Genomic DNA, 72,089 nt, shown 5'->3' on the forward strand with positions numbered 1-72,089 from the left:
GGTTGCTCCAAGCCCTGTCCACCCTGGCCTTGGACACTGCCAGGATCCAGGGGCAGCCACCCTGTGCCAGGGCCTGCCCACCTTTATAGGAAAGAATTTTTTCCTAAAACAAACTCTAAGCCCACTCTCTGTCAGTGGGTAGCCATTTCACTCCAGGACTTTGTAAATAATTTCTCTCCAAATTTCTTGTAGTTCCCTTCAGGTCTTGGAAAGCCACAGTCAGGTCATCCTGAAGTTCCTCTTGTCCAGGCTGAATAATCCCAATTCTCTGAGGTTTTCCTCTTGGGAAATGTGCTCCAAGACTGGGAGAAGCAGCAAATCCCTGCCCTATGGAGTAGTATCTAGGAGGCACAATGGCACAAAGTGCCCACGTTTGGGGAATGAAAAAAAGCACACAGTGCGGGTAGACACTTCATCAGTGTCTAATGCAGACAGAATTAGAGCCAGGTTTTCTGAATCAGACTCTTATTATTAGTGAAGGAAATAGAAAATAGGGGCTGTTTTGTGCTTTGAACACAATGCTGTTGCATGGAGGGATTTAAAAAGACAGAATTCAGCTTCTGAAACTGGACAGAAAAAGAGGTAGAAGGGTCATGAACTTTTGGTATCCAATTATCCTGATCTGTTTTTCTTTATTAAAAATAGAATAAGTTGGTTTCAGTGAAACATCCCCAGTGATGAACAATTCTGATTCAAATAAATTAATCAAATTACCTATCTATATCAGTTGTATCAGAACAGCACAAAAATCCAGGGGCAATACCAAAGTCAGTATATCATGGAAGCAAATGACACAGAGGGGCAGGACTTCTGCCAGACCATGTTTCCTTCAGAAATATGGTTTATTGAACCAGAATTATCAAACTTCAGCACAGCTGCAGAACTATGAGAAGGAAGCAGAAGCACAAGGAAGATAAAAAATTCCAGGGTATTGTCTTATAATGAAATGGTTACAAATTCCAATGTCAGGGGAATTTAAGATTAATCCAGATGGATCTGCCAGATCCAAACCTGCACTGTGTCTGGCAAAATGAGTTCTAACTTAGATTATTGAATTACACTTATGGCAACTTACAAGATCCATGGATTGTCCACAAGTACAGAATATCTGGTTTGACATCCATGTGCATTTTTCTACTGATCTGTGTGTCTTTAACAATAAAATATATATGTTTGGGAAAGACAAACATAATATGCAATAGGATTAATAGTTATAAAGGGAGTTATTTGTAATTCCCTCAGTATTACAGCCTGAAGATAATATTGTGATGAGTCAAATGGTCTCCAGTGTAAATCAGGAACCAAATGGCAGAAGAACTGGATTTTAAGGGCTGGAAAAGATGACATATCTGAGAAGTGCTGCAAGGCCTGAACGGTGTGAATAACGTTTAACTCGCAGCTGTTATGAAAGCACTTGGACTGGGGACACATCGAGGGCTGCAGTCACCACCCTCTTCCCTTCTGATCTAAATTCTTTAACATCTGATGGATTTCATCATAATGAGCCCCTCAAGGCACTTGTTTTGAATTAATCAAGAGAAAGCTGTGAGATATTTCTCAGTGGAGCGCAGTTCTACATTACCACCTATCTAGATGGGTTTGAGGCATTACTGGAGCTCAAAAATTCCCATCACATTTCCATCCCAGACAGTTTGGGTCCAAACTTCTGCAAACTGTTAGAAGCAAAAGCTGTGCCTGTAATCTTATTTTAAGGAGATCCAGCACCTTCCAAGTCTAATCCTTCCACAAAAGGAAAAAGTGGGGCAGCAGTTCTGTTCTATTTGCTAAATAAATAAAATTCAAGATACTACACTGTGGAAACTGCAAGGCCTCAAATTCTCCCAAAGATATGGAGAATTAAGTGGATGTGGGCTTATGGTGGAATATTGGGAAAGTTATCTGCAGAATGAATAAGTTGTGGCTAATAAACCCCAATCAAACACCCAAGTTTTAAGGTAATTTGCCTTATTGTAAATATTTAAATAATCCTCATCTTCCATCAGCTAAAACTGAGATTTTCTTTTTTTTTTACTCTAGTTTTAGAAAAAAAAGGCTTTAATTTAGTATACATGGAAATTATTTATCAGATTTTTGTTTTAAAATCATTGGTCCTTCACTTCACACCATAGCAGTCTTTTCACCACCTCCAGTTTTAAAATTATGCAACAGCTCCACTTGTTTCACTATTTATAGGAAGCTCTTGGTGCTGGCCATGACACCACCTTATATTCTTTTGTTTTCACGTGTCCCAGGTGTTAGAACATTTTAGACATTTCTTCTCAGGTAAATAAATATAATTTTTTGCTTATTTTTCAATTATTTTGCAGAGTATCTTGGATTTCTCCCCCAGCTGTGTGAGACACTGTAGTACCAGATATAAACAATCTCAGGGCATAAACAGGAATGTCCTCTGCTCCAGGAATTTTTTTGTTTCTTTCTAGTCAGCTTAGCACATAAGGAGGAGAAGGTAGAGGAGCCCAGGAGGCACCAGCACTTATTTTGCTGTAAGAAGGGTTCTGAGAAAAGGGAAATGAGACTGGAAGTTCAAAAAGAAAAAGGAAGGAAATGTGAAACATGCTCTGGCAATTAATTGTGGTTTTAGTGATTAATGAATTCTGAGTCTTGGACTTGCAATCCTAATGTATTGTAATCACATAAAGGATGTTTAAAGTAACACAGGCAAAGGTCCTGTTTAGTTATGTTATTTTCTTAAAGAGTGTAATATTAGATAACCTAAACATAGAGACTGATCAGAATATAGGTTAAGATCAGTTTTATTACTTTCAAATCTGTGAGATTTTTGGTGCAGGTAAGGAAAAAAAGAAGTTTTAAAGTGTATGATGGTGATTATACTGTGATGAGCTTATACAATACGTCATGTAAATGATTTTGTACATTCAAATTAAAAATACTTACAGTACAATGACCAAATTTCACCTGAAAATATAAATTTTTACTTATTAACTCTGTGAGAGAAAGGTAGTGCTTTTCCTCCTCCTGTTCTGCTGAAACACATGAGCACTCATAGGCACTCATATTCTTTGAAATGGAATTCCTTCAGTGACCCAATGGGATCCAATATATACTTTCTTTACTGTAATTAATCCTAAACACAGAGTGAATGTATCAAATATTTCCAAAACTCTCCTTTTCTCCTAAATATCCTCTTTAATATTTTTAACTGTGACTCACAAGAGACACTGAAAGCTTGAGTAAGAAGTGCTGAATGAATTCCTCTTTCATTACAGGAACAAAGATAAGTACACAAGAGTACTTCTAAATATGTGAACATTAGGAAGAAAAGATTTCCCTTTTAGCAAGAAGATTTTGGGACATACATTGAGTCAGGCTGCTTCTAGATCAAGGTCTTTTCTTCAGAGAAGGAAATGATCCTTAAATTAACTCTGACTTAATGAACTATCCTTCATAGTGACAAAATACACTTTATCCAGCTCTTTGCCATGATTGCCATTGCTGGGACAAGAACAAAGGACTCACTTTTCAAGGTGCCAAGAACAGTGAATTTTTCATAAGTTCCATGGATAAATTGTTCTCCTTTCTATAAAAAAACTTCCAATTCTTCTGGTGGCTTTCCAAATAAATTATGCAGTTCTTGAAGAAATTTCGCTATGGAGATCTCTTTGGTTTTCAAACATGGTTTCCCACATTCTCAGTGCTTGTATTAAATCTTGTCTGATAAGAATGAAAAATGCTTCATTTTTCATATTCCTTAATGGCACTCACTCCTCACTGGCATACCCAAGAGAAAATATTTATTTCTACTAAAGACATTCAGCATAAGAGAATTCAGTCTAAAACTCATTAATATATTTCTTGACGAATTCAAGTTCTAATGAGGGTCTTCTGATAAATTAAGATTGCAAAATTATACTGTTGTATGTACTGAAAAATATTAATTGTACAGTGAAAAGACTGAAATTAACTATCTTGGCCAAATTATCAGATAAAAGGGCAAACTGCAGAATAAATCAAGAAAAAACCTGATCCTAAGGCCACCGTCAATGAAAGCGGAATTAAAGCATTTTGATAGAGCTATAAGAATAACACTGGAAGTCTATTGAGACTCAGATATTTAGAGTTTAGAAATTGTCTGTTTTGACAATCCATCTGGATGAGGTGTGCAAACAAAAAACACTGCAAATTTCTACCAACAAAAATTAGAATTTACATGTTGACATAATTTTTCTTCTGGGAAATCAGACTAGACCATACTACTCCTAGGGCAAATAACATTCAGCAACAAAACTGTACAGAAAGAGAATGATGTAGAGGACCTGAGAGATCACATTCAAAATCACAATAATGAGATTTAGGAACAACAGCCCACTTATTTCAGAGGACAAATACTGCCAGAAACTTCAGTGCTAAGCAATGCCTTGATATATTTGTGAGTTTTCTATACAAGTACAATTACAGTACTTTCCATGTGGTTTTGAAAAACTAAATGGGGTCATGGCAATTTCTGAGGATGGCTTCTGAGGTTTTTGTAGATTTGCTGGTATCAGTCTGTTGTCCATAATGTTAAATCAGTGAAGTTGTGTTAGAGATGATTCACATCTTCAGAGAAAACACTGAATGGGCCAAAGTCATGCTTGGTGCAACTCCAATGTATTTCATGGAGTTACATGAGGGATTGATTTTTGTTAATCTTGGATCAAACTATTCAGTTACATTAAATTTTAGCTGGAAAAATAATAAACTGAGCAGGATAACACGAGGGCCTGGAGCCTTGGGGCCCGCATTCCTCACAGACACCATGAGCTCATCTCCAAGGTTGGTTCACAGATATTAAACAAACTGACTTCCACCTCCTCCCTTGGAAATGGTGCTGCAGTGGGACTCTCCTCTGTTTGTTCCTGTTTTCTCAGGGATGAACAACTGGAGGGACTGGTCCCCACTGTGGGGAGGTGATCCAAAATAAACCTGGTTCTTTTGGGAAGGCAGCACAGTTATTGCAGGAAGTGGTGGAATGGGACATGCAGATTTCTGACTGCTCTGGGCGCCCATCAGCTGCTTGTACAATGTTAAATGGAAAAAAAACCTTTGCTCTGATGGCAACAGATGAGAAACTTAAGCTTTTCACCACAGCAAACACTTTGAAAATAGGCCATGAGAAATAATTAACTTTTAGCCCTAAGGAAGACACATTTTTTTCAAAATAAAGCTTTTCCTCCTGCAGCCACACTCCAGAAATCCACCCAGTGGGATCAATCAGTTCTTAGATGGTTTTCCCCAAGCTCTATGACAAAACAACTTGAAGATGCTCTACAGCCCTAATCAACACTGGCTCCTTGAGGCCCAACACCCCACACACAATGGGGGCTGGAACCAGGAGAACCCAGTCCAGGGAAACTTCTTTCTAACTCTCACCAGGTGGAAATCCCCCTATGTTCAGAAATGGGAAGATTTGAAGCTGACATAATTTTTTGGTTTCCTTCCTCAGTCTCCACCTAAGGATAGCAGATGTTCAAATGACGTGCTTCAATGTCAGAAAGTGAAAAGCTGCATCCTTTTTTTTCCCTTCTTTCAATCTAGACATTGAGAGGAAAAGTTTAAATGATAGCTTTTATATACTTGCTGAAAAACAAACAAGATAGTGAGGGTGCTTTGGACAGCCTTTCACATACACTTTGATCAGCTCATGGCAGGACAAACCCAAAACATTTGCAGCAGCCCTGGCATTTCAAGATTTTTTTGGGTTGCTTCCCTCACTTAAGTGCAGCAGGGACTTTTTAATCTTTGTTGTTTTTTTTTTTCTCACCATTCACAAGCCCACCCAGGCAGTGTATAATTCATCCAGACAGGAAATATTCCATTGTGTGGGCCAGAGTACTTGGAAATGATTCACTTGTACCTGAGTTCAAAGCTTCTGGCATAGATCTATGGTACATTCTAGTCTGCAGTCATTCTTGCCTCAGACTTCTGTGTTTCATGCAAATCAGCTGCTAGAGCAAGGCTTATGAAAGTTCAGTGGCTTCAAACTATCCTGGATTTAAAAGTTCATCTGGGATTTATGAAAAGGAAGCAGAGAATAAATCTTCTAGGGGGGAAATCCTGCAGGAAAAGGCTGCATTTCATGCAACTGCTAGCCCAGAAGAAAGAGTTTATTTTCCCTCTAGGCTGTAAAGTGATTTGAAGTCCAGTATCTTAACTCACCCCATAATCATGTGTATTTAAGATTACACCACTTTCCCAGCAATCTTCTTCCTGGTTTGTTTAGTGCTACAGAGTGTGGCTGTTCTGCACAGGTGGAGGAAATAAGAACCAACACTGCTGTTCTTATCTTCCCCTTAGTGCATGCAATGAAGGCATCTGTGAGAAATCCACTTTATGTCTCCATACAAATAGGAAATTATTTTCCCATTGCATGGAATCATTGGAGATGACTCTGTCTCTCCTCCCACCTGATATATTTTGCATCATGTTAAAAAAAAACGATTGCTTGGAAATGAAATATAACAGAAAGGTAAGAACACTAAAGGGTAAAAATCTGCATCTCTCAGTGACTCAAAACTTGTAATATTACAATTCTCCAAGAAGCAGCAAAGGCAAGACTCTCAACCCACAATTTCCCTCAGCTTTAGTGCTTCTCTGAATCACTAAACATATTATTAAGTGTTTGGACAGCACCCTCAGGCACAGGGTGGGATGGATGGGATGTTCTGTGCCGGGCCAGGAGCTGGATGATCCTTGTGGGTCCAGTCCAACTCAGGATATTCTGCAATTCTGTGTATTCAGATGTAATAATTTGAATGCAATAAATTAAGGAAAAGTCTACAATCTTTGGCAGGCTTTGCACCACAGCATCAGGTGCACCAAATCTGCTTAGCTCTTATCAATTCCCTGAGCTATCCAGTTTACAGACCTACCTTCAGCAGCCTGAGCTGATGCACCCCAAATAAATACTCTAAATACCTCCTTTTATCCATTCTAGGTGATCTGGAGCACTTTTTTAACAACTCCAAAAATGCCACTGGAAAACCACTGGCAAAACAAGGTGCACACTTTGCAGGATTGAATCCCTCCAGGTCATGGACCAATCCTTCTATATGGAGCACTGAAATTCCATTTACCTTCGAGACTACCACTAGGAAGAAGATTAAAACAAGCAAATGGTGCAGAATTGCAGAGGACAAACATGGAGCACCCATTATCCCTGTTCCAAATTTCCAGCATTATTTTGGAAGGCAGTACGAAAGGAGCAGAGGTTAAGCTAAAATTGATGACCCAGAGAAGCTGTGGCTGCCACTGGATCCCTGAAAGTATCCATGGCCAGGCTGGACAGGGCTTGGAGCAACCTGAGAGAGTTTAAGTTGTCCCTTTCTTAAAGATCTGGATGATCTTTAAGGTCTCTTCCAATCCAATCCATTCTGTGATAATTCTCTGAATGACTCAGAAGATTTGAATGCAAAAATATGGATCAAAAAATATGCCTTACGAGTAGAGGGTCATGGGATTTGCCATTTCAAAATTATTCATTTTACTGTGGGAAAATCAAAAGCACAAACATCTTTTCCACTGTTTCTTAAAAATAAAATCTACATATGAGGATCAGTAACCCAGCTAACAAGTTCTCAAAACAGCTGACCAGCATTTTCTAGAAACACATTCAGAAACCAAAATTGCTCTGACTAACAAGATGTTCTTCATGGGAAATTACCCTCAAAACAGTGAGAAATATTTCTTACCAGCTGAGGCCATGTAGTTCTGGAAGGAAAATACAGTGGGAAAATATCTCATATTGACAGTTCCAGGTGTACAAGATGTCAAAAACCAGCAGACTTTTCAATAGTTCACTTCCTAAATTATTGCCTCTGCATCAGAATTCTATATCCTGATTTTGGAAGGTTACCTTCTCTTTTGCTTCCCAGGTCTCTTTATTTTCCCTCACTTGTCACTGTGTAAAAAAATGTGAAATTTTTGACCTGGTCCTTTTGTCTGGTATATTTGAACATGTGCCTATTTGCAAACAGTAATTGTTCAGATCCAACCAGGTAGAAAGGAGAAGCAGAAGTCAGAGGAGAGAAGATGAAGAGCTGAGAGACTAAACCCTGCAATATTTACTTTTCAAAGATTTTCTCCAAGGAATGAGGCTGGGTCAGGGGGATCTTTATTAAGTTTCTGCCTCATCAGGCAACCTCTGCTATGCTTTTGATAAGTAAATATAAACTCTGGGATTTTGCCAAGTGATCTGTAAAAGGGGAATCCTAATATTGATGGCCACTATTTCCTGTTAAAACGAAAATAAATCAGCAGGAACCCAGACCTAGTATTTAAGTCATAAATCTCACACTAAAAGCTGAAAACACAGTAACTCCATGAGGAGAAGGAACATTTGAGCAGAATGAAAGAATTTCTCAAGGTCACAAAGGCAGGAACAGCAAGATGCAGGGTTTGAGCTGGGTCACCATTCCCCAGCCTGAGGATTTAGTGGGGCAGGAAGGAGGCTGCACATCTGCACAACACAGCTGACAGTGGTAAAGGGGAAAAAAGATTTCATTCCTTCTCAGGACTTCACCTCCAGGAGCTGGCATTGCAAGGTTTCCCCATGATGGACTCCTTGAATGGTTTGAAGCCACAGAGAAAGGGTCTAAATTACTCAAATATGAAGAAATGCTAAAACACTCTCTTACTCTCCTTAAAATAAGATTTACAGGCACAGCTTTTGCTTCTAACAGTTTGCAGAAGCCTAGACCCAAACATAAAAATGTTTCACTGGTTCAGTGTTTGAACCAAAGGAAGAAATGCTTTTGGCTAAACTTGCTGAATATTATCAAGGGATTGTAAACATCCTATTTAAAATCATATGTCCAACAGCTACTTGGTAATTAAAAATCTGGGCTTTTGTGCTTGTATTCAGAAATAAAATGTGGATAAATATGTCCTCCCAAAATGTTGTATGGGAAGGAAACACAAAGAGACCCTCACAAAAGCTTTTGCTGTCAGTTGTCACATAGATGGAGAATTTTCCTTTGTTCCATAGGAGATGGTAAAGTTAACACGGATTTAATGTATGCTAAGTTATAAGTCTGATGGGAAAGGGAAGTTTTTCCTTATTTTTGGAAAAGACAATGGACTTCAGTGTAGGGGAGGAAGTTCACTGTGTACTAAAAACAAAAATGAAGAACACCTTGTATGAACCTCATTTTCCATTCAAAATAGGTGAAAACTAGCAAGACAACACCAAAAGATCCGATCATTTTGATGTAACCTTTTCATTCCTCTACTAAGCTAAATTATTTCTATTTTATCTTACTTAAGACTAAAGACAGCTGAATTTACTGTAAAAAATCCACCTCAATATCTCCTTTTTGCATTCAGTTCCTCCTTTGGATAATTTCTGATGACAAGCAGACTGATGGGAGGAAGAGAACAAAACAAAAATGGTGCTTGAGACAGCCTGTTCTGATTATGGGTGTGCTTGTGACTAAGGCACTTGACTGGAATTCAATTTTTGTTCAGTTCTTGCCTCTTATTTGGAACTGCACAGGTCACAGAATTTATCTCAGTTTCTTGAACTGAAAAATGGGGGTAGATTTAATTCTATGGTGGTTTTCTCAGGACAACTTCATTTATAGTTGAAGGCATCACACACATCTGGATGAAAAGCATTATCCCAGGTCTGATCAACGTGTGGAATGTGCTTACTCTCAGTAATGTTTATGTTCAGTTTTCAAGGAATTGTTCTCAAATTCCTGCAAGTCTTGTGCTGATTATGGACATCCCATCTCTCATGGAAACTGAAGCAAACTACTTGTTTTATGGTTTTTAATCAGACAGCAGGCAGCAGCAACATATGGCAAGAAGCTAAAGAATCAGAATTCTTCTGGCAAATATCTGAAATAACACTGCATTGAGAAAAGAGCCCCATTTGTCACAAGATGGCAAAGAAAAACAGGAGAAAGACATCCTGTAATGAGCATTACCTCAGCAAAACCATCCTTATCTTCAGCAGAGAGCCAGCTGTGTTGCATATAACTGCAGGAGATCTCAGGGCTGAGCTCCAGCTCTGGGATTATTGATGTTGGCCTGGGATGGGAAATACACTCCTAATAAGTGAAAGCTTCTGTGCTCTTCACAGATCTCTTCATTCTTTTGAAAGCTGATAGTTTGTAGTCATTGTCAGCCACTCAGGCACACTTCAATGTGCTGCACAAAACAGATTTAAGAGCTCTCACTGTGCTCTCAGAAAAATACATAATTTCAGGGAAATTAAAATCCAGGGATAGCAAACAAATAAACAGGAGAAGAAGCAGGTCTGAACTAATGCCCCACCAGTGGATGTTATGAATGGGTAGAGAAAACACCATGGTACTTTGCAGGAATTTTATAGGCAAAGTTCCCATGAGTGTCAGATTCTGCCGCCTAAAAAAGGTGTCCTGATACCCCATCATTTATGAACAATAGGTTTGAAACTGGTCAAAAATCAAATTTCTCTTCTAATTTTATGTGTGTACATACAAATAAGTTTGCATAGCCATCTCTCTTCTTTCTCCTCACTTTAAGCAGCATTTCAGAGCTGCACAGGCATTTTCATTTGTGTAACCACTCTGCACATTTCAGTCCAGAACACCTGCAACTTAATGGCTGCCTGGAGAGCCAGCCCCTGGACTGATTGGAATTTCATTTAAGACAACAATCCTGGAGTGCCCTGGCCTTCTCCTGCCTCTAAAACACTCATGCTGAGCTTGAAAAAACAGCTCTAAATGTGCTGAGAGGAAATTGTAGAGTGCTCTTTGCTCAGTGCCCCGCTCCATGGCCGGATGGGAAAGGGTAGGCTGGGAAATTCCTGGGAAAATGCTACCACATGAGGCCCCTGTTAAACCCTACACTGCTCACTGCAAGACAAGGCCACTGAGGATGGGTTGGGGAGAGAAAATTCCCAGATTTATTGCAAGGGCCACTGCAGCTCATTCCTGAGATTGACAACAAGGGTTCTGTCAGCATAAGAAATGCTTGGTGCCTTTTTTTTGGCCTTAAAGGACTCAGGAGTGGCAAGTGACACCCGATACCTGGCACAAAGTCTGTGGGATACCTGGGAATTTGCAATCACTTCACCTGGCCTACAATCACTACAGTTCCCTCTGCAAAATTGTGAGAGAAAAGAAACTCTATTCAGAGCCTTCACTGCAGGCAGGAAGTTCACTAAAATTCACAAACCTCAGCCAGGAATTCACTGTTCATTTTTGGTTTACACTACCACTTATATAATACTGTTTTCCTTTTAAAGAAGTACTTAAATATTCTTAATAAGAAATTCAACCATAGAAATATTTCAATACTGAAATACAAATCTCCTTTCCTAAAGGTAAGAAAAATCCCCATGTAGAACAGTGCTCTATAGTGTGCAATCCTGCTTTTATATATAAACACCAGATTCAAATTTCTTTACCAGCCCTATAGCACTCCTAAATAATTTACCTTTCAAAAACATGAAAGTAAGTAAAGTTTTCACTTTGTTTCTCATAATAATGTCCATAATTTCTGCTATCAAAAAGAAAATCACGGTTCTTTTGCCCATTTTTTACTCTCATTTTTAAGCATTGTACGGTAGTTAAGGCAAAAGACAAAATGTCCTTAAAACATTTAATTTATCCAGGATTTAATGCTACTAGAAGCACTCAACAAAGTATTCCATAAACTTTATGTCTTCTAGAAATCAGCTACTTGTGGAAGTTTATATTAGAGATTATTTTAAAATGGAGTTGAAGGGTGCAGTGATGTAAGGGAATACATTATCTGTACAAACATATTTTATGTGTTATTATCCAGGAGTGCTGCTCTGACAAAAATAACCTAAGAGAACTCTGGGGGATCCTACCTTAGTACAAATATAGTATGTATATATTTTCTCATATAAATCTAAAGCAGATATTGCAGAAGAAATTGAAATATGATCCATGCAGACAGCAAAATAAAAGATTTTATGGTAAATGAGGGGAATGAGGCATTTGTGGCAGAAAAAAATATGCACAAAAGAAAGACAGATTTTTTTCCAAAGTGATTTTTTTCTTAATTGATTTTACTTTTTGCTTTGAAAACAAATTGTCTTCAAAATTTAGTTTTTATCATTTATAGAAAAGTTTTAAATTTAGCATTTCAAAGCATAATAGCACTAAACTTATTGCTGAGAAAATAAACAAGTAAAAAACAGATAAACTAATGGTATTACTACAAAAGCTTTATAATATTTTGTTTTGTTTTGTTTTTTATCATGAAGTATTTCATGTGGATCAACCCCACAGACAAAAGCAGAGGGAGAACATAAACAAACCAAGTGGAAAGTGCTCCTGGCGGCAGATGAGCACAGCAGAGACAACTCCCTGTCACTGGAGGCACTTTTTGTTTTTACAACCTCTTTATTTATTTTTCCTCGATAGAAAACTATTTCAAGAGTTATTAGGGAGTTTCAGAACTTTATAGGAAATGGTGATCACAGGTCCCTGGTACAAATGGGACCATGGGAGTTGTAGATCACATGAATTTCATGAAGATGAGGACTAACCTGACACTGGAGAGGATGGCAGAGATTCTGTGGGAATGAAAGCATGGCCTGAAATCTCCCATAATGAATAAAATCTATAAATTGCCGCCAATATCTGGTTCAAAAGAAACCACTTTTACTACAAGCAATCAATTCCAATTCATTTGTTCAGCATGAGACCTGTGTTTGGCCTCAGTCCTGTGGTAAAGTTTGGAGTAAACCATTCAAACGTGAACCTATATTGATTGACACAGAACATCTCCTTTTTTATTCCCAAAAAAGATGAAGGAAAACATATCATATCACCTTTTAAATAACACCAAATTTCTGATAACAAATTTGCACTGAAATATATTATACTGCTTCACAAAGGAACACCAAAAAAGCCCTACTTCCCAAAAAACATATTTGAATAGGAATAGGCATAAAAATCAGGAATGTAAAAGGTTTTTTTCCTTTTCCCAATTTTAAAAGTATTATAATGCTATTTCCTTAACCCAAAAAAGGGATATTAAATTGACTATTAATGTCTAATTGTCTTAAACTCTGTCAGATGCAAGTGTTTGGATTTGTAACTTTCCAAAAAAAGTACAGAACTGGATTTTAAAGCTGGCCTGGAGCTAAAAGGAGACTTACATGGCACTGAATATCCACACATCTCTCTAATGAGACTTTTTTACTGCACAATAAATCTTAAAACAGTTTGTATATGCACTGCAATTGCAGAATGACTCAAGCAGAATTAATCAAGTGTTATGGTAACCTCATTTTAAAGCACAGTCAAACATTTCTATCACTGTGCTTCATTTCTTACGAGTTCCTTTTAATAGGAAGGGCTTTAGGATGTCCCATGCACTGGCTTTCCTTATAAAAATGTCAACCCTCAGAGTGTACCTACATACCCAGGATTCTTTACTGTGTTTTCTGCTGCGTGCCAGGAGCTGACATCATTTCTGCTGTTTGAACAGCTGCTCCTCACCCAATTGCAGTTCAGAGGTGCAACCCAGGCCAAGACCCCTCTCTTCATGAAGAAAAAGAGCATGAGGAAACAGGATGGATCTCCAAACACCCCTGGCCCATCCCACAAGGGATAAACTCATTCAGTTAAAAGCTGCCTGCTGCTTTGCCAGTGCAGATTTCATCCCACACCTCTCAACACCAGTGTGATAACACAGAGTGATTTTCAATGGCTCAAAGATGGAATAGTGTGGTTTAAAAAAGCAGGTAGCTCAACACCCTAGTGGAAGTGGACTAGAACTGGGGGGGAAATAGTAAAATTTCCTTTGAGAAGAACATCAGGTAGTGTTCAGAGAAGGTTTAACCTGAGTAAATCTTTGGTTGTCCTGACTTTGGTGATTTTCAGCTTTTAAAGCCCTAATATAATTGTGTTTGTTGTCATCCAAGTACACAACATGGTTATAAACCAAAAAGGAATCATCCTGTCCTCATCCCAATCTCTAAATTCACTTCGACATGAGGTGAAAAAGATCAAGACTGAAACACCCAATAAGGAAATGAATACTCTCACCTACCAGAATCACATCTGCGAAGGGAAGAGTCCTGTGTTCAGATTTTTATAGATCTGAACCCTCAATCTTCCAAAGCCCTGGAGAACCAACATTTTCTGCTACATTAAGTTTGCTTTGAGATGTGTTGGTTTAAGCTGCATTTTGTCAAATGACATTTTTCTAAGGTTGGATTCTGCTCAGTTCAGTGTGGATCAGCAGAGCAGGGGCCTGAAGACAAACCAGACAAAGCTGCAAAGATGTGCCCTGTCAGGATACTGGGTTTCCTGCATGGAATTGTAAGCATTCCTTCATCTTTTCAACTCTCTATGCAGTGAAATGAAATATACTCATGTAAACACAAAACACAACTTCCTTCTACTCCTACTTGATGATAATGAAGCTCAGGAAACCCAGATGAAGCAAAGGACCCTGCCATGGTATTGCAGGGAATGAATTAAAATAAAAAGCATGGTGCAGATGAAGTATGCAATTCATTTTCAGCTCATAAATCCTGATTTTAAAGTGAAAAGGATACACAGAGGATGTATAAAAATTTAGTGGCTACGGTCCTTCTAGTGTCAAAAACATGTGCTTACATAAGAACACACACTTCTGGGGGAAAAAAGCAAAGCCATTAGATGGTAAGATGTTAGTAAATCAGCCTTGGGTCAACTCAGCCCCACGGTGCACCTGCACATGCATTTCACTGTGTTCCAAGGCCTCTCTGCCACACCACTCACTAAATCAATCCATGATTTACTGAACGAAGGAGCTCGGAGCAAGGAGTGAGTCACAATATTTATTTGAATTTCATTGACCCCTGGTGGGAATGAGGGAAGGGGTGGCACTGTCCAGTTCTGTGAGTGCAGTGTTTTCTTCTCCCATGCCAAGAAACTTTATTTTTACTGGGACAACTTCTGAGTTGGAGACATAAATAGCAAAACCAGTATTCCTGCTGGCCAACTCCTCAAGTGAGGATTGGATGGGGAGGAAGGAGATTTAGCTCAGCCTTGGCTGTCACCAGGCAACAAAAGAATAAACACAATGACACAGGGCTAGTGTAGAATGCAGTGATGTGTTTGGTGCCTTTAAATTCTATATTGATTACTCTGCATGCAAATAAATAAAATAAAAATATTTGTTTCTGCATAGGAGTGTGTGTGAAATCTAGTAAAGGTTTGTATTTTTATGTGTATGTTTAAACATTGCAAAAGATGATTTGACACAAGAGCAGAGGCAAAGACCAAATTTTAATTATGTCTTTTCTCTATGCCAAACATGACAAACATGATCAAGATGATGGAATTCCACCTCACAGCTCTTCCTGCTCATGAAGATGAGCTCTTTATGTTCACAGAACTGCTCCTCCGAGGTCTGTGAGCTCTGTAAACCCCTTGGATGTCCCATCACAGCCTCCAAAACTAGAGAGTGACTCCAGTTGCTAAGTTTGCTCTATTTACGTTCCTCATAGATTAGGAAAGCAGCAAAATTAAGTGAGTTATAATAGGAAATGGGATGTATTTATTTTCCTCCAGAGCAATCAGCAAAACAAATGTGGTGTTAATCACCCCTAAATATTCCTGCATAGCAAAAAAACCTAAAATAAAACAACATATCTGTGGATTGAGCTACAATGCATCTTGGTGCAATGTTGACTTTTCAATTAGCCCTTAAAAAAGTAAAGCAGTTGTTTTTTTTTTATAATGCCCCATAATATTTCAGATCCTGAGCTGGTCTAGAAACCAAACTTAATGATCTGCTGGACTCTTGAAAATCCCTGACCTCGGAACATTGAAGCCCAATGCAAATAATTTGTCAGGATTTGCAGCATCTGAATTGCTGCTTGGGTTATTCCAGTTTTAGCACCTGGGTCCATTTGAGCACACTGAGGCCTTTGGGTTGTGTCATGCTGCAGCAATGTTTTGGTAAGTGATGTTGAAAACGTACCAAGATGAATTACTCGTCTTTGGACACATTACCACCAAAATGGCCCAGCATTATGAGCAGCACTGCTGCATGGCCATGTGCAGAACTCTGCTCACTTGACAAATGGCCTTTAAAAACCTAAACAAGAATGTAAAACTCCTCACAGATGGTGCTGAGATCAGCAGCTAACACAGCTCAGGTGACAACTTGTCCCTGCTCCCTGCAGTAAAACCATCCAGGTTTCTAGGATGAGTGGGATCACAGAAAATAGAATATCCTGAGCTGGAAGGGACCCACAGGCTCATTGAATCTATCCCCTGGCCCTGCACAGACACCCCAACAATCCCACCCTGTGCATCCCTGGCACTGCTGTCCAAATGCTCCTGGAGCTCTGTGGGGCTGTGTCCATTCCCTAGGGAGCCTGGGCAGTGCCCAGCACCCTCTGGGGGAAGAACCTTTCCCTGATATTCCATTTAAACCTGCCCTGGCACTGCTCCAGCCGTTCCCTGGGTCCTGTCCCAGTCCCAAAGAGCAGAGATCAGTGCCTGCCCCTCTTGCTCTCACGAGGAAGATGTAGAGTATTGGGGCTGTTCTGTGAGAATTGTCAGTTGTGTTATTTTCCTGTGCACTGCAGGATCTACCAGCAAGACTAAAAATATCATCAAGAAAATTTCACTTCAGATTTTTGGGGGTTTTCTTTTAAGACTCTGAAGTACTTGTGAGGGTGTTACAAAACAATTCCTGCCCTGATCCTCTGTGTGCTGCAGGTTTGGGAATTCGGAGGATGGTTCTGCCCACTTGTGCAGCTGGCCCTACTCCTGAGCCAGTGACGTTATCAGAGTTAATAAACACAAATTTTATTTCTCTCTTCCATCTAATCACAGTCAGATTTGCAAGTCTGCTCTTAAAGGTTCCTTTCTAAACTCTTTCTGTGCAGTATTTTCTAGTGGAGATTTCAAGTTTTTATGTTGAAGAGACATATACTTCTGACTGCTAAATACAAGTGTGGTGATTGAAAGTTTATCTCATCCTTGCCTCATGTATTGACATTATCAATTATGTGAGGGATTCTATTGCCGTTAACTCACAGTTAAGCATGCTGTCTTCCAAATTTAGAAATAAAAAGCTAATATGGACTCTTGCAACAATTATTCAACTTCTTAATAAAAGCTGGATGTAGGGAAAGCACAGAAATAATTCAGTACCCTAAAGCATACAAGCAAAGAATTGAAGATCATTAATGATTTTTTCATGCCCATCTCTGGTCCAGAACAGTTCAACTGCTGTCAGAGAAGGAAATAATGTTTGGAAGTTTCCTGTTCTGAATCAGGTCACAGCAACTGCAAGCCAAACTGCACTTGCTGGGAACACCCTTCCAGACAGGAAGGATCTTGGCTAATGAATGCATCTGGGAGATATGGGTCTAATAAACTTGGCACATATTTGCTCTGTCTTGAAAAAAAAACCAGCAAGAGTAGGGATCTGGAAAAGTGGAGTTAGGAAAAGCCTGTCAGTGCTATGCACTAAACAAGATTTTATGACTGTTACCACATTTTCTCTACTCTATGGAACTTAACCATATGACAAATTCCTCAAATAACAGTGTTTTGCTTGGGAAAGAAATGAAAATTCAGGATTTAGTCACCACAACAGATCTAGACTTTGATATCTAGATTCAACTATCTGCAAAACTTTGTTGCTATGAGCAGTGTTTGAGGGTGCAACTTAGAAACCAACCTGTCAGAAATTATTAATATTATTATTATTAAACCACAGTATATTATACAAAGTGAGAATGATAGAACTATTTAGGGAACCAATCACAAACCCAGCAGAAAATTCAAACTCGACTCATATATTTTCTTACCAGTGTATCCTGCACTAATATTTTTCACAGAACATTGAATATCACATCCTTGACTGAGAAAAAAAAGAGTTGAGACATTAACAGTTTTCTGTTGAGCTTCAGAATCTCATTGTGGGCCCAGAGTTGTGGGCTTGTGTTGTACAGAATTGTATTGCTGGAGATCCAGTCCTCCTTTTTTTCCCATCTGCTTTTCCATGGATGTATTTATTTAAAGCCATGGGTGATTCCTAGGATGATTCTAGGATTCTACAGCAAGCAAAGAGAGGGAGAGGATTCTCATTTGAGCTGACTTCAAGCTGAGGAAAAAGATCCTCACAAAGAGCATCAGTCTCACAGTGACCTTCATAAAGTGAATTTAGGGAATGAACATTATCCCACTCTTCTCCAGGGACTTTCACAGCTGAGGCCTGCTGTGAAAGTAGTAAATTAATGAAATAGTAAAGAAATGTCTGCTCAGGTTCTCCCCTTCTAATTCCACCTGGGCCTGAACACATGGATCCCATCCACAGTTCTGCAGGGAAATATCTCACAGTTATCACACATTTCTTCTCTGAGCCTGCATCTCCTGAATTCTGATTTTCTACACTTGATCACACTTCCCAGTAGTTAATCCCCACACAAACCAGAAGCCGTTGTCCCTCATGGTGTGCTTTTCTAAAATACCAAAAATATTTCCTATCAAAGTAGCCCCAAATTCTTGTGTGCTCTAAGATAGCTTTGGTTTATATGCCAAGCATCACATTACTCCACACTTTCACATCCATCACAAGCAGCTGTCAGTACAGCCTGAGCTGTACTCTTCATTTACTGTTACTAAGTTTTAACTGGAATGTGGGGAAAAAATGGTTTTTAAAACAGGAGGGTAAAAATGGTATAGCTGAGACTGCAATAAGGATGACATTGTATCTCTAGGTGCTTTAGTGAAGAATTTTATGATTTCATAAAACTATGAAAGCTCACTAAAAGACACGTAGAATCCTTAAACACTCCAATATAACTTCATCTCTTATATACATATACATATATATATATATATAATGGATACATGTGTTTCCATATATGATATGAAATATCAGATCTCATTACACTTAAAAATATAGTCGTCCTCTAAATGACAAGTCCATTTAAACACCTAGACCCAGGAATAATGCAGTTTTCAAACAAGTTTATGTACTTTTTGTGATGAAACAGTTTCCAATCAAAGGCAAGAGCTCCCTCTAGACAAAAGTTTGGGAATTTTTTCCAGCCTGCATTTTAAGTGCACTTTGAAGAAAACAAAATAAAGGTAACGGATGAGGGAAGCACACAAGTTGTCACTCTTCTGAGAAACACTGGACTCTGCACCAAGGACTGACGTTGTGAAAGAATCAATGGTTTGTGTAAGAAAAAAAAAATCAGCACATTTAGCATTTTGAAGTGATTTTTTTCATGTTACATGGAGTTAAACAGGTCTTCTCCTAAAACTAAGGGCTCCTTATTCCTTTTAACTCAGATTTCAGCCCAGAATTAGAACTGCTACAGTCCTTCCCCAGGATTTCTCTATACTTAGCACTGAAATGTTCAGGTTGGAAAGCACAGCTCAGTTTGGGGGTGACATGCCAGTGGCAGAGTGACACAACGTGCCCTTCAATAGGCAAATGGTAGAAATTGGCTTATTTCTTCTAAAGAGGCAGAGACTGAGAAGAAACACGGCACAACATTTTAATTACCTAGGGTAGCGGTTTTGGAGAAACCTTAATTTGTTTCATTTGAATTTAAAGACTTCCAGCTATGCCAGGAATTGCCTGGATAAAGCTGCCTCAGTGCAAGAGTCCCTTAGGACTCTCCTTTATTGGATCCCACACAAACTTCTTGATGTCCACAACTTTGTAACAACATCACATCCCCTTGGAGGAGAACCTAAATATTTCCTACAATTTCTAGATTCTTTCAGAGTAGAAACTTGCTGATTATTCCTTTCTCTGCACAGAATGTGGTGTTTATTTCTAATTAATAATGCTTTTCTCTTCTCCAGGACATTTTTTAGGGGTCATTTTGAGCTCTTTATGTCAACCAATGTGCTTACATTTCTGTTAGGAACATTGTCCACCAGCTGTTGGACTCCCTTCTCTCCTTTACTATTCTCCACAACAATAGGATTGAAGATGTGCCTCCAAATTCTTAAGAGGAAGATGAAAAGGCTCAATCAACTTCAAATATGCAGATCTGTGTTCTCCAACTTATTCCTTCCCTATCTGATAATGAAACCTTGCTCTGCACCAGTGGTATTAACTTCATAATCCTCTTCACTCCACTTTTGCTGAAGACATTCAATATGTCAGGCCCTTAATGATCTTTAGTACTTTAATTTGGACTGAATATCAAGCTACTCCTTTTTGGGAATACAAGAAATATTTCCTATAACCATGTCCAGAAATACAATTTTTAACATGCGCTATTGTTTATTATTTGCATTTTGGATTGCACAACTGGGCAATTTCCAGTGAACTCTTCAGTGCTGACATATTTTACCAAAAAACAGCAGTTTCCAGAAACCAGAGGAGAAATACTAATATCAACTTACAAGCTCATTTCAGGGAATTCTAGACAAGAATTAAAGCATCCATCAATGATCACAGAGTGATTTACATGCCTTCATCAAAGCTGAGGGAATCAGAGTGATTTGAAGAAAATTTATTGTCAAGCAAAACTAGTTTAGTTCTGATCACTGAAAAGTTTCGGCTGTTTTAATTTAGGCTGCCTCTAAGCCATATATTCATCTGGCTCAATAATGTGCAAAACACAAGCATTGCAGCTCCCTCTATCAAAAAGGAAGCTTTGGATAAGGATGAGATTTCTGTTCATGAGCAGGAATAAATCTTCACTTTACCTCATTGTTTTCTACATACTGAAATCAAAATGGATTAATATTGCTGCCAGAAATTTTGCCCACCAAAATTTTGCTCATTTTGTGGTAATGACTGTCAATATTTTTCCATGTTTATGGTCTTACTTTACAGCAAAATATTTCTCTACCACAACCACCCCTCCAGTTTAGCTACAGAGGAAGTTCTGGTAATAGAGGGTATTTTGGACCCTATTTATGACCCCCAGAAGACTCTGACCTGCAAAACAGTGCACTGGGAACGTTCAGGGTCAGCACTTAAATGAGGAAGTAAGAATAAAGTGCTCAAGGGACTGTTCATAGAACTTCAGGGTACGGATTTGTAGCTGAAGAGCCGAAAGTTGGGCATCTCTGAATTGCACAAAAGCAAACTGTACACAAAAATTAAACCCTTTCAGCTGGTGAAAAGACATTAATTTACTGAGCCCAGAGAAAAGATTGGCAAAAACCCCCAGAAGCACAAGGAGATGGTTCTGGTTAACAGACAGCAGGAATGCACTGACATGCAAGCCAGCAATTACAACCCAAAATATCCACATGCCTGCCAAAAAATGATGTCAGGCTTTGGTGCTTGGTACATATCAAAATACCCCTGCTACCAGAAACAGAGGCACGTACGTGTGAGTTTTAGATGAATTTCCCAACTTAATAGGGCCACACACCTTGAAAATGGGAAAATTAATGGTCAGCATCACAGCATACATTTATGTGCAGTAAAATTCTGTTTAAAATGTTAAACACAGATTAGAGTTTGGCCTTTTTATTTGCTTTTACACACCTGGAAAAGATTAATAAGCATTTAGTTTCCATTTTGTGGAGAAAAAAAAAATCCTCCTACTTCAAGTAAAGACTTTGTAACAGATTATGTAGAATAGGGAATACTTTTAACAATACAGCATTATTAATAAGACACATCTCTCTTGTTATGAAAAGTTTAAGGGGCAGAGGAATTCCCTCAATATAAATAATGTGAGGAGGTTAAAATGATTTTAAAACATGAGGAGCCATCAAGACATTGTTGCTGGAGGATCCCTGAGAAATATACTAAATTCAAATGGGGGTTTTAAAAATTATGTGGGTATTTTTTTTCTTCCCAAGCAGGGTCTCAGCTCTCATTTGCTTTTTCCTAAATGTTCTGAGAATGGCTGGCTCTAAATACTCCTGTCTTACGGCTCCTGAATGGATATCAGAGCTTAAAACCCAGAAATTTCCCTAATATGGTTTTGATAGCATAGGCCCAAACCAAGGCATGCTTTAATCTTTGAAATCTTTCTGTATATTTAAAAGGAATTTTACCTAAGCCTGATAAGCAAACCCAAGCAGTCTCTTCACATGCAATTTCAGCTGCCTCGATGGAGAGATAAAAATGGGGAGGTAGGAATCAGCTCATTCAAGAGACAATGGGCTGCAGACGTAAGACAAACACTAATCCAAAATGCAGCAACGTAGTGGAAAGTCATAATAGATCCTGAATAACTTCCTTTTCCTCCCACACATCCAGGAGCTGAGAAAATATTGAAGGAAAGATGAGAAAATTCACAGTCATTTCTCTGGAGTGTGGAGCCAAGGCTGTCTGCCCCTTGTCTCCCTCCTCCCAGTGGAAAAAAGCTCTGTGACCATCTCCTCTGCAGAACTGGGGAGCATGAATCACTGTGCTGTTGAATTTCTAAAGGGTTGCCAGCTTTGTGATTCTTTTACTGCCTGCCTCCAGCAATTCCTGTACCTGTGAGAGAGCAGGAAACAACAGTGCTGCAACTGCAAGTGACTTATACAAGAGTCAGGGCTTAGCTGGGAAAAGAAAGCAGCCCATTCCTACATAGTTTATGAAGTAATTTAGGATCCCAACCACATATCTCTGCTGCAAAGAGCAGCCTCCTACAAGAAAAGGAAGTAGATTATGCCCTAGTCTGCCACAGACTGGATTTCAGAGAGGGTAAACTCATAAACAATGAAAGAGGCGCTACCTTCCTTCACCACCTGTCCCTGCTGTGTTTGTACTCCTTGTTGAAACATTGCACCTCACAGTGTACTCACCTCCTGGCTGTGTTGCAAGTCCCATAAAGTAATAAGGAGCAAATACTAATTAAAAAAAGTGGTTTTCAGAAACACGATAATGACTTTCAAACACAGGATGGTGACACAAATTGCAAAAATAGGACTCTCCCTTTTTCAAAACCCTGTACTGAGCATCTTTTTCCTAAGTGGCTCTGCAGGCAGTGACGTGGAGCTAAGAATGGAAATAGCCACAATTGTGGTTACAGCTGTGCAAGCCCTTCCCAATCCTGTTCACAAGGAAACCTGCTGGATTTCCGGGGGATGAGCCTCATTCACACTCCTCAAGGCAAAACTTGAGTATACAGGGACCCCTTGGTGGAGTCACCTCGATGTGAGAACTGCCATGGAATTTTTATGTGTAATTCTGCCAGAAAAAAAAAGAGGATTGGGGTTCAAACGATCTAGGGAAGGGAAAATTGGGGAAAACACCAAAGACTTTTGGTCAGCTCCACAGAAAGTAGATGAGCAGCCTTTGAACTGTGGATTTGCATTTAGGATGTGCTCAAACACAGCTCATTGGAATATGCTGGAACTCATAATACATCCTTATGAAATCTGAGCTTCTAAAAACTGGTGAATGTCATGCAGATTTTCCCAGGGAACTTTTGTTCTATCTCAGGAAAAGGGACATCCTTTCCACCCTCAATGAGCTGTACCAACATCCCACATCCTCTCCTCATAAAAAATCCCAGAGTGGGGAAACACTACACCTAGAGTAGGAAATTAAATCATGCCCAGGCATATTCCTGGGCACTGGTGATGTGTTCGTGGAATTAAACTGCAGGACCAGCCAGTGACTTTTTGCCCTTCACTCTCCCAAATGACTCCTGATTTAGGCAGGGCACATTCAAAGGCTCAAAGAAATCAGCTTTTTCCATTTCAGAAAAGACAGGGTGGAATAACCTGTGTGAAGCTGAGGTCTGAACAGCCACCTAAGAACTTTACTGCCTCGTGCAATTCCATGTGTAGGTCAAATATCCCCACAGTTGTAAAATCCTGCATTATTATCTTTGCATGACAGGTGGGAAATTGATAATCTAAAAGACAGATTAGCAGGGAACATTTCACCCTGAAATAGCCTAGTAAATCTAAGAGGTTGGCCAAGGCTGGACAGGAAGAGAAGTGATGAAGTAGGTTACTGGACAAGGATGTCCTAAGTGTTTTATTGTCACTATGATCAATGGATTGTCCTCCCTTCCTTTCAATGCCATTGCCATTATGGTGTGCAAAAAGTTTATATTCTGCAGAGACTCTGCAAACAAATGAAAAGAGACAAATCTAGCAAGAATTGAAAATCAAGAGGTGTGCTTCTGAAAAATATGGGGTTTTCATCTGTTTGATTATGCAAATTATAATGGTAATCAGAATGTAGGTTATTTAAACCCTACATAGGAGTGAAAGCAAAGATATTTGTTTTAGAGCAGCTAAGGTAAATAAGAATAATAACTGAAGAAATACCTTGTGCACCTGCTGATCTCACATAACAGATGTCCTGATTTTGATACAATAGCAAAAAGAAGCAGGTTTAACATAGTGTAATATTCCTCAGGTTATCTCAGGTTTACAAAATAAAAAGGTTAATGATGGGCAAAAACCTTCATCAGACTTTTCTGCATTCCCAGAGTTTCAGAAAATGACAATTTATAGTGAATTAGAAAGAAATCAATAGTACAAGTAGTAACTAAATGCTAATCTGCTGGCTTGGAGGATCTGGATAGTTCTCCAAAAGGAGTATCAGAAGTAATAGAAAAAAATATTAATTTGTTATCATGTTCAGTTATCTAGGGAGCTACACAAATCACATTCCCATGCAGCACCTACAAGGAGTGGAACTGCAGAACAACAAACTGAGCCTCACTCAGCTTTGGAACCACACAAGATTTTAAGTTTGGCCATTTCTTTGGCAATTTAAGAATGTTAGGTAAAGATATCCCTTGAATAAGAATGTATAGAGCATGTACACATCAGGATCCAGTGTTTGCAATCCTAATTTCACATATATCAGGAAAAAAATGCCTAGAAAATTTCCAGTATATACTATAATTTCCTGGCAAATTGATAATGAACGTGCTGAAGAGCAATGACAGGACCATCCCAATGAAATGCTTTAATCCTGTATTTAATCTGCATTTCCTGTACCATTACTTTTGAATGGTATTAATTTCTAATTATAACTCAGTCAAGAAGAGGAGACAGAGTACCCTTGTTAAAAATTGTGCATAAGAACAGATATATAACAGGCATTTTGGGTTTTACTAAACTAACAGGGAGACCTACCCAAGTTATCAAACACATGGGGTTTATTTCTAAACAGCAAAGACAACTTAAAGAATTTTGGAAGACTTTCCAAAGGGCTGAAAAACACAAATTCATCGTGAAGAACCAACAAGACCACTTAAAACTTCATTTGATCACAATAAATTGATGCCAAAAACTTCAACAGTAACACAGAACATGCAAATCTCTCTCTGCACAACAAGGCAAAAGGCATTCAAGAAGGAGGGAGGCTGGAGAAGGGAGATACTTTAATAAATTTCCCCCCTTGCTTTCTGCACCCTGATTTTACCAGTGCCACCCTCTCCAATCTTGGCAGATATGTGCTCTGAGAGTCCCTCTGTCCACCCTCCTCAAGCCAAAAGTAAAATATGCCTTTGAGAATGAAATCTCTCTGAAATCGAGAGGGTTGCCTCTATTTAAAGTTAACAGCTGGTGAGTAGTAGCACGGCAATCACATCTTGATCATGGTATTTATTTTTTGCTACATGAGTCTCACAAAGTTAAACTGTATAGTTTATTGCTTGATTAATCATCTAACACTCTCATAATTTATCTTATTTTCTATCAGAGTACATTGTATTCGTGTGTTCAAACCTTTCTTATCCACGTTTCTGCATGGTTCAAAATTTAGTCATATCACTAGTAGACATTTATGGAATTTTACTTATTCAACGCTGAATCCCCCTTACAATTCTGGTGCTCTGCTGCCTCATTTCATGATTCTCAACAGCCTGTGTGGCTTCTGGTGGATTATTGGTTTTTCTGTTTCTGGGGAGAATTTTTTTGGGAAGAGAGATTCCTCTAACTTAATATTTAAAATAATATTGGCTATTTTACAATCCTTCAAGCAATTCTGAAGTTTTCAACCAGTTAATTTTAATAGCTCTTTCTTAATTCCATTTTTCATTACTCCTGCTGTCTTCCTTGTATAGTATGACTTATGCTAAGCAATATTTACTTAAACTCCTGCCACTAGATATCTTGTAAACATGGACAGAACATTTGTTATTCATCTCACAGGAATTTCAAAATAAGGATTTATATTAAATGGCCATTTAAATAATACTACATGAATCCAGGAGCATCTTCCAAGAACTCTATGGACAAACAGATTTATAAGGTGAAAACTGGAAAGCACAATGCACCTCTTACAGCCAAAAATTCTGTTTCAAATCAGATGGATGCAGGAATCTCATTCATATGCCAATAATCTTTTTATTGCCATAGTTAAGACTTGTGTCTCTCCCGTTTACAGTTGAGAGCTCTAGATTTCAAATCTCTATTTTGGTCCTCTCCTACTTCTTTTTGATTTTAAATGTCCTCATGGTTCCATCACTGCTGCCATATTCAACTTTTATTTTACAATTATATTGTTTTTTTGCTGTAGCTGTGACTCCTGGCTGCAAGCCAAGAAGGGATGGAAAGTGCAGAGGTGGCACTTTCTGATATTGCTGGCAATGGCTGAACTTTCTGAGGGCCAGGTACAGACCTAGGATTTGACTGGGTTTTTGAAGAAAATACTGTGTTAATATTGTTGTCTTAAAGATTCTCTCTCTTACCCTCCATAAAATTTTTGACCTTTTAATATCTATATGGATATAATAAATTTCTCTTTTTGTATCTTTAATATACAGAAATTCTTCTAAATACTAACTCTGTATTATTCCCTATGATTTCAAACTTGCACACTGGTTCAAAGTCACCCCTGTAGATACTTGCTATTATTTCCAGTCTGTTATTTTGATGGATAAACTGATCCCCCCACTGATCCCCCTCAATGGAGAAAATCAATAGCCATAAACCCCAAAAGACTGAATTTGAAGGTTGAACAGCAATTGAATTGGACATTTGGACTCCAATAGAATTTATGAAGTCATTCATGGTGTCTTCAAACCAGCAGATCATAAAATCAGAATCTTATGGTTTCACTCAGAGCTTTGGGCTCATATTAAGAGGTATTCATATTAATACCTATTCATGTTATATGTACATAACTCTTATTGAAGTCCAAATGGCTAAGCCTTTCTGAAACCTCAGAGCACTAATCCAGGAACATGTAATAAAAATCCTGGACCTATATTTCCCTTGGAGAATTCAGCTTTGGTTTGTGCCTCTGATTCTTTTCCTTTTGAATAGGTATTAGTAAACATATTGGACTCTTTTCAAGGTTTTTCACATTTTCTCCCTTTCTTTCACAGCATCTCAGACTGGAGGAGGTTGAAAGGCACCTCTGGAGATCTTCTCCCATCAGAAAAGATTCCACAGGCCTAATTCCCATTTGCCTTTTTAATACCTCCACAAATGCAAACTCCAGTAGCTCTCTGGGGAATCTCTTTGAGTGTTTGTCTTCTCTTACAGTAAAATAGGGCTTGGTTTTGTTTAGAGGAAATCTCTGTGCTTCAGTTTGCATCCATTGCCTCATTCATCCCCTGTCTCTGGCAGGGTTGAGCTCTCATTCCCTCATGCTCATTCCCATATTTATCCCCATGCAGAATGTAATTTTTGAGGAACTTTTCTAGGCTCATTCCTCTAAGCCCACATGTACTGGGAGGACCAGAAATGAACATTTCACTCCAGGTAACTCTTTTCACCATGGCAATAATTGTGTTGGCAGCAGTTCATGTTCCTGATAAGGTTATTCTAATTCTTTGTATTCCTGTGGAACCAACGGTCCTGACTGGTTCACTGCTGCTTGAAGGGAGAAACACTCCTTAATTTAGTAGTTAGACATTCTTATTCCTCTCTACATCAAGATCCCAGTGTTCAACTCCAAACATGCAAGTGTAGGCAAAATATGCTTTTATCTATAGAAAAATAGGGTGTAGTCTGGAGAAGTTGAGTAATCCACTGATGATCAGTCTTGGCTACAGGGATGAATATTTATTGTTTTCCCTTAATAATAGTTTTTAGATAATCTCCTTCTTGCTTTTGATGATTTAGATCTAAAAAGAACTCAACTGCTTTCAGTTCTCTTATTAATGATGGTCAACAGTTGTTTCAAAAATAATTCCATTACTTTACTCAGTTCTGTGATTATGGACACCCTGTTCATACACCTCAAAAAAATTCCCCTTTTCTCAGTGGGAGTTTTCACATGACTAAAATAAACACTGGTGAATCAGAGCTCCTCTCCTCAGTCTGCACAGTTGTTGATATGTTCAGTCTATACAGAAAGTATTTTAATTATGAAGTTTAAGTCCTGCCTTTCCAGAATTCAGTGCTGCACTTAGATGCTTGTGTTTCTTAATATATAATTGTTAAAATCACCTGTTTTCCACAGAGATAAAACAATTCCATATTGCCATCTTGTTTAGATAATTGGGAGTTTTCCAACAAGGATCTATCCATGAACTCTGCAGATTATTAAGGCTGGTTTTGACAGTCCTGTGCCCTTTAAAATCCTCACCTCCTCACCTAGACACTGTTCCCTCACAGAACCTGTAACCAAAAGTAAAATTAAAACTGCTGTTTCCTATCTCACCTGATATCTCAGTTTCTTTTCCCTCTCAGTAGAAAGTTCAGGAGAGATAAACATCTCTCAAAAATATTCATGCAGAAGCAAAACAAAAAAAATCTCTGGCCATCATATATCTCCACAAATTCCTTTTATTTTCTGCCAAATAAAGGACATCATGTAAGGGTGTGTTTCAGTACCACAGCCTCTGCAGGAGGAGAACTCCTCAAGATGAGTCAAAAACTTTGGAAACTTTTTGAAAGATTTCCAAAAATAAAAGAGTCAGAGCAACAGTAGCATTCAGGTAGGTCTTGCCTGCTCTCCTGCCTACTGTAAACATGATTACACAGATACCGGTTCAATATCTTTTTTTTTAATTAAGTATTTAGAAAGCTCAGCACAGCTCTTTGGCTGGAGAGCTTATTACCACTTAGTACTAATGAAGGAAAGCTTCTTTTAATTTTAATTAGGGTTTGGTTTGGGTCTTTTAGTAGTTTTTTTTTTTTTGTTTTACACTAAGATGCGTATCTCTTAATTTTAAACACACGAGGTCCTTAAATATCTGCTTTGTTTTAAGCAGGTACTTAGAGGTTTTCTCAAATAAGACCAGCTCCTAAATGATTAAACACATGCCAAAATAAACTCTGAAATTTGTAAGCTGGAATTGTGTATTTGGTTTGGCTTTTCAGCAGAGCGCACTGAATGAAGAGAACGCTTCTCCTTTTTTGGTTCCACCCAAGTTCCACTGCCCAGCACCTGAGGACAGAGCTGCTTCACTTCTCTCATCAGCTCTCCCAAAGGATTTTTCTGGACACTCCTCATCTCCTGCTTTGCTACCCCAGCCAAAACTTCCTATGGAGAGACGGACTCCTTACACCACACATGGATTTTTCCCTTCCACTGTGGATGAAAGGCCTTGTTAGGCCTGCCTTTAGCTGCAAAACCAACATTTTGGGTTTGAAGTAAGGAGAGGATGATGAAAGAGCCAGGTTTTGATAAAAGGGAATGATGATTGTTATTTTCAGCCTTCCTGGGCTGGTTTTTCAAGATTCCACAAAGGAGTATGGAATGCCTGCCAGGGCTGGTCAGATCCTATTAGGCAGACACTGGAGATCTCTGCATTTCCTTGCTACCTACACTTCTTGCTATTTAAAGCTCCTGAAAGATTTAAGAGCAGGAATGGGACAGGATGATGATTTCTATCTCCATATATTTCTCACCTCTTTCTTTGCAGTTGTGCAGATTTTAGTTGTAGTGGCTGCTGTGAAGACAACATTTTATTTGGGATTTTTTTAAAACTATTAACCATGTCACTAAAATGCATTCAGACCCACTTTTCCCAATATTGACTCACTGCAGCTCAAAAATATTTTAATATCTATAAAGCACATCAAACTTAAATAAAACAAAAATTGAATAAAGATGTAAAAGAAAGAAACAAAATCATACCAATGAAATTAAGCCTTAATTCCTCATTAATTATTTCATGAGTATTAATCCCAGAAATTCTCTTCACACTGTCTCAATTCCAAATACAGGTAATTTATTTTACCAATATTTTAATGTTATAAAAATATTAAAAGTTGGTTTTTTGGAAGATGTAGCTTTGCTTGGACTACAATCCCCAAGGAGACCAAAAAGGTTGAGAGAAAAAGGGGTGGCAAGTACTGAGGAAAGATGATCACTGATTTAACTTCCAAAAGCTGTGAGTAAGAAAAATCTGTCTAACCCATCTCTCTTTACAAAGAATTGTTCAAGAAAATAACTGCTGGTATTAGCAACAGAGTTTTTAATGCAGTAAAACCAAAATAAACTAAAGAAAAAAATATAATTAAATTGAAAGATGCAAAACTCATACAAATATTTGTGATGGAAAAATGTTGCTTAGGACAATTTTTATGGCATTTCACTTCTGCTTTGTGATAGAAAAAGCACCTGCAGGCCCCAGATCTGATCATTAAGTACCATGTGTGTGGTGGATAGAGGATAATGGAAAAGAGTTAAGGGAAAAGGTTATTCATACTGCCTTGGATTGGATCAAAAGATAATAGAAAATACTGTGGTAAAAGAGCAATCAACAACTATATTCTGGGAAAAGGCTAAAGAACACAAACGTCAAAAAAAGAGAAAAAAACCAAAAACTAAGAGAGAGAACTGGGAATTCTGTCAGTGTTAGCTTGGAGGAAAGTGAAAATGTGGAAGTGGTCAAGACACCATGAGGTTACAACTCTCTGGAAGCATTGCTGCTTTGGCCTCCTTCCCTTGTCAAGGGCCTTTTCTCTTCCAGAGTGAGGGAACTCCTCCCTGCTCCCAGTCTGCGGCTTTGGACCGAGCCCTTCCAAGGAAATGCTCAGCCTGAGCTGCTGCTCTGAAACCCTGCAGGGAGGAGAGGATCTGTGCCTCACTTTGCTGTGTTCCTGCCATGAAGCTTCCCAGCCAGTAGCCACCCTTCTGCCGAGTGCAAATTACAGCAGTCTCAAACCAGAACTGGTTTATACTGGTGTCCTGTTAAATGTTGCAGGAAACAGCTGGAAAACAACCCACTAAAGCTTTGTCTTGTTCCTGTTGCTGCCTGATTCTCTCTCCCTCATCTTTCTGCCCAGAGCCAGGAGTGCTTTTAGACCCAGCTGCTCTCTGGAGTTCAGCAATGACATTGATTTCTTCCTGGAATTATGTAAAAACTCTAAATGTTCCCCTTATATAACATAAAGAAACTTCAGTGTTACAGTTCTAAGGTTACTTGTAACCAGAAAAAAGTGTCATCTCCCAGCTACCAGGCATCTTGGAAGTTTCCTGAAATTCCAGCCAGAAGGAGAGCCATGCATAGAATTTTTTTTCAAAGTTCTGACTTGTGGTTGCAGTCAGGGAAAAGACAGAAAAATAAGTGAATAAAAAGGAAAACAGCGACTGCATTTGCAAATAGAGCTGTTTTTTAAACCTCAGCCATGGAAGCTGAGAGGGCATTTCAGTGGCACTTTGGCTACCTATGCACAGATCCCCAAAGAAACCATTTGTGTCACCCATTTTCCAAATACCAGTATTTATAAAGTGGGAAGTGATTTACTGAGGATTAATTGCTTATATACCACTTGAAAAACTGGACATAATTTTGATTCAGATAAAAATGCTTCGATTCAGATAAAATGATTCAATTCAGAACTGCCACAATTGCTTCCCACTGCTCACCCAAAGAGTGATTTGTTGTTGCCATCACTTCCAGATTTTCTAATTATTTCTTTGTAACATAAAATTATGGACAGTTTCTTATCCAGGCAGATTTCTAAAACCCCAAGCAAGCCAATGTTGGTTGGTATGAGTAGTTCACATGATCTAAATCATTTGAGGGTGTTTTTTTCTGGTTTATTTGCCAGAGATAGAGATTTCTCTCTGACAGTTTGCCTGGACATAAAAAGAGGATAAGGAATTATGCACATATATAAGTGTAGCCAATGTCAGAGCCAATATTTACACTGAAAAGGAATTGAGAAACTGGCAATAATGTAAAGGTTCACCAAATTAGAGTTAAGTTTCTATTACCACACAAAAGGTAATGTCCCTAAAGGTTTTTTTCCCCCTTTTTATTTTCATGGTCATAGATAAGCCAATGCATTCACATAAGAAATTAATTCAATTTTTTTAATAAATGGTGCACTCAGTGTAATTAACCTGCATGTCTGTGGTGGCCAAATATACAACAGTAAAAAATGTGGCTTTGATTCTAGTTACAGACACAGGATATGGTCTGTCTAGACCATCAAATAATGCACCTCTAAAGTGAAAGTTTTACATGTGAGATTGCATCTCTGAAATGAGAACTGCTGCAGGAGTATTGGCCAGAGAAGGGAAAAACTAGATTCTTTTAAACTGTCATGTTATTTTACCAACCTACTCTTCCAGCAAGACCATTGGAAACCTTAATTAGCTCTCTACTGGATATGACAGCTTTCCATAGAACATAAAAATCAGGTGCCACCTCCCTTTCTCTAACACCCTGGAAAAATGCGTATTTTTTATTTCATTACATGACCAAATTCAAAGAAAGCAACAAAGACAAGAAAAGGAAATGTAATGATCCAATACAAAGCTTTATAAATAATGACAAAGTTATTAACTTGCAGATTCAAGTTCATATGGTATTTCAAATGATAATATTTTTCTAATTTTTCTGTTATCTCTGAATGATTTCAACAATCAAGCATGGATTCAGATTCCCTGACTCTTGGGTTGGGATATGTCAGAAATGTGATTAAAATATTAAATTTAAAGACTCGTTTTATTTTCTGCATTTGTACTGCAGGATCATGAGGAAAAACCTCTTGTCCCCAGAAGTGCAGCTGATGCCTAAAGGAAGCAAAATACACCCAAAGAATCAGAATTCAGGCAATAAAAAGCCAGGAATTCTCTTAAAACCCTGCACTCCCTTCAACATCCTTGTCTTTTATCTTCTGCATCAGGGAAAAATCAGGACAGGTAGACTTGAGAAAGTGTTTATTTAAATGGTGCCCTCACTGATCCTGTGGCCAAGACATTAACCTGGAGAGGGATCTGTATGGCTACAAGAATTTTTAGTTGTAGAATCTATTCATTTGGGTCTACAATAAACATGCTCTCAATGCAAATATCACCTGGAGTCTGGCCTGCCCATGGCACTAAAATAAACCTGAAAATCTCTGGGAGGATGTCTGGTGTGGTAAGGGGAGGGGCTCAGTAGGATCTACAGCTCTTCTGAGGGAAAAGAGCGAGCACCTGCCTGTCAAAGGCACAACTGGCTCAAAAAGGGAAAAGAGGAGCAGGTCTGAGGCAGGAATGCTGCAGAGGGGCTGCCTGGGAGAATGGGAGGGTGAGCCAGGAGCAGCAGGCACGGAACACGTGAGCTCCTGTGTGTGTCCTGGCAGCAGAGCGAGCAACAGCAAAGCTCTGCACTCAGAGAGCCAAGGGTAGGAGCTGCCAAAGATCCTGGCAGATGTGTCCAGCAGCAGAGCCGCCTCTCAAAGCCTGCCTTGGATCTGACAAGGCCAGAAAAAAGCTGCAACTCTCTGCCACTTTCAGTCTTTGCATTTTCTCTGTTTTAACCAATGACGGCCTAAACCCACTGATCTTCAACACCTTCAGAATGGGGTTTTGGATACTCACATCGAGTCAAGACATCTGATTTTCAGCAGTCTCTCCACCTCTAAATACAAGACAACGTGCATCCTGTGGAGATGATACATGCACTTGATGCAAGAATAACCAATTCATACTTGAGGAGAAAAGGAGGTTTGGAACACATCTCATGTCTCACACTGCCAAAAAAAAAGCTCTTTCTTTAAGGCACACCAATTATGAAATGGTTTAGACACAGCTGCCATTATTATTAAATTATTTTAAAATATAGTTTTATTTTCAATCATTTTTCTACTCAATCTTTTCTCATTGTGAAAATTGAGGTGTTTCAGGACCATGTATGGCTATATTTTGCAGTAAATCAAATAGACCACAAGAAATTGAAAGAAATGGAAAGTTATTAAATAAATACTGATATTTAATGAAGAGGAGGGGGAGAAATTTCCTTCACCTTTAAGTGATTTACAGAAACTATTTTCTGGCAAGCCATTTTGGCTCAATCCCCCCACTGGATATCAGAATCAGTAACAGACTGGATGTCTACCATGGGTCTTCACGAGCTCAGTGAATTCCTCTTGAAAATTTGGAGGAAACACAAGAAAAGCATCCAAAGTAAAAGCCCTTATTTTTTGTTTTTGATGCCTGTAAAAATTAGAGGCTCCTACTCAAGAAAACATTGGTTTGTGATCCCTAAAAAAGTGAATTTTTGCTGGGAGCATGTGCTTGGTTATAACCCTAATCACATGTTGGACCAATGGCCAAACCTTTCCTCCTACCTAAGAGTCAAAATGTTGATTTTTCTGCAAATTCCAGCTAGTCACTGAGGATATTTGATGGATGAGACCTTTGCCAGTTAATTGACAGAACACTGATGGCAAAGCAGTTTACATTTTGGAAAACGAAGTGATGCTTCCCAGTATTTCCCAAGCATTTGCTGAGAAGCTTGCTAACAAAATTGTTTTCAGTTTTTCCTGAGAGTGCAACTGGAAATGATTGCTGCTCGGATTCACTGTTTATTTGGAGGGAGATAAGGAGAAGATATTTGGGTACCTGAGTGTAAATCAGGTAGACAAGGCTACCATGGCACCAATCACTAGAGTTGATAGAAAAAAAAAGATTCCATAATTTCCTCTAGTCAGGATCTAGAGAATTAAGCAGAGGTGCATAAAAGCAAAGGTTTCCTTGGCAATGTTGTAATAATGTGTGGGAAACAAAAAGAAAAATCTGACCCTAAGTTCAAACCAAGTGCAGTGAAGCAGGCACTTACAAGTACTCAAGGCTTAGGCCACCTGTGTAAATTACTGGAAATATCTCATTCCCCATTATATTTACTTTCTCTTCTCCCTCTACATGAAGTGGTGACTAATGGTGACAGTCATTAACAGGTTTCTCTGTGCAAATAAACTTGACTTTGTATTTCAGTTGTCCTACATACAAGTGGTGGAGAACACAGGATATCTGATGGTGTTAGCTTATCATTCTGGAAACATTCAGGAAAGCAAGCTCTTTGATATTTAATATATAATATTGATGTAGAAATTCTAAACTCTTTGATTTGTGGATAGGCTGTAAGGTTGTTTTATTCCCCCAATTTAATAGAGGGAAAATAATTCACAAGGTACCAGACGGTGAGACAAGACAGATTTTCAGACATCATCCAGAGCAATCATTAGGGGTTGGAGCATCTCTGTGGTTGCACTAAACTGAGGAGCACCATTCCCAAACCAAAACAGCTGGCCATGGAGGAGATTTCAACAGGAAAACTGAACCTGTCTGTGCTATATTGGATGGAAATGGTTTAAAAAGGCAAAATAAACCCATAAAACTGCTCAGCTAATCAGAACTACAGCAAGAGCCAAAACATCCTTATTCATTTCACACTGATGACAGTTCAGGAGGACACAGCAGAGCAGTCACCACCCTGCCCAAGACTGACATTTACAGTCTGGCACATCACAACAGTCTCTGAACCAAGTGAAGCCATTCCTGGAAAAGTCCTATTACCTGGAATGTGGGAGAATGAAGGGCGTCTGCTACTGATTTTCAGTTGTCCCAACAGAGAAAAGCTGCAATTTCTTTTTAGAATTTACGACTAAACCATGTGGAAAATGTGTCAAGCTCAAGACAGAGTTTCTCTCCCTTGCTCCAATTTCTATTATCCTCACAGGTTTTTAAGACCACATTTACCACCAGCAAGGGGCAGACTTTAATGACATCTGTAAGCCAAAAAGAAAACCCCCACATGCTGAATTTCATGCCTGAAAGACAAACACCTTTGAATACAGAAAAATTTGGGAAAATTTGTCACCTCCAGGCAACCCCCAAAGTACAAAATTGTTCACATGCTGATTGGGGGCCTGGTGTGAAGAAAGCTGAAATGGCTGTAAACTTTAATTAATCAAAAAGGACACCCACAAAGACAGATGTTTGTGACTCATGTGGTCACACTGTGTGCCCATTTCCCATCTCAATCCATAAAAAAGGCAAGGCTATGTCCATACAAACCATTTATAGAAACCCAGCAATCTGGTAGAACTTCCAATTTTCTATAACAGTATTGAAGTTGTGAAAATAAGATCAATAAATGGCAATGAGAGGTTTTCTATTCCCTAAAACTTCTTTTGTGCCTGCGCATAATGTTACCCAATTAAAACATAATGGGCTAAACCATGACAGAGGAGTCAGTAATTATTGATGTTTCTGTGGTCACTGTCTTTTTACTTAGGTATTATCACAGAATTACAGGATGGATTGAGATGGAGGGTGTCTTAAAGATGATCCAATTCCATCCCCTGCCATGGGCAGGGACAGCTTTCACTATGCCAGAGTGCTCTAAGCCCCATCTAGCCTGGCCTTGGGACACTTCCAGGGATGGGACAGCCACAGCTTCTCTGGATAACTATTTCCAGTGTCTCACCAAGCTCACAGTGAAGAATTTCTTCCTGATTTCTAATCAAAACTCTTGGTTTTTAGTTTGAAGCCATTTTCCCTTCTCCAGTGACCCTTCTCCACCTGGGAAGGATGTGACAGACATTGCTACTGTTCTGGTTGTTCTAGAATGTCTGGATCCCCTTAGCCATATGAAAGCTGCTGTCTGTGCACATTTCAGCAATGGGACAAGGAGAGGCAGACACACAGGCACACATCAAGCACAGGAGCTTGGTGAACACCCGCAGGAGTGCAGCTGTCCTCATTTTCCTAAATATACCTATTATCAGTGTCTGCATCTAATATGGCTTTGGGCCAATTGATAAGATGGGTCTGTACCCATCCTGCTCCTTTCTAGGAACACAACTCCCCAGGCAGCTCCATCAATTCACACTGTGCCCATCTTTTACCCAGTGACTGCTCAGGTGGGAGCCTGGAGGGAGAGAGGAATGTCACATCTCCCCATTCCCCAGCAGATTACCTCACCAGATCACTGCCAGTCTAACTCACACCAAAACAAACCATAACCACACAAAAATAAACTTTGATTACAGCAAACTGCTCCTATACATCTCCTCCTGCTGCCACACATTCCAGCACGATTAGTCCTCATCAGGTGAAAGATTCTCTGCTAATATGTGCATGTGAGAGCCAGCCAAATCCAACAAGGCTCATGCAATCAACAACCTCACTGACTTCACCTCACTGTGGGTGAGGACAAACTCCTCTGTGTTTGTCTTGCAACTGTGGGTGCTACGAGACAATGGATCTATTTATATTGTTTATAACTAAGGAGCTTGCAAAAAAAAAATAAGGAGGGAGATGTTTAGTTGCTAAGGTAGACATTGGAAATTTCTTCACCCAGTAATCCCCTTTTAACTTTCTTTTATGAACAATTCTCAGTTACCAGCTCCTAAGAATGTGGGGTGAGTTCTCCTTATCTGGAAAAAAATAAATTGATAGCAATATAAGCAATACTCCTTTTCCTGTCTGGGCATTGAGGGTGCCAAAGACAGGCAGAAGTCACTGAGCTCTACTCCAGATTCGTCCCTGTAAAACACACAGCAGTGTTTAATAGAAACTGAGATTATTTTTAAAAGCTCTGTGACAGCACCTATGAATTTTCCCCATCTCCCAACTGATAAACAATCTACTCTCCTCTTGTAAAATCAAGCTCCATGTTGTACAGGTGACATTCTACGTCAAAAATCCGTATTAAAAAGCCATATTCCCATTATTTTCCTGTTATCCACAGGACTGGGCTAGAAACAGCACTTGTCATCTACTCAGCTGTCATTTGGGGCTCCAATTCTGCCTTAACTTCTCTTTGGACAATTTTCTGAACCTGCTCTTAAAAGATCTTGGAATAATGGGTGTAGGGCTTCTGCTTCCACTGTTTCACTTAAACATGGACTTCATGTATTCCTCCTAAACTGAATTCCATGTGTTTGAAATTATTATTTACTTAAGAATGGGCAAAGAGAGGAGTGTGGCAAAGCCAAGTTCATGCATCTACACTTTTCAGACGAAGACAACAGCTCTGCTCAAGAATGTGTAGCAGTGTGGGAGACAGGCTGCAGAACAATTACAGCTTGCCAAATAAGCTGGATTCCCAGTCTGTGGGAAAACAAGGAATTGGTTTCGGCCCAAATAGGACAAAAAATATAAAGAAAAAATAAACACAACAAACCCCCAAATTCTCAAGAGCTGGAAGCTTGTTGCATCTTTTATCAATCCACTAAAAGTTACAAAAAGATAAGTTTCATTCACCATGGGGGTCACCCAGTGATGCTGGTCCCAAGGCAGATGTCACCAGGCCACCCAAGACCATCAGTTCCCTAATTCCAGGGAGGACCTGCCAAACCCAGCCATGAGGCAACATTTCCTTTCTTCCTTCAAAAAATTTCCAGTGAGCAGCAACGACCGTGATTGCGAAAGCACGCCCTGGTCTTGGAGAGCAGATAATTTGAAAATGAGGAATAATCAGAGCTTCCTATAACCAACACTACCCAGAGAAGGGATTTTGTGCAGTGCTGCACAAACATGCTAATTAATTACTTATCATTCAAATTTGGTTTCACTGTAGAGAAACTAAAATTTTGCTTGTTTTCCTCAACGTTTTATACCTCCAAAATATGTTTGAACAAGCCCATTAACAGGACCAGATTTTTTATTTGGTGACTTGGTGATTCAGACAAAATCCCGTTATTTTACACAGTAAAATCCCGTTGTATCACCATAAGGAAAACCCCACTGGATTATCATTTGACATCAAATCTGGCACAACACAGTCTGAAGACATCTGACTCATGGTGTTGGGAGAGACTTGGAAACTTCCAAGAAGTCTTTCCAGTATTTCAACCAATTTAATTCCCTGGGAAAGAACAAATCTGAACACAAATTTGCCTTGAGAAATTTTTGAGTGATCCCATTCAGGAAGGGATTTGCTGTCTCTTATGGAACTGGTTGGGAATTCCCATTTACGTATTATGAAGGATGAAAATGCCCATGTTGGGTTTTTGGTAGCTCTAGTTGGTAGTTTCCTATAAATGGGAATTAATCATTTATTCTTTGAACTCTGGTTATTAACTGCAAATGGGAATTAATCATTTATACTTCGAACTCTGGTTATTAACTGTAAATGGGAATTAATCATTTATACTTCAAACTCTGGTTATTAACTGTGTGGGTTTTTGCCTGTCTTGTTTTTAAACAGAAAAAGAAAGACTTAAAGAATTTATTAATTTCCTGATATTTTAATTCATTATCATTAATATCCTGATATAGGGCACCACTGAGTGGATCTAATGTACAAGTATATATACACATACACAAATTGCATTAGGTTTACCTTCAGATTCCACAAAATAAAAACTGTTTTTCCCAAAAGTACAAGTTTTTGGATCCAAATTCACTGCCTGGTTCATTGTAAGAAAATTTTGGCAGCAATGGAGGAAATTATCATCCTCCATTGTTAAAATAATATAAAGTAGCTTTGAAAAAAAAGAAAAATCTGATTTAGATTTTTCACATAAATTGCAATATTCCTTGTTTATCAGTTCATGAGAGGGAACCAAAAAATGCAAGCAACACCAGCTCCTTATCATTATCAGACCTATAGAAAGAACTACTTCAGGTTTAAACAGTTATACACAGAATATGAATTTCAAAGTTTAGTTTCTTGCTTCGGCATAACAAAAACCTACTGCCAAAATGGTATTTCAAGCTCACATGTTTGACACTTTTTATGCTAAATCTTTTCCAGAAAATAAATAAATAGGATTAGTTGGAACCTGTGCTTTTATTGATGTGTCCCACCATTTTTAATCCATCAAAACTGCAAATTTTTCTGATATCACTTGACAGAGTTGTTCATTGGGTGTTGTTACCCAAATATAGGCTGAACACCCAGAATGAGGACAAAGACTTGGCAATATGGAAATGATGATGCTGTTGCCTCAAGAAAAAACACTTCAGCTTTTCCAAAATTACTTTCCCCTCTTCTTTCAGATAAAGCTTTTGTAGGGGTTGTGTCAGAGACTCATTAACTCTTTTAAATCTGACTTTTCACTAGCTTCATGAATCAGTTCTTTATGAACATGCAACAACTTTATCACCAACCAGATTTTTGTCAGTCTGAGGGTGACAGAGAAACCTGCCCGTCTGACTTCAAAGAGCAAATGACTGCCTGTGAGCAGTGCCAAGGCATACCAGGTTGTCATCAATTTGCCCTGTAAAATCTTTTGCTTCCTAATTTTAAACATAGCAGGATTAATATTCCACCTGGAAGAGGAAATGTTCAAAGCCTTAAAATGTTGCCGTATCTCATAGTTGTTTAATTTTATTTTTTTTTAAACACATTGACCATGGTTCAGTTGTACTGTGTAGCAAACTTCTCATTCTACTTAGCATCTAAAGATTCAGTAGAAAGGATAAATTTGAAGTATATGTTGATTCCCTGACTATTATAGTGACCACAATGACATTGGTTTGAGCACCTCTGAGTAAAGGCACAAAGTTTTTATTACACACCTGCATTACCTTAAATAGTTTTGAAATTCCGTCTGAAACTACAATAAAATCTTTAAGCTTAGATACAGCTACAGTTTCTTTCAAAAAGGTGAATCTTCCAGTGAGTCATAAAAAAAATATGTATATCTCACCATGGAAAAATATAGTTCTGGACTGACTGAAGGAAGAAGGCGGAACTGAGTAACTCTTGTCTGACTTTTTCCTTATACAAAGTAAGGGATGTACAGTTTTGTTCATACATTCTACACTCAAGGCATGATTGGTTAGCCAGAAATTGCCTAAATAAGGTGCTGTGCATAGTCCAAGGAATTCTAGCAAGCCCTTTTTTGTTCCTGCACATCAGTAACACTCCTGGAAACGAGTGTTTCCACAAACAACATTCCTATTTGTCATCTTTGCAGAAGGAAAGCATCTAGGACCATTTCAGAAGCAAACAGCATTTCCTCCATTTGACTTCCCTAAAACCCATGGTAATTGAATTCCATATGGTAGGTCCCTTTTTTAAACAAGAGACCTGCATGATCCTCTCTGTAGAGTTATATCTCAATGGAAGGAAAAAGAAAACCAACTTCTTTTCCTGACACCCCAAAAATGCGCCAAGCCATTTGTTCTAATCCTTGGCCCTGTTACATTTGGCAGACTCACGGTCTCCCCTTGTTTTATAATAATATCTAAATTAAAATTAATTACTTGGCATCATGAGTCAATATGTCATCCCTGGCATTGCCACAGATAACTAATTTAAAGCAAGTTTTGCTGAGTAGAATCGTAGAATCATAGAATATCCAGAGTTGTGTTCTCCTGGAACACTTCCAGGGATCCAGGGGCAGCCACAGTTCCTCTGGGCAGCCTGTGCCAGGGCTCACCACCCTCATATTTTCTTTCTGCTCTAAGCTCTTGGTAAATACTTATTTTGCATAGATATTAATAATCAATAGAAACCATCTATCCAGAACTGAGTGGACAAAAAAGAAAGACACAATCAAGATAGAGTAAATCCACAATCTCTCAGCAAGCCTTTAATGCAAGCAAGGTATGGCAAGAGGAAAGCAGGAATAAAAGCCAGGAGGACTGCAACTGGAATACTGGAAAGCAAAAGGAATAAAGAAAACAAGAGAAGAAATCATAGATAAGTCAGAAGGATGATGGCTCAGTTAGAAGTAGCTATTCAGAGGAATGATTGATGAAAGGAGTGAGGGGATGAACAAAAGAGGAACAAAATGCACAAAGATATGAAGTTAGGGATAGTTTGATATGGTGAGAGGAGAAATTTACTGAGATAGAAAATTTTATAGTTAACATTTGAGGGCCAATGTTTACAGGCAGGCATTTTCAAGTGAACAGCACTTTTTTCCTGTTTTTCATTTGTAATTTTCAAAATTTGTGACAAATTTAAGAAACCAGTTCCTTGGAATGTCTGCTTTTGGGTGGTATGACATCCAACCCATGGGGTCAGATGTAGCCCCAAAAGATCTACCCCTCCCAAGGCACCTGCAGCCCACACCAAGGAACATATGTGGATGTCACCAAGTGTTTTCAGCTTGAGTTGTGTCAGCACCCACTGGAGGGAAGCAGAGTGAGCCTTCTACTCCAGCAGGGTTTCTACAAGACTGGGGAAGCCTCCCAGTCTCCTATGCTGAACATTTTGCCATCCTAAGCTGTAATGTTATGAAGACATCAGCAGAGCAAACCCCAGGTTTTATATTACATCATTCCTGATGCTTTCTGTGTTTCACAAACCATGTCTTGATTCAGAAGGTATTCTGCTGGGAAAACCTTAGGGTTACACAAGCAGAAAATCCTCTTCCCAGTTCTCTGGAAAATGAAATTCTAATCTTTCCCAAAATTACTCAGAGTAAGCCACATCCTCTCACCACCATGCACAGATATAATGCCACAAGATGCTGTATTCCTAAAAACATGATGAAACTGCTTAGGGTGTTTCAATCCCTGGTCCAAATTTAAGCTTGACATCCTCAAATCCTCAGAGATTATAATAATTGAACCATTAAACCAGATAAATCTCTGTATCCTGTATCCTGCCTGCCAGTAAATTAGGTGTTTGCCAGTAACAAATTGCTTTGCCAAACACACAAATGTTTAATTACCATTGCTTCATGTAAACCCAAAAAAGCACAATCAGTGTTTGAAAACAAAAATCTCAATAGATAATCCAGCCTTGAAGAGCAGAAGCAAGTAGTGCCCGTGCTAACCCCAACAGCTGTCAGACTTAAATTAGCAGTCTGGGGATTTAACGCCATGATGCAAAAATGTCATCCCCTATGCAAATCAAGTTAAGAAAAATCCAGGAATCAAACCTCTTCCTTCTTCTGAGTATTGAAACAAAACCAACAAATCATTGCATGTAACATTTTCCATGGATCAGAATGAATAAATTAATAAAGACTATTTCCAGTTCACACCACACCTGTTGAATGAGATCTTTATGACTGTTCAGGTTTGACAGCAGGAGCGTCGGCCAAGAATGCAAATACGTTGTGAGAAAGAATTCAGGAGTGAAGATGAAGAACCAAGTGATATTTTTATGTTGCCTTCTCAAAATCTTTAAGAAAGAAGGCAGAATGAGGAGAAAGGGGGGCAAGATTACCTCAGAGAAGCTGTGGCTGCCCCAGCTCTGGGAGTGCTTAAGGCCAAGGTCAGGGAGAACCTTGGGCTGGTGAAAGGTGTGTGGCAGGGGGTTGGAACCAGATGCTCTTTAGGGCTCTTTCCAACCCAAACCATTCCATGATTCAAGTTATGCATTTGTATTAAGAATGGCCCAGCTGCAGTAACACAAACTGGAAATATCAATTACTTCAAACCAGTCACTGAGCATATTTGTACAAATCATTGATAAAGAAACTTTCTGCACATTTAAAAGTACACACTAGTGCACACTGAATTCCACAAATTAAAATCTTTTTTTTTTTCATAAAGATACTTTTTTTTAGACCATCAAGACTGTGTGGGAAAGCATAAAAAACTCTAAAATAGCAAAATGTGCTTTGGGGATTAATCACCTTTTAAAATCTTTACTAACATGATGAAAACAGAACATAAACCTATCTGTGTGTAAAAAACAATTTAGTTTCACTGCAACAAAAAACCAAACCCACAGCCAAACAAAAAAACAAACAAAATACAAGCAAGGTGAGGAGGTAATGTGAGCTGGATAAACAAAGATTGTGAATGATAAAGGATTATGTGGAAATTGGGGGAAAAGTTGTCCCCTTCAACTTTGCATTTCCAGAATGTAATTATATATTTCTTAAAACCAGCCAGTTATGGCATTCCTACCCAGCTTGGGAGTTTGTGGTGAGTTTTTTCAAGGATAAGGGGCAGGTGGTTGGGCAAGCTTGAGGCCTCTGAAACACACTTCCACCCTAATTGTTTTTCCACTCCATTGTTCCACTTGTTAATCTATGCACCATACCTATGATAAAGTGTTTAATACAGATATTAAGGTAGCAGAAAAGTTTTGAGGGCGTATTTTATACTGTAAAGGCTGCTAGAGAGGACAAATCCCATTTGTTTTGTTTCAAACACCAAATGTATAACCCAGGAAAGGTAAATGTGTGTAAAGCTGGGTACCCACAAGTTTTAAAGTCATTCTCACCTGGCTGGATGCAGCAAGGCAGGAATTTCCATGGTCTGTGGGTGCCACCTGCTGCCCATCTCCAGCAGCCCTCCCTAGCGCTTTCCAGAAATGGAATTTATTTGGAATAAATGCAACCAACACAAAATACTCACTGGAAACTTCTCTGCTAACCAGTGCCAGGGGATAAAATTTATGCAGAATTCCCATCTCATAATAAAAACCATCAATACACTTCCCACTTAAGGAATCTTTAGCCACTCTACCTCACTGTTGTCACAGACACATAACCTGAGCTGCAGTTTCATAGCACAGATGTCAAACAGCTACTCATGCAAGGAGAGGCTCAGCATGCAATTACAAAAATGCTCTCAGAATAAGACAAAAAACTCAAACTGGCCTGAAAGAATGGCAGGGCTCCTCACTCCTGAGATCCAAACTGTATTATCTATAAGATTACCTGGAAAAATCTCCACCATCTGTGCAAGTATTATTTTTCATAGGCAGAAAAATAATCCATTATTACTGCTACTACTTCTGTTTACTGTCTGTGTCAGATTATTATCAGATTTACAGGGCTACATAAAATTTGACTGAGGGATTTAACACAGGGTTCTGGTTTTGGCCACTGGCACTGTCACAGTGTCTCTGTCCACCCTCTGAGGGCACTGTCTCTCTGGGATGCTCATCCCAGGCAGAAGGAATGGGAAGCTGAGGACTATGAGAACATGCACAAAATAATAAAATCCAAAACCTACTTCCAGGAAACACAATGGACAGGGAATATGGGCTCAATACCTCGTGCTAAACCTTGGAGAAAATAAAATTAGTATTCTGTTCAGGCACCTGCTCTGATCCTGGTGTTTGAGGGAGGTCAAATGAGGCTGGGATTTATCAGCTATGGAAATCTTTAGGGTGCAAGGATAAAGAGAGCAAGGCTGTTTATCTTTAACAGGTGTGGCTTATATATTAAAATGCAAATAAAGCCAATGCTGGGAGATTAACAAGAAGATAATTAGCAATGAACAGTATCATATTACACTAGGCCTAAGAATAAGCTTTAAACAGGCTTTTTCAATTTCTGATTTCTAGGAATGTTCAGTGCTGTTTTCTGTTTTTCATTCCATTGTTAATAGCACTCTCTGATGTATTTCAGCCCATTACTGTGGACAAATTACATTAATAAATGGGCAAAGTAGCCAAAGAAATGGAAAAAAAGGACTTTTCATCTGTCTGCACTGAAATCAGGGGGGTTTTTTTAGAGGCTATCACAAATCTATCTACAGACTAGCTCCTAGGAGAAAACAGTAGCATTCAATTCCATCTTCAGGTCCCTTTCCTGATCATTTCTCTAAGGAGAAATATTATTCCCTCTCTCCTTTCTGTCATTCATCATGGATTCTGCCACCTTTCCCAGGACTCACATGGTAATAGATGTTACTGCATGAAGTCCATTAGAAAATGTTTATGCCATTTATTAAACACTCAGCAAAGAATTTGAAACAAATATTTTCAGAGGGTACACCGCATGATGTCAAGACTTAACTTGAGAGCAGGACCATAAAAACCTTATTTAAAACAAATAATAAAGTTGCCTTCCTCTTTCTCTAGGAGCAGCTGAAACAGGAGTGCTACTCTGGAGTTTTATTTCAGAATGCCATAGCACACGGCTTTCATTTTTTACTGTGAGAGAGAAGCTGAGAAGTGTTGAAATTATATGAAGAGGAGAATAAAATTCTCATAAAATGTAAAGAAGTAAAAAAAAAAAAAATAGTAGGAAGTGAAGGAAGATTCCATTAAGGCAGCAAGGAGAGGACAAAAAGTGGCAACGACTCAAGTTTCTTTAAAAAAAAAAAAACAAACAAGAACAGCTGAGAGTAGATAGAGTGTCACACCAAGCAAGGGACTCTGCACAGATCCTACAGAGCCTCCCTGTACATCCCAGATGCACATCAGCAAATGGAGTTTTAAAACCCTGTGTCATCCTGCAGCTCCGAGGGAAGTGGGATACATTTTCATCCAGCATGATTTAATATTATTTGAGTTGACCTATTTCCTTCAGTTTGCCTTTTAAGGGAAGCTTGGACTCTGCAGAAAGCAAGAGGGCTCAGTTTCACATTCTGCCAGGAACCTGCTTTGTGTCTCTGATCATATATCTATTTTTCTTTGCCTCTGTTTACCTTCTCATCCATTTCCTTGGCTTTATTCCGGGTCTCAAAGGGCTGGAAGAGAAATCACTGTCTTCAGTACCAAACTGAGAAACACAGGGAGGAGAGGAAAGGGGAAATTACTCAGGATTACGTGCAAATTTTTTGTATTATTTATTTTTTCCCTAACCAATAGAAAAAGTCAGGAAGAAAAATCATCTCAGACAAAAAATCTGACTCAGCATAAGATACTTTGTTCAAGCATTGTAAGAAAAACATGGGAAATGAGCAGCAAGACCCGCAGCTGATATTTGCCCCCCACATCCACAGTCCAGAACTCTCCCACAGGAGTACCAGGAAAGCAGAGTGACAACTGGATGTCCCACCTCAAAGCTGGGAATTTTGCCCCATTAACACAGCTTAGAGGGGACTTTGATCACCTTAAATCTCAGCTGGACTGAAGGAAAGTGGCTCCTCAACTTCATGGTGAGGACATCCCACTTTCAGCCTCTGCTTTGCTGTGTTTGGAAAATGGCAAGGCAGCTCTGATTGCTGTCAGCCTCAAAGGGGGTACTTCCCAGGAAAGTGTGGGAGAAGGCAGAATTCAAAGGCAGAATTCACCCTCATTTCACACACTTGAGGTAAAGCACTTTCTAACAGCAGGTACTGAACTTCCTGAATGCACCCTCTGTGCTGAAGAGTAAACATGGGAGTGGAGAAGAATCATTTAGCTCAAGAACTGATGTTTCCTTTAGAAATTTTCATTAAAATCTAAGTCCAGCACACAACCTTCACTTACATCACAAAACCAACCAAAAAAACCAAACCAAAAAGAACATTCCCCTCACAAAAATCATAATAAAAACACAACACTGAATGATAGAGGACAATTAACACAAATGTGGGCAAAACCATCCCACGACTGTTTCCTGCCCCATTGTTTGTTTGGGATCAAACGTATCCATAACCAAAAGCTTGCTCTTTTCCACCTCTGTCCTCCTTTTCCATTGTGGAAGTGTTTTGTGGTACTGAGAAGCTGCTACTCCACAGTAAAATATCTGGAAAATCCATGGAAAAAATAACTACAAGTGAACAGGTAACAAGTGCAATGGTGTATTTACAGAAGGATATTTCTAACTCAATAACCCAACTCAGAATTAGCTTCCAAGCCTGGCTTAGCATCACTTAAAATGTGAGACAAAATAAACAAACTATATGTCTTTTTGTGCAAGCAGCCTTCAGCAAAATACGTGTTTGAGAGTATGAATGTGAAAAAAGAGTAAATAAGCAAAAGGCCAGTCATCTGCAGTCAGATTCAGGCATGCATGATGTGTTGTGCAGGACAAAACTGTGTTTTATTCAAACATCAATTAATGCTAAGTACTGTTTTCTTTATATTTTTTCTTTACATGTTTGCGGCCTGAGTAAAAGATGTTGGCCTTTATCTAAGGAAATATTTAATACCTGGTGAGCTTAATTTCCTCAGTCTCCAATTATAAATGACTTGTGTGATCATCCTCTCCTGCAGCACGGCAGGAACCAAAGGAGAGGCCAAGCTTTTTTATGTTGGGTCACTTTTTCTCTCCCAGCAATATTGCTGCTCTAATAGAGAAATCTCAGAAAAGCAAAGTCTGCACTCTATTCTTTGAGACTCAGCAGATGTCTTTAAAACACTTAGTCTATTAAAGCTTATAAAGCATGATTAATGACCTGAGAGCTGCTGATCTGAGGTGAAAGACTCAGCAGAATTTGCCCAATGGCTTTTGCAGATTTCTGTGCTCTACATTAGAAACCAGAACCATCAGTGTAATTATTTCACAAAAGCTCAGATGCAAAGCTCAAAAAACCTCTCCAAAATACTAAAAAGTAACTAAACAAGCAAAGGTGAAGAGCTCTGTAGCTCCAAAGTCCCAGTTTCTGTTTGCTCCTTCTTTTTTTTTCTTTTTTCATAGTAATGCAGACAGAAATTTGTTTATTTTTTATAAGACCCCATTACAGTTTTACCCAATTAAAATAGCTTTTTATCCAGATCAAAAACAAATTAATTTTTTACAGACTTTTCCCTCTAGTCGAGGGTATAGGTTAGTAGTTTTCATGATAGACATTTCACATTTAAAAACCAGTGCCCTACAGTGCTCATTTGTGTGGTGAAAGTATCACTTTGTTCTGCTTACAAATGAAGTTTTGACAAAAAAACACATCCCTTTTGTATTCCTTTCTGGGTCTGTAAGTAAAGGGTAGTAATTTTACTAGAAATAAATGCTCCTCAGTAAACATCAACCTCAAAATAATATCTACAGGGGGAAATATGCAATGTGTTTGGTTCATTGAAATGTTTTTCTCATAATTCCATTTGTTAAAAAGTTGTTGCTGTTTTATTGTTTATCTTTGCTTAGCTGATATAAAAGTCCTTAGAACCTTCAAGTAGAGCATAACTCTTTGTTCTCAGGTTTCCAAAAGAAGCAGTTGTGCAATAGGGGCTAGCTCAGGATTGTTTCTGAGTCTCAGCAACCTTATATAAAAAAAAAATAATTAAACTTCTCTTTTTCTGTAAAAAAATGTCATCTCTTGTTCAGTCACTCCAGGCTTTAGTTACAAATATCTCTCATTCTTTATATAAAAAACCTGCTGAAGTTATTAAATAATGCTGATCCCAGTATGGACCCTTGATAGACACAACTTGTTACTGGTTTCCACTTGGGCATCGATCTGCTGACTGTTGAAATCAACCATTCAGACAATTCCTTATCCATGGCACACTCCATCCATCAAACCCAGATCTTGTCAATCTAGCAGCAAGGGGTGGTGGGGGTGACTTTGCACACGTCCAGGTAGGTAAAAAATTGTAAGGAGGGTGAGCAACCTATTCTCATGGGTGCCTGGCATTGGGCCAGTGTTAAACTACAACAGTTTCCAATCAGAGAAACAGGGAACTAAGTGAAATGGTGTAGGAAACAACCACAGGGTTTACCTCAGGATAAGAGAAAAAAGGAGAAAGATGAAGAATTATGAAACTTCTTTCAAACCACCTCAACTTGTCCCAGGTAGTATTTTAACTCTCTCCATTACATCTGGTACCAGACTGCCATCACATGTCTAAATATGTAACAGTGACTAAAGTTACTTTTATAAAAAAAAATCACTTTGAATTCAATCTCCAAGATTCAAGTTCATACATATTCTTTGGCAAACACAACCAGCCATGTGAACTTCATTCAGCTGTCAAAACCACCAGTATTTATGGACAAATCTTGTCAACATTTCTCCCTCATGTCCTTTCCTTTGAATAGGGTTTGAGATTGAGCAAACCTCCAGGTTAGAAGTGGATGGGCAATGTTGTCTTTACAAAACAACTCGAAAGGAATTAGGAAATGGAGAGTTCTTGGTGCCCTTGAATAGTTCTTAAAGCCTTTTGTATTGAGTCAATTAAGCACCAGTGTAATGATCACCCAGCCCCAGGCAGGGGCACAAAGCTTGTCCTCCTACCATACAATGCCCTCCTTTGCAGCTTTGAACAGTGGCAGCAGCTTGCCTGACACACAGCACAAGGTGGGTTTGATTCTGGCACACGAAGTTCCAGAGGCACCACCAGATGCTGGAGGGAACAGATTTCAAGGTTTAGCAGCTAATGGTCATCACCAGCCATGGCTGTCTTCTCCCTCCTGAACAAGGGACCCTCTGTTAGCAGACACTTCAGAGATATCATGGAAAAGCTGTCACATGAGAGTTACTCCCATGACAAAAGCAGTTTGTGATGTTTCCTATCCCATCCACTCTAGCATCTGCTCATTCCTGCCCTCCTGAACTTTAAAAGCCCCTCCTAACATCTGAGCTCACTCTGTCACCAGATTACTGAAATAATCCAATTCTGAGGGAAAGGAAAAAACCCACACATGCATCCACACCTAGCTCAGAATAAAAAATAATTGGGAAACAGGGAGTGGATGCTTTCTTTTTTCCAGTGTGGACTATTCCACTGAATTTATTTGTGCTGCACCCCAACAAACAATAGTGTGGGTGGTAAATTGTGCTGCAGGATGGGCAACAAGAAACCAGGCAGCTGGGAAAAGGTCCCTGTAACCACCCCCAATGTTTTTTCAGGCAATAGGAACATTTCTAGGAGTGCCACACACCTGCCTGTGGACACAGGGATTTGGGATTACCTTCAGCAGGGCTCACCTTCAGAAGGGCTCTCAGAAAGCATCAGGAAGATTTTATAGAAACTTTTTGGAAACTTAGGATAACAATAGCAGAATCTATCTGGCTTTTCAAATTAGCAATGTCGAAATCATGACCAGGAATTATGATGAAAGCCTTAGATGTGGAAGTTATGACGCTCTGAGATATGAACCATTCAAATACATTACACAGGCAAAAGAAATCATCCCTCAGAATTCTGAGCAGCTACAAAGCCATAGAAAGAAAGACAATATTTGTCAGAAATGCCAAAGTTTTCAAGCTTCCAGGTGCATGGAACTCCTGTTAACTCTTTTCACCAGAGCCTTCCATGTCTGATTTTAAGTACTTGACTTTTATTTCTGCATGAAGTCTAAATGAGATCCAAACTCGCACAGATGTGTCAGGATAAAAACAGCCAGGCCACATTGCTTCCATGGCCAGGATAAAAGCCTGGTGAGCTGTGAGGCCTCAGGTTTAGATCATACCACAGTGGGGCTGTGACCTCTCAAAACTTCTATTGCAAAACTGTGTATTCTTTGATCCCTGAGGCACAGAATCTTGAGGGCATTTCTCAGGAAAGGGATAACAGATCACTCTGGGCAGTGAAACCCTGCTCAGCCACCCGAGGAAACTGCGTCTTTTTGCCAAATTCCAGCTTTTTGGACACTCCTCAGCAGCTCAGGACATGCATAAGCACAGATGGTGAGTGTTACAGGAGGTTTTCTTAACCCAGGCACTCTTTGAGCTGAATAGAACTCGTGAAGGAGCTGGAGGCAAAACATGATGGATCACCTGCACGCTTTCCTTTCCATGCTTCTTTTGTCACTGCAGGATGTGCCTGAGATCAGCTGCCCTCAAGTCTGCCTTTGGCTAAGAGCCTCTCCCCTGCTGTTGTTTTCTTCCTCTAAGCCTAACAGGACACCCTCTGCAAGGAAACCATGTCTCTGTAATTCTCTGTTGGGAGACTTCCCATCTTCTGCTCTCTCCTCCTGTGCAGAGGAGCCTGCTGAAACTGCTTTTCCCTCCCAGTGTCAGCCAACCTGCAAGGACTTCAGCAGAACAGAGTATGAAATTTAGTCTCCAGTAAATAAGAGGGTAATTTAACCTCATGGCTGAAAAAAGGGTAGAAGTATGGGTAGGAAATTACAGTGCAGAATTGATGTTTTCTGTTGAGTACCATCAGGGTGACTCAGATTTGGGTACCTGTGCTCTGCAACAGCTCTGAGAGGAGACAGAAAGAGGCACTGACTTTACAGCTCTCTGAGGGGGAAGGATTGATCTCAGCCCTTTGCTATCCTCAATACATACCTAGACTAAGATACAGACCTAAAACTGGGCCTTTTCCATCCTTACCCTTTTCACCCCATGAAAACCTTCACAGATGCTAATTTGTTTTTAACAGTGCTCTACCCAGCTCTTATAATGAGTTTTGTGTAATCAATGGCTGCAAGTCTCATATTCTAAAATGACTGGAAAGTTTATGAAATTCCTTTTTTTTTCATTATCTCCCAGGTTATTCCTTCAATATTCCTTCAGTTTCCCCATGAAAAGAAGTTGTAGCCAGGTGGGGGGTGGTGTCTGCTCCCAGGTGATAAGGGACAGGACGAGAGGAAATGGCCTCAAGCTGTGCATGGTGAGGCTCAGGTTGACCATTAGCAGGAATTTCTCCATGGACAGGGTGCTAAGGCCTTGGAATGGACTGCCTAGGGAGGTCTGGAGTCCCCATTCCTGAAGGTGTCCAAGGAAGGCCTGGATGTGGCACTCAGTGCTCTGGGCTGATGACAAGGAGGGGATAAGCCACAGATTGGATTCAGTGATCCTGAAAGCCTTTCCAACTTAAACAATTCAGTAACCCTGTCTGCCTTTGATATCCATCATTCCCAGGCAATTATGGCTGGGATATACTCAGCATAAACCTGCAAATCCTTGAGCACCATTCCTGGTCATTCCTGTGCACCTGAGGAGCTCCTGCCTGCTCTAGGGAGCACTAAATGCATCTGCTGGGCTGGCTGCAGCAGAAAAGAAGACAAGGGAGCTGTTTAGTATCTTGTGGTTCCCTCTGGGCTGACAGGATCGTTGCTTGGCTGCTCAGGGTGGTGTCAGGGCAGCTTTGTGGCACGGGAAGGATATAAAATGTTCTAATAATGCTCATGATGGCCTGGCTCGAGGCATTGACCAGAAAAGTAGGTCAGAAAGGAAATCTTACAGCTCCAAAGAGGACAGTGGCAGCAGTCCATTGCAGAGGCAGAGGGTTTATGTAAGGCAGCAGCTAGGGCTGCTGAACTTTGAGTTTCACAACCAACACAAAGCCTGGCGATCAGAAAAGCAGGAACCAGCTTGTGCATGAATGTAGAAGGGCAAACATATCCCCAGCACCACAGTTTTATACTAAGCTAAACTTCTGAATACAGTTAAAGTTGAACACTTCTGTCCCTGAGTCACAAAAGATACACTAAAACAGTATCTTTGAAGGCACAACCAGAAATTCAGCCAGTAGTTATTCCTGCAGTGTCTTACTGTATTCCCAGTTATTCCAGAGTTTCTATGTGCCATCCCACAAGAGTAAAGAGACCTTAAAAGGATGTAATCAGCTCTCTGAAAGAGATATAACTCATGGAAAGGGATGTCTCAGCAATGTTCCCCAGCCCTCACAGGAATCACTATCAGCTGTGTGACCAGGGAAAGTTGTGCTGTTCCCACATTTTCAGCCACCAAAGGCCAATGAGAATGAGGGGCACAGAGATGTACAGAAGGCATCAGTTATGTCACAGGAGGTCCCACTCTGGTGACACACTGAGAACTGGCTGAGACTGAGCCAGATCCCCACACAAAGGAGGGGAAAGTGGCTTAAAACAAACTTAACGTAACTCCATCATTTTCATCTTTACCTAAGGGTACTGGGAAAGAGGTGCTGGGGTCTTCTTCATGCTTCAAGAAGCTTCTAAGCTCTCACTGATTAAATAAACAGATTGGGTTTAGAGACACAGCCTTATTCAGGGAAATAAATAATAAAGTGGACACTTCTGTGCAGCATAAATACTTGCCCATCAGTGATTCTCCTGCTAGCCCTGCTGACTGTGCTCTTTTTGGATCCCTGTTTTTGACATGCTCCAGTTTCCAGAGTCAGCACCTGACCTGATCCCCAAGGGCAGCAGCACATGCTTGGCAGTGGCAGGACCCAGAGGCTAAAATGTATTTTAGAGTAACAAAAGTAACCTTCAGCACATTGGGAAGTAACCAGTTTGGAAATCATCCTCTGACACTAAACAGCCTGCCTGGAAAGGGCTGTCAAACAAAACAAGTCCCTTTCTCTAGTAAACATACCAGGTAAAAGTATTCAACTAAAGAAACCCTCTAGTGGATCATGTGCACATTTATTCTGACATGAAGAAAGGGGAATATTTCATCCTGAATGCTTTGAGCTGTGCATAAACTTCCACCGGGCCAGGAAAAACAACAACAGCAAAAAAATCTGCCATGGCTTCCAGTCTCTAGAGCAGTCCATTCCCTGCTCCATCATTAGCCTAGCAGATTTTCCAACTCTCCTAGAATTGACCTTTCACTTTTAGCCCTCTGTTGACTGTAAATGACCAGGCAGTGACTGTAAGATTTTAATATCTCTCATCTATCACAACGGGCCATTAAAGCTGATGTCTATAAACACACAGAGCATGGGGTTACTGGGTCTGTTGCACAGTTTGGAGCTAACACATTCCCTGCTACGCTATTAAAAGAAACTGCATTGCTTTAAATCTTATTTTGGAGCATTTTCATGGCTTGAAAAGTCAGGGTGATGGCCCCACAGTGCATTGAAGGAGCTGCATAAATAGAGTTTTAGAAATGTGGTGTCCTGTAAGGGATTAAACTAAACATTTCAGACTCTTCATGCGTGCAAGCATTAGATGGATATCAGAGACAGGAGTTTTAAGCAATGTGGAGAAAAAGATTTAGAAAAAACAGTGAATCAAAGAACTGTGTAGCTGCAATTTAATCAAGATGGTGTCACATTGGTGTCTGGCAAATGCTGACATCTCTTGAGACAACCAACTTCTTTAATTTATGTTATTTTATTTTCTAGGAGCTAAACCTAACCAAACTATATCAGCTTCCTTGTTTGTCCTCTCAAAGTCAAAATAGGCTTTCATAAGGACTTTCCTATGGCACACTTCCTTTGAGTGTCTCTCACTCTTTAATTGAAATTCTTAATTATTTTATACATACTTTTAAGATCTTACAAAGTACTGAACAATTGGCATTCTGATGGAACTCTGCTGAATGTTTATCACTTGGTTTATACATTTAAAAATGGTATTTAACAACTTTGTCCCCCATTGTACTCAATGGGCAGAAGCTCAAACAACAGGGCAGCATTTTACATCTGATCAATGCAGATAGAAGTCCAATCATCATTTATCAAAATAATCTTACACCCTTGAATCTAAGAAAAAATGTTCATGGAAAGTATTTTCATTAATCAAAAATCTAGGAACGAACAATAAAATTACAGGCAAGAGATAGCATTGTGAATCCTGCTACATCTGAATTTTAGGAGCTTGCTAGTGCTAATGTTGTTAACCAAAGAGCACTGTAACCATGTTCACAGAAAATGCCAGAAATACCTGAGTTGGGAAAAAAAAACCAGTCTCAATAAGGTAAAAGGAAAAGGTTTTGTGTTTGCAGCAAAATTGACAGGTGACAGAAATGAGCAGCAAGGATTAGGAAAAAACTGATCTCTCTTTAGACATGGAGTAAGATCTCCACCAAAATACAAAGTGTCAGGAAAGAAAATATCTAATGAATCAAGTAGTCTTGATATACTTTAATATAATTTCATCAGAGTATTTCATTTTCAATGGAATATCTAAGCAGTTTTTGAGTCAGCAAAATTAGTGTGGTGTCAGGGGAGCATGAAATAACCCTGGTTAGCCCTGACACAGGGACTTCTGCTCTCTGAGCTCTAAAATTCCTTTCACACTGATCAGCAAGGTGTCATTTTCTGTCTGCAAAAAAGTTCTCCTGTAACAATGGATGATCACATCCCACACGTGGCTGCAGTGACAGCTCCCTCCTTAGTGCTCCCCTTTGTTCCAGGGATCCAGGCAAGCACAGGAAAATTGGGTGTCAACTCTGTGAAGGAACAGTTCCTCAGCTGGGTACAGCACAGAGATGGGTGGTGGGTTTGCACTCACAAAAGATATCTGAAAAACCAAAGTCAGTGGCCAAACATCCTTGTTAATGGACAGCCACACTTTTTCTAAAGAATAAGGGAGTATACAGGAAAGATGGAGAGAGACAATTTACAGGAGCATGGAGTGACAGGAGCAGGGGAAAGGGCTTCAAACTGACAGAGAGGAGGTTTGGATATTGGGCAGGAATTGTTCCCTGGCAGGGTGGGCAGGCCCTGGCTCAGGGTGCCCAGAGCAGCTGTGGCTGTCCCTGGTCCCTGGAAGTGTCCAAGGACAGGCTGGACGTTGGGGCTGGGAGCATTCTGGGATGGTGAAAGGTGTTCTGCACATGGCAGGGGGTTGGAACCACCTGATCTTTAATGTCCCTTGCAACCCAAACAATTCTGTAATGAATCCGTGGTGATGATTATATGAATTCAGTTAAGAGCCCTCCTCAAAGAGCTCCTTTTATATATCTCAGAACAATTTCCAGAGATAAGTAATTACAGGATCATTTTCTGCTCCCTCTCCCGCCACGATACCTCACTTGTGGCTCCCCACAAAACACATTTCTGCCTCCCATTCTGTTCAGAATAAACCATAAAAGGCATTTCATAAGACTGCAACACAGCTTTAGTGATTTTGAGGTCATGGGGTCCTTGATTTAGCAACCCCTTCTTGGAAAAGGCAGACCACAGAAATTCAGCAATATTTAATGCTGAGAGCACTGAACTGTATCTACTTTAAGAGGTATTTAGGTAAGTCAAGATGGTACACAACAGATAAAAAGGAAAGTATTCATTTCTTTCTCAGTTAAAAATGTTGCTTGTAAGAAATTCTATTATCATCATTACACAGGATAGCCAAAAATCACCTTGGAACCTGCTCTTTTTAGAACAGGTCTGGGTTAAATTCAAGATTGTCTTCAAGATACATTGAAAAGACCTTAGTGCTTTTATTTTTTAACTCAAAGGCTGTATTACAGAGAAGGGGCTACACAAACCCCTTGCATTAGAATATCTTGCTTTTCTAAATCCGGTTGATACAAAGCTGCACTTCTTTGTGTTTGAGGAAAAGCTGCCAGTGAAAAACTGAAGTGAGATTCTGAGACTCCTTTTCCATCCTGTGAGCTGGAGCTTGCCCAGGGTCACAGCCAGGTAAAAACAAACACAGAAAAAACAGATGGAACACAGGCACAGTTTCACGGAAAATTTAGTTTTCTGCAATATCTAAAAGCCTCTGCCATTAGGATTTCCAGGAAGAGATCATCCTTCTAGGTCACTAAAATCTAGTAACATCTTCAATGGAAAAGGATATATGAATCAATTTTTTTTTGCTGTGCTTTGGGTGGCAACCCTACAGATGGCAGGGGCAGGACAAAGGAGGGGATAATAAATTTCTAATTTATGTCAGCACACTCCTAGTCTGGTTTTTCCTAAAAAAAAATGCAGTTGGTAGCAGAGAGTGACCTTCCATTACAGCATCTGAGGGCACCACAGTGATTAATTTTATCCTCCCTATTGCCTTTGAAGTTGAGATAAATGAGTGGTCCAAGGTCACATGAAAGGCTATAGTTGATCTGGGAACAAAAGTCAGATTTTTGGTGTCTGGACCTCTGCTTTATCTCTGTAATAAACCTTGGTAGTAAGAGCAGACAAGGAAAAAGCTGTTTAGAGGACACTTGGTTACATTCAGAGAGAGAAAGCCAAGAGAACAGAGAAAGTAATTTCTCCATGTGAGATGTTTTGAAGGCAAGTTGGCATGTGTTTATAGAGTTCCAACTCTACTCTGCTCTGGAAAACAAATAAACAAGACTCTAAACAGTTTTAAATTTTAATATTTATGTTTCAAAATATGGTCAGGCCATTTTGTACACTGATGAAGAGATTCTCCTAAGAGTTCTTTGGATTTTTTGCAGTGAAATTAACTAAATGAGTGGGGAAGGGAACACACCAGAGGGAAGAACCAACCTGCAGGGAGACCTGGATAGGCTGTAAGAGACTTATCCCCACATTCCAGTATTGAAATGGTGGCTGCAAAGAGGGTAGAGCCTCCCTTTTTACGAGGAGTCACTTGGAAAAGACGAGAGATAACGTGCACAAGTTACTCCTGGGGAGGATCCAGTTGGTCACTGGGAGATAATTTTGCACAATAACTGTCAGCCCTGGAATAACCACCCCATGGACATGCTGGATTCTCCACCACTGGGCAAATTTGAGATTCAGCACAACAAGGTGCTGAGCTGTCTTGTCCAGACTGTGATGCTGCCAGGAAAGGCTGGATCAGATGATCCTTGAGATCCCTTCCAACCTGGTATTCTAGGATTTTTTGATTTATTGTAATGCTTTGTTTACTCACCTAGTTACTGTGATTTCAATCCAAAATCAGAAAGAGTTGGTTGGTTTTAGCGAATATTACATCAGATTTTTAATATTTTATTTATAATTATTAGAAAAAAATTTCTATGCAAACTACATATATTTGTATAAGTAGGTATTAATATTAAGTAAAAATAATAATAATGATTGTAACATGGTTCCTATTCCAAAACATTTCAGATCTGAAAGGAAACTATTTCTTGTATTGTCTTTTTTTACTTCTGAAGAAGTTGTGAAATACTATTGTAAGAAAGCTCCCTGTCTTAATCCAGGAATTTGCTTTTTCTCCAATGTCCAGCCAGAAAAAGCCAAATCAAACAGACAGGATGAGCAGCACAGCTCAGTTTGTTTACAACACAGAGTAAGTGATTGACTTCTTGATTGCTATTAACAAACACTGTCACTTGGATTGTCCTCCCTCCTCATCTGTCTTTTCATCACCAGAAAATATTCCATAAATTATTGAGCCAGATTGCAATTTATTTATTTATTGTGAAAATTTCACTGACATCTGTTCTTTAAGATCCTCTCAGTATACACTCTTTTATTTTCCACTTTTTGATATCTCTATGTCCTTTCAGGAAATTTAATCTGTTCTATGAGTGAGCCTTATTTCGTTAACTTTACAAAATGAAAATATTAATCATATTAAGAGGGGAACCAAAGACTCATGAGTCAATATGTTGGCCATCAAGGCTTTTTCTTTTAAATCCAGATGTCAGCAATGTACACCAGTGCTCCTCCAGATGGAAAGAAAAGAAAAAATAAAAATTTAAAAAGCATGGAATAAAATGTAAGTAATAGCTGAAAAATCCAGTTGAGGCAAGCAGAGATTAGGCAGTTCATTTGTCATACAGAGATGGCTTTTTTTGGGCCTCTCTGATAAAAAACCAAAAAAATTTAGTTCTTCAGTGCTCAAAAAAATCATAAAATACCATGCATTACTACTTCAAGGATATGGATTTATGAATGCAAACATAAATACAAATTTAGTATAACTTGCAAAAACAAATCAGATCTTTGACTAAGATAACTACAGTAAAAATTCTCAAGTGCAATTATGTGGAGAAATGTCTCAGGGGCAGTAGGTCAATCTCTTTTTTAGCATTACTTCAAATTTTTAAATGGTTTCATTTTCCACCAGTTTAACAACCTACATCTGTAGGTTGCTATAAAAACTCCCTTCCAACTCAAAGCATTTATTATTCCATGATAGTATACAATGCAAAACAGAATTAATTGTAATTCTAAGTAATTCTCATTTAAATTAGAATTCAAATTCTAGTTCTAATCTTGCAAATATCCCAGATGCATCTTAATGAAAATCAACTGCCCACAGCAGAGTAGCTGTTTCACCAAGAAAAGACTTTAGCTGGCTTTAAAGTTATTTTACTGCAAGTTTCTTGTGCATTTTAAATTATGTCATCATTTCTTTTCCATGTCTCAGATAAGCACACTAGAATTTCTTTCAGGATCACTGACTTGGGTGTTTAGGGTGAGAACTATTTAGCAATAACTAAACCACCAGTGTGTTATCAGTATTATTCTTAGATCATGTCCAAAACACAGAACTGTGTCAGCTCCCAGGAAGAAAATAAACTCCATTTCAGCTGAAACTAGGACTGTGGATCTGAGAAGGCACTGCAATAATTAATGCCATCTCTTTAAAATACAAACTTTTCATAGTGTGGTGTTTCATTTAGGTGAAATAAAACATCATGCAAGATTTTGTATTTTTCAGTAGAAGATTGATACCCTTGCTTTATTTAGGATAGATATGATAAGGCAGCAAATCTGTCAGGTGTCAAAAATAAGACTGATGCTTGAAAAATCTATTCTGAACAGACTAGAATAAATATTTTTTAATTTTATTTTCCCCAATATTAGCAATTGTGTCTGAACATGAGCCAACGTGTGTCCAGGTGGGCAAGAAAGCCAAGGGCATGTGGGCTTTGGCAGCAATGCTATGGCAGCAGGACCAAGCTGGGATTGTCCCCTGTAAGGTTACACTTTTAAATCTGGGGTCAGTTTTTGGCCCCTGATGACAAGAAGGAAATTGAGGGGCTGGAGCAGGAAGGGGTCAGAGTTGGGGAAGGAGCTGGAGCCAGGAGAGGCTGAGGGAGCTGGGAAAGGGGCTCAGCCTGGAGAAGAAGAGGCTCAGGGTGACCAGTATTTCCTCTGTCTAGCCCTCCCACTTTTTCCCCTCCAAGCCTCCTGTACTTCTCATTCAGACACTGATCCCTTGCTGAAATAGTGAGGTCTGGTGTTCACACCTGGCTCGAATAGGACAGCTAATAGGACATCAGCATGATGAGCTGAGCTGGGAAATGTTGGAATCTCCCTGTATCCCCTCCCCAGCTCTAACTTATCAGAAGACTGCTGAACCACTGCAATGGGGCTGTGAGAGGAGAGGGGCCATACCAGGACATCTCCAGTTTCTGCTCACTCATCTTAGAAAAAAAATGGAACCCAGCAGATTTTGGTTATGATTGCTCCACACAAGGCAGTCACAGCAGGTGAGCTTGAGCTGCATAGCAGGGGATGCAGAAGCTGAAAATACTCTTTGCTCAAAAAACCCCAAGCTTAAAGCAGGGCCAATACCTCAGTGAATGCCCTCCTGCCTGCAGCTGCTGTAATTCATTTATGCCCTCTAAATCTGCATGGGGGCAGAGCACAGTGAGGGTAAACACCAGAGCAGCTTCTCTGTGAGTGGCCAAGGGAACTAGGGAAGGGAGAGGAAATGCTGAGGGGTACCTTGGTTCCATGGAAAGTTTGTGCCAAAGCCATTGGATTTCTGATTTGGAACTTCGCAGCAACTGTGCACATCAAGCCTATTTTAAATCCATGACATATTTACTGCTATCCTCAGTCTCTTTCCTATTGTTTTACACTCAGTTCTTGTTGTCCTGTCTTTAATTAAACTGTGAGTTGCTCAGGGCACCACCATGACTACTCCTATTTATACAATGCTTGGCACATGGATTTTGAGGCATTGCCAAATGTGGGGAGAGAGGAAAAAAAAAGAAACACAAGACAGAAAACTATTAAGACGGAAGGTCTGAGTTAGAAATCTATTTTTTTAGACTATGTAAATTTTGGTGATTCAGCTCTGGGAAAACAAAAGCAGAGAAATTAGTGGAAAAACAATGAATAGTGAGAAAGATATAACAACATAGGGAACATGCCCAGGGAACTGGAAATGTAAGCAGGCAGGAACAGCCTCTTTAGAGCCCAGCCTTGGATGAGTAGGGCAGCACAATGTAGGCAGGTGTCTTGCAATAAGAAGCCAAACAATTACCATGCCTTAGAATAAAACAAAAATAAACAGTCCCTATGACTGTTGCCCTGGATTCTGACAGGGAGCAGGTTTTTATTGAGTTTAGACAGCATTCACTGCCCTGCAGAGCATTTTAAATCTTCAGGGAGAATATGGGACCTAGATAACATGTAGACATTCACTGCCCAAAGGGGACTCACATCTGAAAACAGGACAAAATTATACGGAGGTGATCAGGATCAACCCATGTGATTTTCTATGTTTTTTCTAGACTTTTTCCTCACTAGTATTATTCCAGTGTCATCTACCCTCAATGGCATCTTGCAGCACAACACCAGGTGCTAATAGAGCTTTCCATGACAGATTTATTGAACTGTTTGATTTTCATTGAGCTGAATGAATTTATATAACGGTGAAATGGATTAAAAAAACCCCAGCAAACAAACTCTCCTTTTATCTAGTTGAGTGTTCATTGCAGACAAGCCTCGAATTTCAAACTTCTCTTAAATACTCTGTTTAATCAAATGCCTTTGCTTCTACACCAGCCACATCTTTATTGAGGTGTGTAGGTCTGACATAGTCTATCATCAGTCAGTAATTTTATCTTATTGCTGGTCTTGCAAGTACATAGGGTTACCTGAAAAAACCCTGGTTATGTCAGGAACTTCACAGGGATGGCCTAAAGATTACATTGCACCTCTTGCTCGGGGAGGGAAAAACAAACAAACAAACAAAACATCCAACAGAATGGGGCTTAGACTAGCCATTGAAATCAAAGGATGAAGATATTCTGCAAATATTCCTTTTCCTAACATTAAGATCTTTCAGCTCTAGAACATCTTAAAAAAAAAAAAAAAACAACAAAAAGAAGGAAAAAAGGAACACCTCAAAGCTCCCCATCCACAAGCCACAACACAGGCAGCTGCATGTGAACATTTTACACGTCTTCAGTGCTGTGCTTTGTTTTGGAACCTGTTCCTCCCCTTCTCGCGGTGAGCTCATCACGGAGCCTTAGCAACTGCTGCTGCCGGCCGAGGAACGGCTCAGGGTGATCCAAGCACTCGGCTGGGAGAGTACAGCAGGATGACACGCTCCAGAAAAAGCTTTTTCCTGGAGCAGAAGGGGATAGTTATGGCAAACAGATGCAGGGAATCGAATCCAAAACACACTGTGTGACCTATCTCCGATAGAGTTGCCTTGCGTTTTGTTCTGGCAGCGCTGGAGCACCCCTGGTGCCAACAGAATGTTCCTGAGATGAGGATCTTGTCAGCAGGCTCCAGCCCTCCCCCCATCAGGATTTAATGGACAACATAGCTCAGCAGTAAATATTGACTGGAGAGAAACTTATACAAAAAATAACATTACAGAAAAGAAAAACAAGAGTATTTCTTCAAAGTCAAGGGAGCACATCTTTCCCTTCCAGCTATGTGACAGGCTGGATTTCACACTGGCCACACCAAGGCTCTTAAAATCCACGGATAGGAAAGAAAATGAACTCTGAATGGGGCTGTGCCCCATTATTAATGACTCTAAATTCAAGTGGGGAAACAGGGTTTTCTTTCTCTGTTTGACAACAGCATGACAACATTCTAACTGTAAAATGGAAAGTCCTGGAGCCCTGCAGAGATTTGCTAACAGAAGCATGGCTCAGAAAAAGCAGGGAACAAGACTACCAGCACAGCAGCTGTCATCTGAAGGACCTGCTCCTGCACTTAGGAAACCTTTAGCTATTTAATACCTGTTCTCTAGAAAAAACATCATCACCCTTTAATGGTCAACGATAAAAACCGGGAGAGAATACAGAAGAAAGTGAAAGAAAGCTACAAAACAGCCAAATCCCCAACTGAAGACATTCTGTGTGGCCTGTCTTCTTTTGTGTGAGTCAGGAAGAGAAACCATCACAAAGAAAAATGTCATTGATATTAATAGTCGAGAGCAGAGTAACACAAAACATCCCCAGTGCAGACATTTGAAATTTACAGTCCCTGCGTGTGCCAGGAGCTGCCGCCCTTCTCCAGCTGCCATCTCGGCTTCTTTTGGGGGCTTCCCCCAACCTGTCCCAGCAAAATCAACCCTACCTCTCCTCTCACCCTACTGGACTAGCCTGGCTTTCTCCTGCTTGTCCGTTCAGGGTAATTCTGAGCCTGTGGAGGAGTAGGGGCTCAGCACAGGGTAGTTTCTGTTTATTTTAGATAACCCTTTGTGACCTTTGCCTGGTGCCTGTCCTTTTTCAGGACTATGGTGGTGCTCCAAAACTGAAAGGTCTTAGATATTCTCAGAGACTCAGACACTGAGGTCCTTCTAAATCCTCCTTTAGTCCTAAACCCTCCTTTAGTCACAGCAAAATGCTGTCAGTTTTTCTGTGCTGGGGACTGTTTCTGCCTCTGTTTTTACACCAGCAGAACAATGGGATTCAGATGTGGAGCACGGCCTGTGGGGACTCCTGTAATACAAATAACACATTAGTAGGACATGCTGCTGGAAGTGTGAAAAGCAGGGTATAAAATCCCAGCAGCTGCATTCCTCTGCTGTTCTGGCAAACAGAACTCGATGGCAAACACAGAAAATGAATGTAGGAGCACCTGAAGCAAAACTGTCTCAGCCCAAGGGACATGTAGTGGAAACTGCTGGGCAGCCTGTGCCAAGTCCCTGTCCCCAGTGAGTGCTGAGCTGCCTTTCCCACATACCTCCCTCGGGCAACAAAGGAGCTGGATGCCAGGATTTTTGCTGGCTTGGCATTGCACAAAAGGCCTGTGGGGTGGGTACAATGGAATTTAGGCTGGGCACACAGGCAGCATGGGTCTCCAACAAACAATGGCAACAGCGGGATCAAAACAGCAGGCAGAAATTATATGCACAATTACCAGAGCAAAACAGCTGAGGCTGCAAGGACATGACTGCCCCAGCCCTGTCTCCAAGCAGGATCCCACTGTTGTTAACCTAACCATCAAGGGATCAGGCATGTATCCCACATGATGCAATAAATGTTATCCAAAAAGGAAGGTGAAAAGCAGAGGGATTAACCCAAGGCCATAAATTCCATTCAGTTCCTCCAGGTTGACATGGTATTAAACAAGCCAGTGTCCAGACTTCATCACATAACCGAGGCACAGGCATGAATGTACACAAGTATTAGGACAGAAACTCAGGAAAGGTGAAAAGAATCTGGTACAGAAGAAAGCAGGGAAATAAACACAACCATAGCTGAATTATAAGCACCCAAATCAGAAACAACGGAGAAGAAAACTACTCTTATTTGCAAAGAAACCTGACAACTTAATCCTCCCTTTTAGAGACAAGGAGAGAAGAGGATAAAAATTATTTCTGCTCTCTGTCTTTATTGAATAGACCATAAACATAATATATAGTTGAAAACCAGCCAATATGTTTTAGGATGTTTTCAGGAAGAAAAATATCTATCTGAGAAAAGTTCATTTCAATATATGAACCCTTTCATTTAATATTAATCAGAAAAGCATCTTCAAGTTTACACCTTCGGAAAGGCATCTGCTCTGTATGAGGTCTGATGTTTGCCCCAGCTTTTTTCACACTGACATCGAGGAAAGAGAGAGAGATGAGGAAAAAAATGATAAAAAAGGAAGGAAAACTGGGAAATTGAGTTTTTGATGACAGATCTATCAGTGAATCAGGGACACCTTTGTATGGCCATCAGAATTTAGTACCTCCAGGTAATAACTTGCAGAACTGATTCTGTCCTGGGGGATTTAGGCTGTGCTGGTGTTCCACATTACAAGAAGAAATCAAGAAAAGGATGGAGATTTATCAAATCTTTATAACTAGTCAAAGCACTGTGCTAAAATCCTGTCTCCAGCATGATTCTTTGGGTCACAGTATCGTGCTTCAGACAGAAAAATAGGTTTGATGTTGTTGATACTTTTCCATATTTGTCATATTGTTTAGAGTTACATCTCTAGTTTTTGCTTCCTCAGGATATTTTCTGGTATGTGAGATGTGCTCCAAAACACAGCTAAAAACCCATCCTGAATAAATGGAGCCTGCTCAATAATTAGTCTTCAAGTACTACCTGGAAGCTTGAATAGGGAATTGAATGGGATTTAATTCTGGGGAGGCCTGGAAAATGAAAAGACCTTCAGTATATACTGAAAAATAACACATGCAGCTTCTTAAAAGCCTTTCTCACTCTTCACAGTGGAGCAGTTCAGGTCTGCCAGCATGGCACTTCCCAGCTCAACAAGTGACAGACACAGAATAGCTCTCAGTCCAATCACAGGAGAAAACTGTAAAGGCAGAATGTTCTATACATTTCAGAAACAGCTGCCTGGTTTGATTTTTGGGTTTAGGCAGTGAGAGGAGATTTCTAAATCTGTTCATGTCACTATTCAGCAGGACTTTTTGGATGCAAAGGGAAAGAGAGTTTTACAATCTTTTAGCAAGTGCCATCTTTGACTATTACATGGTAATATCTCATTATAACTGTTAATACCTCATTTGATGTGCAGAGGCCACAATCCTTAAATACAACAGCCAGTACTTCCCACAATTTTACTTGCCTTGCAAAGTGATAAAATATGAATACTCAAAACAGTCTGGAAAGTCCTGATGTGAGGTGAGTATTAGCTGCTGATTAGAGAGGAGCAAACTAGAGTCAGGGCATTATCTCTTCTGTTTGAATATTTGGCCCTAAGATGGAACCATCTTTCAGCAGAGCCTGGTATAAAAGTGAACGTGACAGATTGAGCAGCAGCTTGGTGCAAGGAGAAGTGGCTGAGGCATGAGTAACAGCTGCTGATAAGAGCTAATCAGCATGTCCTTAAGGCCTACCTGGAACTTACTTATTTACTTCCTGACATGGCCTGCAAGTCTCATCTTGTAAAGTATTTTTTCAAGTGCATTAGTACCTGACTGCACACACACACACCAAAAAAAAAAAAAAAAAGTAAAAAAATTAAACTAAGAACTGAAATAGCCAAGAATCCCAGTCTGTCTCGAGGCACTTTTAATTGTGATCGTTTGGTGTTGATATAGAAATTAAATTTAAAAAAGGTTTTACTAACACTTTCTGTGATATTCTGTGATGCTAATTTTTAATGTCAGCAACTGCTGACAATGCTTCAAAATCTATGGAAATATTAAAACCTATTTTTGATTAAGCATTGGGGTCAGCACTAAACTTGTTCATACACCAAGTGAAAAAAGCCCTTAGTCAGATCTCGTCTGCCTTGTGACTCATCCACTCTTGACGTTTTCCCAGCAGCTGAGAGGAAAAGTGAAGCAAAGCTCATTCTTAAGAGAAAAGCTGAGCCCAGGCAGGTGGTTCTTTGCAGAGATTTTTGAGCTGGTGCTGTGCTCAGGTTTGTGACGAGAGGGGAAGAGATGCTGCAGTTAGAGTGGAAGCAGAGCTAAGCCACTGTGCCTCTCCCTGGAGCCAGGCTGATTGCTGAGAGCATTGGAGGAGCCCTGGCAGCAGGCAGCTCTGCAGCCTCCAGGCCACCATAAAACAGGAGCTCCTTTTTTCCACAAGAAGAAAAGGGCAGTGTCTCTGCAGAAGCTCTTTACCACATGGTGCTTCTGGTGAAGAGGGAGCCTGATGCTGCAGCTCAGCAAGCAGGGGGAGGAGAAGGGAAAGCTGCTCATTTGCAGTGCGCCTCTACAGCTCTCTTACTTGTAGGGAAGAAAACACAGGCAACACAAGCACATCAGATTCTTGTAGCTGCTATTTAGATGCTTTTCTAAATTCTTTGCCTCAACTTTTCTGGCACAAAAGCTGTGTTAAGGACTCCAGAGCATTCAGGTATTTAATACAGCTACCCTCAGGGTGGGTGGGCTCTGGTCTCCACCTGTAACACTGTGGTAACATCTTTCTCCACCAGGGCCTTTAGACCATCCTTCAAAAACAATCTGCTAATGATAAACACTAACTGTGCTTTACCTACAGGAAAGGGAACAGGAAAAGCTGGCATCGTCAATCCAAAGAGAAATGAACTTACTGAAGGCATGTAGATACAGCAAGAAACAGAATGACCTGCTATTAGGTACTGCCATCATAGAAAAATTACAAACGTTATTTACACAAGCTGGATTTTTGTGACAACAAAGTTCCCAGCTGGGGTCACAAGTAATGTAGCAGCTCAATTTTTAAAAGATATAAAATTTCAGTGTAACTGGTAGATTTCTAACTTAAAAAATGATACAGCATCAGTGTTTATCAAGAGCTAGGCATTTCAGAATTTTTTCCCTCTATTTTCAATCTCCTGCAAGGCTCTGATTCTAGCAAAAGTGTTGCAGTGCTGCAGTCATTCTCCATCACAATCTGCTGACATAACTGAAATAATAATATTGTAGCAGCAAACCACCTGAGTATTAAGTGTCTGCCAACAATTTCTGCCTCCTCACACTCCAATCTTGCAAACTCTGCATGTGAAATTACTAATTTTTTTTTCACTGACTTCATAAAACTATTATTTCTTTTTTTTTCCCCTATCCAAGTGCTCACAATCTGACTTCATCAGCATTAAACATGCAGTCTGGCAGCTGAAGTGCTTGCAGTAAAGGTTTAGCTCCATACCTTGAGGATTTGTACTTCAATAAACAATCACAGCTCAAAAAGCCAAGTGACCATAAAAGACAAGTTTGAGAAGTGTCCCCACATGTTGGGGTTTCCCCTCTTGTGATGTTACAGAGAAGTCAGCTATGATCACCATTTTTAGGGCCTTTATATCAGCTTATGAGGTTTGTTGGGCCCTGGCTGCCCTCAAAGTTTTGAGATGGAGTTTGCAAAAGACGTATCTGGAAGAAATATTTTAAAATTCAGATCTTCCTTCATACTCTGCAATGAACCGTGTTCAGTAATTTTGCAGTGGAGTCAGACAGAGTTTCAAGTTGGAGCAGCCAAAGCTGAGACATGTGGAGAATGTTTTCATCAGCATTTTGTACAGGTTTTATTAGATGTTATCTCCCTCATGCTGGTTGATTACTTGCTCTAACCCCTCCCACACATCCCTCAATTTATTCATTCGCCCTCACCCCAGGAAAGACCAAAATAAAATTGCTATTTGTTATGCCCACATGCAATATTTCTTCTCTTTGCTTTATGTCCCATCTATTTAAAATCATAATCTATTCAAGACAGAGGCTGTCTGGTTTTCTGTGTTTGTAAATTATGTGACAGATGATACCCGAACTGAAGACGGGCCCTCAGGCACGAGCAAATGAACTTTGGCACTTCTTGATGAAGTGATTAATGCATCTCTCTCACATTTCTGCCAGAGGTCACTGTCATCCTGGAGCAAAGGGAGATATAAACTTGCTCTTAAGCCATCTCTCACTTCCCAGCTCAGGGTAATAACAGGAACAGCTTCCAACTGTCTGTACAAGTTCCTGTGCCAGGCTGAGCATTGCAACAACAACTAAGGAAAAACAATCAAAATGTTCATCCATATCTTCCTAACTAATTTCCTCACCTGCAGCCCTCCATTCATTAGAATAAAAATGTTATTTCTGTGCCGGCATATTTGACACTTCAGAGGGATTTGCACAGAATGGATTGTACAGCTCCTGAGTAAACATTTTCCATCTTTCTTCATCAGTTTGAAGGGAGGTGCTGTAGGAACCATAGAAATTTCTGTACAGCAACAAGAGAGCTTTTGTTGTGTCTCTGCTTCTACTGTCTCAAAGAGCAGAACAATTTAGTAATTAACAAATATTTAGAGGGATTTGTTCAGTGGCCTGAAGCACAATTAGGCAAACTCAACTCCTGTTGAGTTGGAGAGCTGGATTTCCAATTGCCTCTATGATACAAACACCTCTCACTCCACAATATAACAAACACAACTTATGCTGGACAAATAGGTAACAACACAATTATCTGGGGTTTAACAGTTAAGTAAATCACAACAGATCAGAAAAAGGACTTAGGATACTTTGTGTAGTTTCTTGTACTCCTTTTGCTGGCTGGCACAGCCCCTGTCACTAGGGGAGAGGAGTTTGGGCCACCAAAGGCTCTGCTTTTTACTCACAAAGCCCATTATGAAAAAAACGAAGCAAGGTACAGAAAAAGAGATCTTCTGGGATCCAATCAGCCCATAAAGATAACATCATAATATCTTGTTTCCTTCTCCCCAATGATGTGTTGCCAGACAGAACTGCGCTGTCCACAGATGAGGTAAAAGGAAATTAGCAGGGAAGTCCTGCGGCAGCAATTAGAAAGAAAAGGAGCTGGGGCAAAAACCACCTGTTCTTCAAACCCTTTCCTCTCTACAGCACTGATTTATCCTTTCTCCCAGGTTTACACACACTTGTCCTCCCTTTCTGACCTCAGCAGCCTCCAGCCAGCTCCAAATGGGACTCAAACCCAAAGCACACGTTTGTGTCCTGCTAGGACACAATCTATTTTGAGTCCAGCTTTTACCCAGCAGCAGTGTTTGCCACAGACACTGCTCAATTCACCTACACAGCTCCACGGCTGCATCTTCCCCACTCCTGACAGCAGAGGGATTTATGAGTCACTGGGTACCAGTAGTTAGGTCCAGCCTCTGGGCTACAAGCTGGACAGCCCTGCATTTTAATGTCAAAAAGGACAAACTCACTTTTAAACACTTAACTTGTCTTTTTGTTATGGTTCAGGGTACACCTTCCTGTGTTGATCACTCTGTAAATGTGAAAGGGCATGGATCAGTGCACGTGGTTCCAAGGTTATGTAGGAACACGTCTGTTATCACCGAAAATATGGAAAGGGAGACTTATCTACTCCATATTCTTAATTTGTTCTGGGAAAGAGGATTCATTTCATCAACCCAGAGCTTTCTGCTTGACTAATCTTTCTCTCTCAGCATTTCCCAATCCACATTCTTCTGAAAGGAGAAAGGGCCCTAAGCAATGACATGTTTGAAGTTTACCTGGCAAGGAAGGAGCTCTTGGACTGAAATGCGTGTCCACAGATAAGGTGGGAAATGAACATTTTCACGTCTTACGAAACTTGCAATTTTTACTACAGGACAGCCAGACTGTGTTATTTCAAATATTGGCTGAACACTATTTACTGATTACTCTTAGATACAGCAAAAAATGATGTCATGGTTTGGAGTTGCTTTTTGTTTGCTTTACAGCAGTGAAACCTTCTTCAACAACAGAGTGTAGAATGTTTTCCTTTTTCTGCTATATAAAAAGAAAGGCTTGAAAAACTGATTATGAAGAGCTCTAAAACAAAGGTAGAGTTAAAAAAAAAAGAATGTTGACTTTGTCTAAAACAAATTATGCATCCAACCCTAAAATCATGTATGAAGTACTCATATGAGTGAAATAACTGATTTGTATCTCCTTGGTGAAACTCACAGCTGCATTTCAACTGTAGCAGATATATTTTATGTTGGATGCACATTTCAGTTGGTTGTAATTTCCAACTAGAATAAAGTATATCAAACATTTTAAGACTGAATGTATATATAAAAATCTGTTGAACACATCTGAAGTTTACTAAAATCTTTACATTTTGTTGTAAAAGCAACATAAAAATACCAACTCCTTTTCAAGGCCTATGTTATCTTCCATTTATGGTTCCATCCTATCTGAGCAGACCCTTCCTGTCTCACTTTTTGGCTCAGGATGCTCCACTCCCTTTTGTTTGAGCAGTAGGAAGTTCACAGCTCCAACAGGAAGGCCGCACCTTCCCAAGACAAATCAAATGTTATTGTATGACTCACTTTTCAGGGATAACCTTAACAGTATGACATACAATTAATATTAAAAATCCAAATATATAAATAAAAAAAATGCAATCCAAGAAAAAAGCCTTACAGGAGTTTCATGTGAATTTTACCTACTCCTTTTTCCTTCCCTTAAATTTTACATACTTGCACCACATTTTCTCCTTCCTTTAATGCACAAGGAGCTTCCATTCCTCACTGTTTATTAAAAAGTGAAAACTTTGGCCTGTTTTCTCAGTCTTTGCATGCAACAAGTAATTGAAGGAAATTTTACTTTTTTGTGCACTTAATAGTCTGTACAGCTTGATACCTGCTGGTGAACTATAAATTTATTCAGATTTAGCGAGTCCTGGGTTAAAATCTTGTGCCATTTCCATGAGCTGAGGTGACAAACATTTACCCTGTTACAGAATTCACTTAGCAACACAAATTAACATGATGCAACTATAAGAAATAAAATGGAAACTCTCTAAGAGTCTCATGTAATTTGGGAGCCTAAGTCCTGTTATGATTACAGGTTTCTAGACATTCCAGAATGTAGAGTTTAAGTCTAAATAATTGCAGCAAAAGTGGGAAACATTTGACAGCTTTTTGTAACTATCACTGTGATACCTGAGACGAGCAAAGATCCTCAAGGATCAAATCCTCAGCACAACTATGTGTGTGAGGAAAAGAAACCACTACAAAGTATTGAAAACTCTAGAAGCCTCATAATAATATAAATAAATTAAAATAAATAGTTTTAACTGAAGAAATGGATTATGGCTAAGATCAACTCATATCTGCTGCAGCATTAATTGCATTGTGTTAAAAATATGATTGTAAACTGTACTCAGGTACATCAAGGAAACATTTAATTGGAAAAGAAGTCAAAGAGGGCCGTCCTTCCCTGGCAGGAGTGGGGTTCATCCCCATCCCTCATGCCCATCCCTCATGCAACAACAGTCTCATGCCAGTTTTTTGGATGGCTGAGCTGTGCTTCCACATGCCTTGGCTCATCCCCTCAGTGTCCTGCCAGGGACTTCTGGCACTTGTGTTTATCCTGCCAGGGAAATTCCAGCTCCAGCTGTTGAAGTAGGTGGCTGTGTCCCAAAAAGACATGAAGCTCAGGATTACTGGTCTA

Source organism: Catharus ustulatus, chromosome 2, assembly GCF_009819885.2.
Source record: "Catharus ustulatus isolate bCatUst1 chromosome 2, bCatUst1.pri.v2, whole genome shotgun sequence".
In the NCBI taxonomy this organism is placed as follows: domain Eukaryota; kingdom Metazoa; phylum Chordata; class Aves; order Passeriformes; family Turdidae; genus Catharus; species Catharus ustulatus.